Here is a 72,089-nt window from a genome sequence, read left to right on the forward strand (position 1 = left end):
TGACCGGCGTATTGTCGAGTCGCTTACCTCTTAAACTCCACTCCCCCTCCCAATAATGACAGACTCAGCAAGTGGATTATATGGCCACAGCAGCCTTTTATTAATAACATAAATACAAATAAATATCATAAATACATAACTTAACCCTTGGCCTTCCCACCTGAAGGCCCCGCCCTAAAACCTTACCAAGAACCCATGAATACCAACACGGGGAGGGCCCTTGAAGCCCCATAAATGACGGATAACTGGCCTCGCCCTCAGTTAAATTACCTCTAGCCGATGAATGCCAGCTCAGAGGCAGGAACCGGTAACCAAGGGCAACCAACTTGGGCCGCTACCCGCCATATCACACCTTAAACCAGTACCTGGGGAGTCCAGAGCCTTCTTTGGCTCCCTCCCCACCACGCCAGAGCCACCATAACCACCAACTCCAAGGACCCCCCACCGCCCCAGGCCCCTATGACAAAGCTTACCCTCCAATCACTGCCGGACGATCCGTAATCCACTCGCAACCCCCCCGGCCTAACCCCAACACTAAGCGACACTCGAGGACCCCAACCTAACCCCAGGCAAATAGCAGCCAAAAATAACAACAAAAATTGGGTGGGTGGGAGGGGGCTGCTGCCACACTGCTGTCCTCACAAAATGGCCCCTTTTCCCGCCCCTGCTAACCCTTTTAACCCCTTAGCCACACCTCCATCCCTTACGTCACTATACTTCCTCCTTAACCCTTTGTAACCCTGAATCCTCTCCCTCCAAGCCCCAGTCATGCCAGGCGTCCATCCAGCCTTGCAGCCCTGATTCCGGCCTGCACTAGAGTACTCCTGCAAGAGTCACTGAAAAAACTTGCCACATAGAATTAAGCAGCAGCTGCAATAGCCATAGCAGAGTACCTAGAAGCCATGGAGTACCCTGGGTCAGTACTTGGGCCAGACCTAGATCAACAAGATCCAGCACAGCGCGTCTCAGAATATGTCCATCAGCATACCAAGACAGATGACAACTGTTATCCAGTATATCAGATAGCTTATACAGAGTGCCAAAGATCCTACTTTGAACCTCAGTACCTCAAGCAGAACAGTATGTGACAACACAATGTTGACCAGAACTACCGCCCTACAGAACGAAAGCTACAACCTTCGCTTTGACTTAAATGGGACACCCTTTGCGTCAGAACTGTATAATACAGACGGCCCTAAGCCAGAAACTCCTAAAAGTTATGGTGATACACCACACATGCAACATAACACACCAGGTAGTATTGGTGCTAACCAGGCCGCCATGGACTTCGCTAAGTTCTTTGCCAAACGAGAGCTGGTTACCAAAGGACTTATAAAGTTCATTGTTCGCCCTGAGAACTACAGGGCATGGTGAGCCTCCTTTCAAAATGCCATAGACTTAAATCTTTCCTATAGTGAGGAGTTCTGCTGAATCTGCGAATCTGCTGAACATGCCAAAAGAATCTGAGACATTAACATAAACTATCCTGGCAAAGGCCTAAAGATAACGTAGGAAATATTTGATGAGTGTCATGGGTCAATAGACGCTATAGAAAATGCTTTATTTAAGAGAATTGATAATTTTCCCAGAATAGTGAATAGGGGTCACTAGAAGCTCAGGGAACTCAGTGACTTGTTAATAGAGGTACAGGATACTCAGGCAGAAGGAGATATGCCAGGTCTAGAATTCCTGGACACCTCCAGAGGTGTCAACCCGATTGTCCATTAACTCCCTTATAACCTACAGGAGAAGTGGATCGCACATGGTTTTCATTATAAATAGGTTCATAATGTACCATTTCCCCCCTTTGTGGTGTTTGTAGACTTTGTTACTCAACACGCAAGAATCAAAAATGATCCCAGTTTTGATTTTACATTTTCATGCTCCACTACCCATGGTGTCAAACTTCATAAAACACCAGCGGCAGTCCACAAAACTAACATTGCCTGCACAGATTCTTCTTACAGGTTTAAAGGGAACCTGTCATGTGGATATTTGATTATAATCTAACTAATTATATACAATCATTAACTACTAAAAAGTACCTTAGATGTATTCACTTACTGGTGTGACAGATGGTTAGCTCATAATATACACACAAAGATGCGGCATGCCGCATGCTAATGAGCAGATTGGAGTCCAGCGTGATGTCATTGAGTCCAGCGTATATTTAATTCAGAGCTATAGCCACTCCCCTGCCTAGCTGCGGCTGGTTCATATGGAAACAAATTGTCATTCAGCAGCAGGTGGGTGGGGAGAGTCAGGAGCTCATGAATATTCATGACTCATCCTTATCAGCTGGAGCTTTTCAATACAAGATGTTGGCAGATTGACTGGGTCAATTAAAGAAAGTGACCCCGTATTTTGCTAAGCGAACCAGTCACTTATTTAATGTTGCCCTTAGTTAGGACACCATAAAATCCTGGTGACAGGATTCCTTTAAGTCTTTTCAAGAAGAGAACAAACTTAAAGATCTTATCAAAGAATGCCCCCTGCACAAGAAACCACATCCTCTAGTAAAATGCAGAGCCTTCAGGGAGAAGTCTTTAGAAGTCCGCAAAGATTTCCTGAAAGAAAACAACATCTGCTTCAGGTGCTGCACTACAACATCGCACTTCGCCAGGAGCTGTAAGATCAGTGTGGCATGCACAGAATGCGGTAGCACAAAACACAACATGGCTTTACACCCTGGACCACACTCTCAGGTATCACCCAAAGCAGAGGAGCATGACGGGAAGCAGATAGACACTGACAGAGACACCACTGCAGTCACTTCTCACTGTACTGAGATCTGTAAAGGACTCCCGGGAGGGAAATCCTGCTAAAAAATTTGCCTTGTCAGAGTTTACCCAGCCAGTCACTGGGGTAAGGCGATCAAGGTATATGCAGTCTTGAATGATTAAAGCAATCGGTCTTTAGCTAAATCCACCTTCTTCGACAAATCCACCTTCTTCGACACCTTCAACATCATAGGGCCCGGTTCTCCCTTCTCCTTAAGGACATGTGCAGGTACCGTAGAGATGGTGGGGAGGAAAGCAACTGGTTACAAGGTGGAGTCTATAGATGGTCAGACCTGCTTGTCACTGCCAACCATATTGGAGTGCAATCACATTCCTGACAACCATTTGAGATACCTACATCAGAGGTAGCAGCATACCACCTCCATCTGAAGCGTACAGCTCACCTGATACCAGAACTGCACCCAGAGGCCCTGATAGTCTTACTCCTTGGAAGAGACATACTACCAGTTCATAAGGCTAGAGAACATATTTATGGTCCCCAGAACGCTCCATACGCCCAGAGACTTGACCTAGGATGGGTCATCATAGGAGAAGTCTGTCTAGGAGGAGCACACAAGCCGACCTCAGTCAACAGTATGCTCACCAACACATTTGAAAATAGATGTCCTTCCCTATTCCAGCCATGTCAGAGCAGTTTCTTAAAAGAATTGCCACTCAGAGCTCCTGTGCCTTGTCTTTTCACAAATACCTCGTGTGGAGACCACGCCTGTGATGGTGATCAAGATCACTTAAGGTGCACAGTTTTACACAGGACAAGAGAAGACAACAAGGTTGCAATGTCCATAGAAGACAGGCTGCTCTTGGATATCAAGGATCACAGAATAGTAAAAGACCAGTAAAAAAACTGGGTCACACCTTTACCGTTTAAACCCCGGAGACAACGCTTACCTAAAAACAGAGAACTTGTCTGCAGTCAATTTATCTCCCTCAAACAAACTTCCGAGGACACCAGAGATGAGGGAACATTTCTTTATTTTCATGTGAAGAATATTCCAGAATAACCATACAGAAATGGCACCTGTACTCCAAGACTCCGAGGAGTGTTGGCACTTACCCATATTTGGTGTGTATCATCCTAAAAAGCCAGGGCAGATAAGAGTAGTATTCAACTCGAGTGCCAGGTGCAAAGGCATCTCACTAAATTATGTCTGTCTGGTGCAGACCTCAAAAACAGACTTCTAGAGGTATTTCTACGCTTATGCCGAGATTCCGTAGCATTTATGGCCGACATACAACAGATGTTCCACTGTTTCCTCGTCAAGGAAGAACACAGAAACTACTTTAGGTTCTTCTGGTACCGCAACAACGACCCCAATCAAGACATTGTAGAGTACCGAATGAGAGTGCACATCTTTGGAAACAGTCCTTCCCCTGCAGTCAGTATCTACGGTCTCAGACATTCAGCCCCAGAAGGTGAAGCAAAGTATGGGTCAGATGTCAGATCCTTTGTGGAAAAAGATTTCTACATGGACGACACCCACGAACGAGACTGCAAACAGTCTCCTGAAAAGGACTCAAGAATGCTTGCGCTATCTAATTTGAGGTTGCACAAAATCGCCTCCAACAGCCGTGAGTTAATGGAATGAGTTAATGGAAGCCTTCTGCAAAAAAAAAAGTGTTTTTTGGGTGAATCTACAACATCTGGATTAGTCAGTGTGCAATTTAAGCTAGAAATACACCCATCATTTTCTGGCCTTTTAAAAACACACTGTTTTGCCCCAAAAATGCATTTTCCTGACCTGCAAGTGTTAAAATCAGGTTTCATTTATACAGCTTTCATATTCTGTTGCCAAAAAAAAAAAAACTTTTTTGTCAATCTACAACATCTGGATTTGTCAAAAACTAAGATTTAGTCTTTTTTTTTTCATTTTCAAAGAGCTTTATTGCAAATAATTGTCAATTACAGAGTATTTATGAAAGGGAGGTGCGAGCTCCCGTTATGCATAAATTGTCTTACACAAATTGATTAGTGGTCATTAATGAACAACAATCAACACAACAACTAGAAAAAGGATGTATGTAAGCAGAGCAATATCATTTGTAGTACATATCCGCAGGTTAAGGGAGGGTCATAATTTAAGAGCTTGCTGTAAAGCTGGGTGTGGGGGAGGATTTATCTTTGGAAAAACTCTATAGGATCTCCAATTTTTCCATAGAGTTGTAAATTTATGATGTGACCTATTCTCCCAAGCTGCTATTTCCTCGAATCTATATAAGGATTCAACCTTGTTGAGCCAGTGGTCCAAAGATGGGACATTTGAAGATAACCAATGTGTAGGGATTAGGAGTCGAGCGGCTATAATCAATATCTTGAACAGGGGGGGGGGGGGGATGATTGTCTTGTGGTTGCGACGCAATCCTAGTAGAGCTAAGACCGGTGACGGGTTAACATTAGTTTTGCAAATTTCTTGCATTTTTTAAAAATTATATTCCACCAATCAAAGATCAGGGGACAGGTCCACCAAATATGAAGCATTGTTCCTCGCTCTTCTCCACACCTCCAACATGCGTCAGAACCACTACTGCTAAAATGGTGAGTGACATCAGGTGTTTTGTACCATCTAGTCAGTACCTTAAAACCATTTTCTTGGATCCTGGTACATCTAGAGGACGAGTGTGGTATTCTAAACATAAGGTGTTGCTCCTCATCCGTGAAATGGGTGTTTAGATCTCTTTCCCATAGGGTTATAAAGCTAGGTTTGGGTGGCATGATCGCTGTATTTAGATATCTATAGAGTAGGGATATAACTTTCCTCGGAGGAGAAGGGCTGTGTATGAGACTCTCAAACCACGTGAGGGGTCTAATCAGGGAGCTCAATGGGATGTGTCTAATAATGTACGTCACCAGGAACTGTAGCATATGTGGATGGGATTCAATCTCGGGTAGGGAAGAGATCAGGGTTGCTCGGTTCATTGGTCCCTCCTCATTCCTCAACAGAATACTGATTATAGGTAGGTCAGAGGATCGCAGTTTCTTGGGGACACTTTGTCTAAGCTCTAAAGGAGCTAAGCCCATCACATCTCTGATTTGAACCGGGGGGATGGCGATGGGAACCCCCATTTCGAGTCTTGGAGTCATTTCCACGCCTCAAGAGTAGATACAACCAGTAGGTTGTATTTAGTTGTTGGTGACAAATTATGGTGAGGGTCTACCAGCAGGGACCTTAGTGACGGTAGGTAAGCAGGGGTTTCCATACCAACCTAGGACTTCTGCTCAGGGTTCCTAAACCAATCTAGGGCCCTAGAGAGGAGTATACTTTGTTGTATAGTTGAGGATTGGGAAGACCTATGCCTCCTTGATCTCTGGATCTCTGGAGGGTGTTAACATTGATCCTAGCTTTTTTACCGTTCCATATGAAGCGTATTGATTGTCCCAGGGATTGAAAGAAGGAGTTAGGGATAGGTATGGGAAGAGCTTGGAGGAGGTATGTTAATCTGGTAGTACGAGGGACATGACCATATTTTTGCGTCCAAACCAAGAAAGTAGAGGAGAGTTCAAAGCTTCTAATTGACATTTAATAGAGTTCAGCAGGGGGATATAATTTAGTTTATGTAAGTAAGTAATATTAGGGTGTATCTTGACTCCTAGATATGTTATGAAGGGCGAGTCCCAATTAAAAGGGGAGGAGAAAGCTAATTCAGTTTTGATTTTCTGGCTGAGCCCTATACTCAAAATGTGGGATTTTTTCATATTTATTTTGAAGTTGGAGAGGTAGCTAAATTTATCCAAAGTGGCGTATATACTATGCAAGGATTTGTCAGGGTTGGATGACATTATCAGGAGGTCATCGGCGAAGGCCGCAATTTTATGTTCTTGATCTCCCAATCTTGGGCCTCTTATAGTTTCATCACTACGTATGAGAGTAAGAAGGGGTTCTAAAATTAGAACAAAAATCAAGGGGGACAGGGGGCACCCCTGCCTAGTACCATTTTTTATGGGAAAGGGATGGGATATAGTATTGTTGATCAGCACAGACGCCGAGGCATTAGTATACATGGCCTGAACAGAGTTTATAAAGGCATTAGGATTTCCGAAATGTTCCATGGTGCGGTACATATAATTCCAGTGTACTCGGTCAAATGCTTTTTCGGCATCTGTGCTGACCAACACAAGTGGATGGTGAAATTTTGAGGCATGAAGTAATACGTTTAAGACTCTGGCTGTATTGTCTTTTCCCTCTCTACCCTTGATAAAGCCTGTTTGGTCTCTATGTACCAGTTGAGGGAGGATGGGGGCAAGGCGATTAGCTAGCAGTTTAGCCAACAGTTTTAAGTCCAAATTCAACAAGGAGATAGGGCGATAATTGCCACAGTCTGTGGGGTCTTTCCCCTCTTTAGGAATAATGGCGTTATTGGCTTTCGTCATTTCGTGGGAGCGAGGGTCACCCTGTAGGGTTCGGTTGCATACATTAAGTAAGTGTGATGACAAGACGGATTTAAAAGAGCGGTAGTATATAGCCGGGAACCCGTCAGGGCCAGGGGCCTTACCTTTTGGCAGTTGATTTAAAGCCAACTGGAGTTCCTCATTAGTAAATGGGGAATTTAAGATATTGATATGGGCGTCGTTCACTCGGGGCGTGACTATAGAACGGAGTAAGAGATTAATTGAGTCCTGATGTGTGGTTTTGGCAATAGAATCATCCTGGATCGGAAGGTTATAAAGGGATCGGTAGAACTCAGAGATCCTACTGGCTATGGCCTCAGTATTGGCGAGTACATCTCCTTCCTTATTGCGAATTTTGCAAATGAAATTTTGGGCCTTTCTTTTCTTAATTCTGGACATCATGAATTGTATTGTGCATGGAGGAAAAATTTGGCCGATTGGGCGTTAAGGAGGTTTTTTTAGTTCGGTCCTGAGGAGCGCAAGTTCTGCCATTTGGGAGTCTAATAGGGACCTTTTGTGGATGATCTCAATATCTCTGATGCTCTTTAGCAGAGAGTCAGTTTTAGTTTTTTAGTAAATGAGCCTAGACTTATAAGTTGACCTCGCATATAAGCCTTATGGGAGTCCCACAGGGTATAGGGGTGAATACCGGGGGTATCGTTAGTTGAGAAGAAGTCTCTCAGCCAATTAAGGACTTTTTCTTTATTTTCTGGGGATTGGATCAACATCTCATTGAGTCTCCACCTGTAAGAGATGATGGGCCTGTCAGGTGTGAGGATATTAATCCATATAGGGGCATGGTCGGAAATACTAATAGAACCAATCTGGGCCTTGGGACACAGTTGGATATGTTCCGCTGATACCATAAGGTAGTCTAGACGTTGATACGAACTGTGTGGGTTTGAGTAAAATGTGAAGTCCCTAGTTGTGGGATTTAGGGTTCTCCAAACGTCAACCAGGCAACGTTCATGGAGAGCATTCCTCAGTTTGCTTAAGGCTTTGTTTGAAAGAGCAGATTTTTTTGAAGATGAGTCTTCTGAGGGAATCAGAGTGAGATTGAGGTCACCTCCCAAAATGGTCACACCTTCTCTGAAATGATCAATTGCTTGGAGAATATTTTGTATCCATGTTACCTGGTTGACATTTGGCGCGTACACATTAGTAAATGTGTATGTCTGATTGGCTATACGACCTTATATACAAAGATAAATCTACCCTCAGGGTCTAATATTTGATCCAAATAGGTGAATGGGATATTTCTACTAAAGCCTACGCTAACACCTCTGGAGGCAGACGAGTTCGTGCCACAATGGTACCAAGTGGGGAAGCAAGAATGAGACAGATTCGGAAAGTGGTTTACCCTGAAGTGCGTCTCCTGGAGGAGGACCACGGAGCAGCCCATTTTCCTTAATTCTGAGAGAATTTGGCAGCGCTTGGAAGGAGCGTTAAAGCCTTTAACATTGTAAGAGGTAATTTGTATGTCTGCCATATTACCTTATAATCCAAATAAGACCGCTCCGTCGTCTCCCACCACAAGAGGCTCCAAACCTGGGCCTGCAAGAAGTTGCGGACAAATACATAGCATTATACTTTTCTGCGGAATATTCAAAGGGACGCAGGTCATTATACATCCTGGAACAAGAGGGTCAACAACATAACAATAAGGTATTATACCTAGTGAAAACAATAAAGTGTCAGGCATGGTAAAGCCTAAGAAGCAATAGGGGGGGAGAACCAAGAAAACATGTTCAAAATCACCATTTTGTTAAAGATCTGGCTGATCCGATCGGACTTAAGCGGATATGTTCAATTGTCCATAGGAAGTCTTCTGGACGAGGATCTTCTCGGGTTCTTGGGGCTTCTGTGGCGCTTTGGGGTACGTTGGCGCTCCCAGATGCCTGGCTGTGGGATGTCAGGGAGGTTGGAAAAGTCCTGGATGGGGTCCCAGTTTTCTATCTCCAGAGGCTCAATCTGTAGGTGATTAAAAATCGCGTCCAGATCTGTGTGGTTGGAGACAGAGTCTGCGGCCTTCATAAGCAAATGTAAGGCCGAAAGGAAATGTCCATCTGCATGGAATCTTACGATCTCTCAACCATCTTGTCAGAGGGCCCAGAGCCCTTCTTTTATCCAGGGTTGATTGGGCCAGGTCCTGGAAAATTTGCAATTCGTGGCCGTCCCAGATCACTTTACCAGATTGGTGGGCTTTAATAATGACTGCCTCTTTGACTGGGAAACTAAGGAATTTACATATGATGTCTCTCGGTGGGGCCGTGGCAGGGGGTTTAGGCCTTAGAGCACGGTGGGCCCTCTCAAGGATAACTTCATGGGCTGTATCTGGTCCAGGAAGTGACATGCAGATTTGCACCACAGTATTCGGCACGTCTCCTGCTTCCACCGTTTCAGGGACCCCTACCTCTATTCCGCCTACCTCTATTTTCCTGGTCTTCCAGGGAGCTGCAGAGGTTATTCATCTTTTGCTGGATACACAGGAACCGCAGCGATACTTCGGTCTGATGCCTGATGATGGCCTCTTGTGTGCTTTCTAGCGATTCCACACGGCCGCCCACCTGTGTTATTTCCTGTTTGATGGCCGCAAGATCGGAGCTCAGAGGTTCCAAGGCTGACGCCAAGGAGGAGGACAGGAGCTCCTTTAATCTAGCAAGTCGGATTGTTTAAAGCTCGGGGCGCGGGTAGGAGTCGGCGCCATCTAGGGCTCTTTAGACACATGCAGCGTCGCTGCCTTTTTTATAAATTTGTCCATCTCCCCGGAGGTAGGATTTCTCCTGTCTGATGCGGCTTGTTCTCCGGTCCTTGGGCCTCCGATTTTCACCATGATCGGTGCGCCAGCTTATGAAAAAAGAGCTTCTTTGGTGATCTCTGTAACGGAGCTGCAGCCTCAGGCGTCCATACTGTTTCGGTGCTAGCTCCGCCCCCCAAGATTTAGTCTTACCAGTAAATGGTTTTCCAGGAGTCCAGCATGACAGCACCCACTGGAAGATGTCCTATTGGATCTCTGTAGGGACAGGAAGCGAGAGAGGTTAAAAGGCCCCTCCCCACCCATCCTACCAGTGTTTTTACAAATTACTACACCAGATTGGATCCAAACTGTTTATTTGAACTTCCATGTTATCTTCACATTGGAATATATATATATATATATATATATATATATTCATATATATATATATATATATATATATATATATGTATATATATATATATACACACACACATACATATATGGATCCAAGAAATAATAGCAAGAAGGGGGGGGTATTAACAGGTGCTGTCATGTCGGACTCCTGGAAAACCATTTACCGGTAAGACTAAATCTTATTTTCCCGGACTTCCCTCCATGACAGCACCCACTGGAGAACTACCAGCTTATTACTTAGGGGGGGACCACTGCCTGAAGGACCTTACGGCCAAACCCTAGGTCCTGGTTGGCAAGAGAATCCAGTCTATAGTGTCTGACAATGGTAGTGAAACTAGACCAAGTAGCGGCCCTGCAGATCTGTTCAATCGAAGCTTCTGTTTTTTCTGCCCAAGAAGTCGCCACGGCTCTGGTGGAATGGGCTTTTATGGATAACGGGCATGGTAGTCCTTTCAGCACGCAAGACTGTCGAACCGTGTCTCTAATCCAACGAGCTAAGGTCTGTTTTGAGGCTTTATTGCCTCTGTTCTTTCCTCCGAACAAGATGAATAGGTTTGATATGTCCTCCACAAAGCTGTTCTTTGTAGGTAGGCTAAAACGGATCTCCTTACATCCAGACAATGAATTTTTTCTTCCTGCACATTTTTGGGAGAGGTACAAAAGGAAGGAAAAATTATTTCTTGATTTCTATGGAATGAAGAGACAACTTTTGGTAGAAAGGATGGATCTAACTTTAGAATAACCCAATCGTCCAAAATTTTTAGATATGGTTCCCTGATAGAAAGGGCCTGAATTTCTCCTATTCTGCGTGCTGTGGTAATCTCTAGAAGAAAAATGGTTTTAAGAGAAAGCAATTTGTCAGATAACTGCTCAATTGGTTCAAACGGGGGATTACATAGACCTTCTAAGATTATATTTAGGTCCCATGGTTGTACTGTCTGTCTAATGGTAGGTCTCATTCTGGAAATAGATTTAATAAATCTTTTAATCCATCTGTGATCTGCTAGGGAGGTGTCCAGAAAACAACTCAAGGCTGAAATCTGGACCTTAAGGGTACTTGGTTTTAGGCACAAATCAAACCCCATCTGCAAGAAATCTAGAATGCAGCCTATAGATGGGTCAGAGACCCCTGGATGTGCTTGTGACAGCCATGAAGTAAATTATTTCCATATTTTTTAATATATAGCCGAGATTATGGGCTTGCGGCTTTGCTGTAGGGTAGATAATACCTTATCTGACAGACCACTTTTCTTTAGGATCTGCCTTTCAGGATCCAAGCTGTTAACCGCAATCTGTCGAGGTTCGGATGTTCCAGGGGTCCTTGTACGAGAAGGTCCTTCCTTCTCGGAAGGGTTAACAGATCTCCTATCACCATCTCCTTCAGCAAAGGAAACCAGGCCCTCTTCGGCCAGGCAGGAGCTATGAGAATGAGGGTCATCGAGCACGTTCTCAGCTTCTTTAGGACCGCTGGAATCAGGGGAAAAGGAGGAAAAGCGTACCCCAGCTCTATGTCCCAATCCTGGGACAAGGTGTACTAGAGGGTTGTGTCTTGGATTCAAAGAGAAAAAACTGTTCAACTTGGTGTTCTCTCTTGCCGCGAAAAGGTCTACTTGTGGGAACCCCCATTGATGGCAGATCTGTAGAAACACTTCCTTGTTTAAAGACCATTCGCCCGGGTTGAGCCTGTGTCTGCTTAGGAAGTCGGCGGTGGAGTTTTATACTCCTCTTAGGTGGACTGCTGAAATTGAGAACACCTTTTTCTCCGCCCAACAAAATATTTGGTCTGATAATCCTTGAAGATGAGGGTTCCTGGTTCCCCCTTGACGTTTCAGGTAGCATACCGTCGTCATGTTGTCCGATAGGATTTTGATGTGGTGGTTGGAGAGAATCTGTTCTGCCCTCTTCAGGGTCTCCCATAAAGCCTTCAGCTCTCTGAAGTTTGAGGATCTGCGACTGTTGAGACTGGACCATCTCCCCTGAAAGAACTTTTAGATGGGCTCCCCAACCCCACTGGCTTGTGTCTGTAGTAATTACTATGGACAGAGAAAGATTCCAGGCGACCCCCTTCCTTAGGTTTTTTGGGTTGGTCCACCAGGATAGAGAATCTAGACTTTGTCTTGATAGAATTATTTTTGAGTTCAAGGATTGATGATTTTTGTCCCATGAGCTCAGAATTGAGTTCTGTAGGATTCTGGAATGGTACTGAGCCCACGGTATGACTGAGATACAGGATGTCATTAACCCCAGAACCTGCATAGATTCTCTTAGAGTATGGTCCCTTCTCTTCTGAAAGGTTTTTATCTTCTCCCTTATCTTTTCCCGTTTTAATAGTGGAAGAAAGGAATGCTGTTTCTCCGAGTCTAAGATGACTCCCAAGAACAGTTTCCTGGTACTCGGAACTAGGTCCGACTTGGCATAATTTATTATCCATCCCAAATCCTTGAAAAGGGCAAGGGTCTGTTGGACACTGCTCTGTAGACTCAGTCTTGTCTCTGCAATCAGAAGGAAATCGTCTAGGTATGGGATGATCTTTATCTGTTGCTGTCTTAAGTATGCCACTACTTCTGTAATTACTTTCGTGAAAATGCGAGGTGCCGAGGATATTCTAAAGGGTAGGCACTGCAACTGGTAATGGAGAACTGTACCCTCCTGGTTGATCGCAAACCTGAGATACTGCTGGTAGAGTGGATGTATTGGGATGTGATAGTAGGCATCCTTTAAGTCCATGTTACATAAGAGATCCCCTACCAATATTAGTGGGATTGATGTCTTTATAGATTCCATCTTAAATCTGTGGTATACTAATGACCTGTTCAGGGACTTCAGGTTGATAATCGTCCTGAAGGTCCGGTCTTGTTTTTTTATCTGGAAAAGTCTTGAATAATGGCCCAAGCCTTTCTGTTCCTCTGGTACCTGTATTATAGCATTTAGTTCTAACAGCTTCCTTAAGTCGAGACATAGTTGATTTTTTTGCTCTGCCGATTGAAATTCTGTTATCAGGAATCTCTGCGGGGGTGGACCGCGAAACTCTATTTTCACTCCATCTCGGATTGTACTGAGAATCCACTGATTCTGAGTGAACTGCGTCCAGGACTCCCAGAAAAAAACCGAGTCTGCCCCCGACCGGCCTGATGTCATTGCTTGTCTGTGCTGGTATTGGGGTTGAATAGGAAACCCCTTCCTCTACCTCCTTTGGGGTAGCTCCATCTCCCCGTCTTACCTTTTCCCCTCTGAGAGATTGGAAACTGTTTAGCGGGTTTGCGAAAGGCCTGGGGCTTTTTTACTTTTTCCTCTGGGAAGCCTTTCTTTTTGTCAGCCTTCACTTTCTAGGATGGAGTCCAGGACCTGACCAAAAAGATAAGCCCCAGTAAAGGGGATTGCACAAAGCTTATTTTTTGAAGCTATGTCCCCTGTCCAAGATTTGAGCCAGAGGGCTCGTCTTGCCGTGTTTGTGAGTGCATCATTTCTTGCCGCAAATCTAATCGATTCTGCAGAGGCATCTGCCATAAATGAAGCCGCCATCTTCAACAACGGTAAGATGATTTTCTAGCTGATCCAGCCATAAACCCATGGCCCGGGACACAGAGGTCGCAGCAATATTTATAGAGGCCGCTGATGATTCCCATGCTTTCTTTAAAAGCCCATCCATCTTGCGATCCATAGGATCCTTTAAATGTGAGGAATCCTCAAAAGGTATGCAAGTTTCGGTATTTGGTCCCAAAGTTTTGTTTCCTCTGGGTTAAAGATCAGCCTGTTCTTAAATTTTAAATTCCTGAGGCACATAATGCTTCTTGTCACCCTCTTCCTATTCATCTTTAATTAGATAGCTCAGGATCCAGATCCTCTGCCGAAAACCGGAATCTCCTAGGCTCCTCCGCTAAGGAGGGGGTATGATCTTCCTCCAACTCGTCCGTATAATACGCTAGTTCCTCCTCTGAGTCAGAGTCCAACTGTACTCTTGGACGTTTAGTCGGTGGGGAAGAGGGGACCGGAAGGGAAGGGGGCTGACTCGCTCCTGCCGCCTGTACTTCTTCCCTCACTATGGCTCCTAATTCTGCCAGAAAGGATGGTTGTTCTTCCTTTAATATTTTTGCCAGACAATCTGTGCACAGGGCCTTTTTGTATGACTGCCAGCTTCTTGGTGCAGGTCCCACATTTTTTTTCTCTTTTCTTGGAGTCACCATGAGGTTTGTGACCAGCCTCCCTTTCCACCTTAAAACACAAGGGGGAGAGAAAGATATAGAAACAGGGCCTGCCAGAGTAACCCTAAATATGTAGGACCTCACTTACATTTCCCTTGACGAGGGGGTCTGCAGTAGCGTCTTGCTTCACAGATACCTGGGCCTCCATGATGTGTGCTGCATGCAGTTTACACCACTATTTTTAAAAAGACTTACCATCCTGGCCCTGCCCTCAGAAACCCGAGGCCTCCAGCATGGATGTGAGCCGCCATTAGCTTCCGGTCTTCTCCGCATCACTTCCGGTCACATGGGACGTGGCGCGATTGCGTCATCAGAGGAGCGCCCCGCAGCTGACGCTGCGCCCAGAGCTCCCACAGGAGAAGCAGCTACAGCGTCCCAATACCGCGGCTCTCCAGAAACAGGTACCGGGAAATGCTAGGGGACCCCTTCCCAGAGAGGTGCTAGCTTTAGACCCCGTATAAGGCTGAAGAGGAGAGGCATAAGCCCCCCGACCAGCCTCTGCCCATATTACTCCCCACTATCAAAGCAGGGATACTCCTCTCTGCTCCTATCTCTGTAGGGACAGGAAGAACACTGGTGGGAGGGGTGGGGAGGGGCCTTTTAACCTCTCTCGCTTCCTGTCCCTACAGAGATCCAATAGGACATCCTCCAGTAGGTGCTGTCATGGATGGACGTCCTGGAAAACTGTATTTTCCTGACCTGCAAGTGTTAAAATCAAGTTTAATATATACAACTTTCATATTCTGTTACCAAAAAAAAAAAACTTTTTGGGCAATCTACAACATCTGGATTAATGAGTGTGCAATTTAAGCTAGAAATACACCCATCATTTTCTGGCCTTTTAAAAACACACTGTTTTGCCAAAAAAACTGTAATTTCCTGATCTGCAAGTGTTACATTTAAGTTTCAAATATACAGCTTTCATATTCTGTTGCCAAGAAACACTTTTCTGTCAATCTACAACATCCGGATCAGTCAGTGTGCAATTTAAGCTAGAAATACACCCATCATTTAGTGGGGTTTGAAAAACATTTCCCTGATCTGCAAGTGCTAAATTCAAGTTTAATATATACAGCTTTCATATTCTGCTACCAAACCCCCCCCCCCCCCACTTTTTTTGTCAATTTACAACATCTGGATTAGTGAGTGTGCAATTTAAGCTAGGAATACACCCATCATTTTCTGGTGTTTGAAAAACACACCTTGTCAAAAAACTGTATTTTCCTGATCTGCAAGTTTTAAATTTAAGTTTCATATGTACAGCTTTCATATTCTGTTGCCAAAAAAAGACTTTTGGCACTCTACAACATCTGGATTAGTGAGTGTGCAATTTAAGCTAGTAATACACCCATCATTTTCTGGGCTTTTAAAAACACACTTTCTGCCAAAAACTTTAATTTTTCCTGATCTGCAAGTTTTAAATTCAAGTTCAATATATACAGCTTTCATATTCTGTTACAACAAAATAAAAGTTTTTGGGCAATCTACAACATCTGGATAAGGCCTCTTTCACACAACCGTTTTTTTTTTCCGTCTTGCGGGCAGTTTTTTGCATTCCGTATACGGAACCATTCATTTCAATGGTTCCACAAAAAAAACGTAATGTACTCCGTATGCATTCCGTTTCCGTTAAAAGATAGAACATGTCCTATTATTGCCCGCAAATCACGTTCCGTGGCTCCATTCAAGTCAATGGGTCCGCAAAAAAAACTGAACACATACGGAAATGCATCCGTATGTCTTCCGTATCGGTTCCATTTTTCTATTGAAAATGTTATGCCCAGCCCAATTTTTTCTATGAAATTACTGTATACTGTATATGCCATACGGAAAAACGGAACGGAAACACAACGGAAACAAAAAACGGAACAACGGATCCATTTTAAACGGACCGCAAACGGGCAAAAAAAACTCTATTTTCAGGCCTTGCAGCATTAGCACATGTTAAATTACAGGCTTATATGCTGCTGTTAAATTCAGGTGTTAAACAAACACTCGTTTGGGCCCCAAAAAATTAGTTGGCAGCCTTTGATACAGATGTCATTGTGAGATACACCATTAATTAATTTGGGTTAGATTCAGAGATTTGAAATACTGCCATTTGGTGCATCAATATTGAATTCAGGCCTACACTGGTTCAGGCCATGTGAGATACACCCTCTACATACAGGGGTTTGATTCAAGCATTTGAAATACAGCCAATTTGTGCAAATAAATATTTAATTCAGGCCTACACTGGTTTAGGCCGTGTGAGATACACCCTCTACATAGAGGAGTTTGATTCAGGCATTTGAAATAGTCATTTGAAATACAGCCTTGTTGTGCAAATAAATATTTCATTCAGGCCTACACTGGTTCAAACCGTGTGAGATACACCCACTACATACAGGGGTTTGATTTAGGAATTTGAAATACAGCCTTGTTGGGCAAAAAAATATTTAATTTAGGCCTACACTGGTTCAGGCCGTGTGAGATACACCCTCTACATACAGGGGTGTGATTCAGGTATTTGAAATGCAGCCATTTGGTGCACCAATATTGAATTTAGGCCTACACTGGTTCAGGTTGTGTGAGATACACCCTCTACATACAGGGGTTTGATTCAGACATTTGAAAAACACCCATTAGAAATACAGCCATTATGGGGAAATAAATAATTAATTCAGGCCTACACTGGTTCAGACCATGTGAGATATACCTTCTACATACAGGGGTTTGATTCAGGCATTTGAAATACAGCCATTTCAAATACAGCCATTTTGGGAAAATAAATATTTAATTTAGGCCTACACTGGTTCAGACCGTGTGGGATACACCCTCTACATACAGGGGTTTGATTCAGGCATTTGAAATACAGCCATTTTGGGCAAAGACATATTAAATTCAGGCCTACACTGATTCAGGACGTGTGATACACCCTCTACATACAGGGGTGTGATTCAGGTATTTGAAATACAGCCATTTGGTGCACCAATATTGAATTCAAGTCTACACTGGTTCAGGTTGTGTGAGATACACCCTCTACATACAGGGGTTTGATTCAGACATTTGAAAAACACCCATTAGAAATACAGCCATTATGGGGAAATAAATAATTAATTCAGGCCTACACTGGTTCAGACCATGTGAGATATACCTTCTACATACAGGGGTTTGATTCAGGCATTTGAAATACAGCCATTTCAAATACAGCCATTTTGGGAAAATAAATATTTAATTTAGGCCTACACTGGTTCAGACCGTGTGGGATACACCCTCTACATACAGGGGTTTGATTCAGGCATTTGAAATACAGCCATTTTGGGCAAAGACATATTAAATTCAGGCCTACACTGATTCAGGACGTGTGATACACCCTCTACATACAGGGGTGTGATTCAGGTATTTGAAATACAGCCATTTGGTGCACCAATATTGAATTCAAGTCTACACTGGTTCAGGCCCTGTGAGATACACCCTCTACATACAGGGGTTTGAATCAGGCATTTGAAATATAGCCATTTGGTGCACCAATATTGAATTTAGGCCTACACTGGTTCAGGTTGTGTGAGATACACCCTCTACATTCAGGGGTTTAATTCAGGCATTTGAAATACAGCCTTGTTGTGCAAATAAATATTTCATTCAGGCTTGCACTGGTTCAGAACGTGTGAGATACACCCTCTACATACAGGGGTTTGATTCAGGCATTTGAAATAGTAATTTCAAATACAGCCATTTTGGGCAAAGAAATATTTCATTAAAGCCTACACTGGTTTAGACAGTGTGAGATACACCCTCTACATACAGGGGGTTTGATTCGGGTATTTGAAATACAGCCATTTGGTGCACCAATATTGAATTCAATTTATACTATTGTTACACAGGCGCGCTTACACTTTTTTAAGAATACTAACGCTGCGGTACTGCAGCGGTATCGCCGCCGCTTCTGTTTCACAAGTGACCAGTATATTTTTTATTTCAGTACTGCGGGATAACCTCCTATTTCCTTCTTGATTAGCAGGTACCAGCAGAAGACAACAAAGTACAATTTGGCCAAATTGTACTTTGTTGTCTTCTGCTGGTACCTGCTTCTCAGGAAGGAAATAGGAGGTTATCGCGCAGTACTGAAATATAAAAAAATATTGAATTCAATCCTACACTGGTTCAGGTTGTGTGAGATACACCCTATACATACAGGGGTTTGATTCAGGCATTTGAAATACAGCCTTTTCATACTGTTATGACATACTGACATAATTCTATTCTACTATTAATTAACCGCCTCCGGACCGCCTAACGCAGGATCGCGGTCCGGAGGCGGCTGTGTCAAGCAGAGTCACGCATCTATGCGTCATCTCGTGAGACGCGAGATTACCCTCACAGCCGGCCCGCGCATGCTCATCACGGGCCGGCAAAAGTTAGGAGTATTTTGTCATCAGCCTGCCAGCCAATGATCGTCGCTGGCAGGCTGATGATTTTCAAAAAAAAAGAATCAGAAGCCAGTTCACACTTTATATTTATAAATATAAGGTGTTAAATGGCTGCTGTGCTTCTCTGCTGGTCCTTTTCGTCAGTTGGTTCCAGCAGAGGAGCACAGATCACAGCGAGTACACACCAAACACCGCAGATAGCCCCAGATCACCCCCCATCACCCCAATTAACCCATTGATTGCCCCTGTCAATCAACTAGTGAAAGGGGAAAAAGTGATCAGTGTAAACTGTCACTTTTTTTCCCCACTAGTATTGACTTAGGTTTTAGGACAGTTTAGGCCCCTTGGTTAGGTAATTAGCGATCGTTTAGCGCCCAGCCCTCCGCACTGCAGTCACTGATTCGCTGATTAGCGTATCGCTAATCAGCATTTGTACTTTTATAGTATCTTTAAGTGATCAAAACTGATCACAGTCAGATCTATAATAGTATTAGTGTCACCTTAGTTCGCCCTCCACACAAAACGCAGTGTTTGCCCGATCAGGTCTGATTGGTCACCCACTGCACAATCACTTCACAAGCGCTGCGGCGATAAAAAAATTTGTTTTGATATTTTTTATCAATCGCAGCGGCTTCCGGTACTTCACTAGCCTCCCATTTGTAAGACAGGCTTGCTTTTTTTCTTGGGTAGCCTCAGGGAATACCCCCTAAATTTAGTTGACCAAATGGCAAACAAGGGGTATTCTTCTGAAGAGGCCTACAGGCTTCTGACCCAGTCGGATGAGGAATGGGAACCCTCATCTGACAAATCCAACGGGTCAGAATATAAACCTGTAGAAAGCAGTGGCAGTCTGACCCAAAGTTTGGATGACCCGGCCCCGTGTTGCTACACCACAGGTTGTGCAGGATCCGCTTCAAGGGCAGCAGAGTGGGGCTGGCGCTGCCGGATTACGTGGTGAGGCATACACCAGCAGCGCAGCCCACCCTGGACCTAGTACCAGAACTGCCATACAACATGGTGAAGTGGCGAGTACCAGAAGAGCAGTTGAAGCTGGTACGGTGGCACGTGCAGTAGTTCCCCCGTCGCAGCCACCGCACAAACAGGCCCGTAGAGCCCCTAGAGTCCCTGAGGTGCTGGCAAACCCCGATTGGCAGCCCCCAACTTCAACTACACCAGTAGTTCCCCCTTTCACCGCCCACTCTGGAGTTCAGATTGAGACAGCTCAGATCGGTTCGGCACTGGGATTTTTTGAGCTGTTCTTGACTGCGGAGCTCTTGAACTTAGTCGGTATGCCACTCAATTTATAGCCGCCAACCCGAGAAGCTATTATGCCCAGCCTTTCCGGTGGAAACCCGTCCAAGTTTCCGAATTAAAAAAATTTCTGGGCCTTCTTCTCAACATGGGTCTAACCAAAAAGCATGAATTGCAGTCATATTGGTCCACGAACACAATTCATCACATGCCAATGTTCTCTGCTGCCATGTCCAGGGCACGATTTGAGGCCATCCTGCGTTTCCTGCAGTTTAGCGACAACAGCACCTCTCGTCCCAGAGGCCATCCAGCTTTTGACCGGCTCCACAAAATTCGGCCCCTCTTAGACCACTTGGTTTCAAACAATACATCCCAAGCAAGCGCGCCTGGTATGGGGTCAAATTGTATAAGCTCTGTGAAAGAGCCACAGGCTATACCCACAAATTTCGGATCTATGAGGGTAAAGATTAGACCCTGGAGCCGGTCGGTTGCCCTGACTACCTGGGGAGAAGTGGGAAGACAGTCTGGGACTTGGTGTCATCCTTATTTGGCAAGGGGTACCATCTTTATGTGGACAATTTCTACACACGTGTGCCCCACTTCAGGCATTTGTTCCTAGAACAAATTGGCTGCTGTGGCATCGTGCGACCTAGTCGCCGGGGCTTCCCCCAACGGCTCGTTACCACCCATCTTGCAAGGGGGGAGAGGGCTGCCTTGTGTAACAAAGAACTGCTCGCGGTGAAATGGAGAGACAAGCATGACGTTTACATGCTCTCCTCCATTCACACAGACAAGACAATAGAAATAGAACGAGCAACCAGTGTCATTGAAAAGCCCCTCTCGGTCCACGACTATAATTCGCTCATGGGAGGGGTGGACTTCAATGACCAGATGTTGGCTCCTTCTTTAGTTTCCTGACGCACCAGACGCTGGTATAAGAAGGTTTCTGTATATTTGATTCAATTGGCTGTATATAATAGTTTTGTTCTCTACAGTAAGGCTGGGAGAACAGGATCCTTCCTCAAATTTCAGAAAGATCATCAAGAACCTCCTGCATCCAGGGAGTTCCATGGCCCCAACTACCAGTGTAGTGAGCCGTCCACACGAGCGACATTTCCCTAATGTTGTTGCTGGTATTCAACCCAACCGTCACCCCGAAAAAGATGTTGTGTCTGTAGCAGGAGTGGAATAAGGCTTGACACCCGCTATTTCTGTCCTGACTGCCCTGACCACCCTGCCCTATGCTTTGGGGAGTGTTTCCGGAAGTACCACACACAGGTACACATAGCATAGGGATTGCATTACACAGGACAGGCACACAGGGCTATTAGGGCCCTTTCACTCACAGATGCTACAAACCTCTCCTTTCACCTGGGACAAAGTGCATAATGTACTTCGCCACATCTTTGGGCGATTTGCGCTTTGCACATTGTCCCATGGGGAAGGAGAGGTTTGTCCTATAAAAGTTTGAAAAAAAAAAAAGAAAAAAAAAAAATCACCGGTAAGCAAAAAAGTTAACGTTCTGTTCAAAAAGTTAAATAAAGTATATATGTTCCGTTCAAATATTATTATAAAATTAATAAATTTATTGCGTTGCAGCCTGTTTTTTTTTTTTTTTTTTTTTTTTTTTACCTTCCAGGTGGACCAACCGATCGACTAGCTGCAGCACTGATGTGCATTCCGACAGAAGCATTGCGCTGCTGTCAGATTACACAAAAGTCGGTGTATGCGGCGCTGCAAGACGAGATTTCTCCTCTGAAGTAAAAGATACGTTTGCTTTGGCAAACACTTTGCATATAAAAAATAAAAATACTGGCAATGATTTATTTATCCACATCGATTGATGTGAATGGAGAAATCGGGTTTGCCAGGGCATACGAGCTAAGTGGGTTTGGATGTCGGGCGAAGCTCCTATGTCCTGGCAGACGCCTTTCCCCTCTTTTTTTTTGGCAGAGATTTTTTCATCCACATTGATCAATGCGAATTAAGAAATCTGTGCCGTTCATTTTTTCTTTCAGCCTAGGCTGAACGGAAAAAAAAAAAAATCTCATTACCCGTATGCTCAATATAAGGAGAATAGCAGAAACTCCTAATGCTGGCCATACATGTAATAATTGCGGAGACCCTCAAATGCCAGGGCAGTACAAACACCCCACAAATGACCCCATTTTGGAAAGAAAACACCCTAAGGTATTCGCTGAGGGGTATTGAGTCTATGAAAGATTACATTATTTGTCCCAAATGCGGAAAGGGAGACTTTGTGAGAAAAAAAAAAATATAAATTTCCGCTAAATTGTGCCAAAAAATAAATAAATAATTCTATGAACTCGCCATGCCCCTCATTGAATACCTTGGGGTGTCTTCTTTCCAAAATGGTCACATGTGGGGTATTTATGCTGTCCTGGCATTTTAGGGGCCCTAAAGCGTGAGAAGAAATCTGGGAGCCAAATGTCTAAAAATGCCCTCCCAAAAGGAATTTGGGCCCCTTTGCGCATCTAGGCTGCAAAAAAGTGTCATACATGTGGTATTGCCATACTCAAGAGAAGTTGGGCAATGTGTTTTGGGGTGTCATTTTACATATACCTATGCTGGGTGAGATAAATATCTTGGTCAAATGCCAACTTTGTATAAAAAAAATGGGAAAAGTTGTATTTTGCCGAAATATTTCTCTCACCCAGCATGGGTATATGTAAAAAGAAACCCCAAAACACATTGCCCAACTTCTCCTGAATACGGCAATACCACATGTGTGACACTTTTTTGCAGCCTAGATGGGCAAAGGGGCCCACATTCCAAAGAGCACCTTTAGGATTTCACAGGGCATTTTTTTTTTTTACACATTTTGATTTCAAACTACTTCTCACACATTAGGGCCCCTAAAATGCCAGGGCAGTAAAACTAACCCACAAGTGACCCCATTTTGGAAAGAAGACACCCCAATGTATTTAGTGATGGGCATAGTGAGTACATGGAAGTTTTTATTTTTTGTCACAAGTTAGTGGAATATTTTTAAGAAAAAAAGATCATCATCGTCATCATTTTCCGCTAACTTGTGACAAAAAATAAAAAGTTCTATGAACTCACTATGCCCATCAGCGAATACCTTATGGCAGGCATGTCCCCAAATGACCCCATTTCGGAAAGTAGACACCCTAAGGCAGGCATGTCCAAACTTGGCCCTCCAGCTGTTGCAAAACTACAACTCCCAGCATGCCTGGATAGCTTACAGCTATTAGGGCATGCTGGGAGTTGTAGTTTTGCAACAGCTGGAGGGCCGCAGTTTGGACATGCCTGCCTTAGGGTGTCTACTTTCCGAAATGGGGTCATTTGTGGGGGTTTTCTACTGTCTGGGCATCGAAGAACCTCAGGAAACATGACAGGTGCTCAGAAAGTCAGAGCTGCTTCAAAAAGCGGAAATTCACATTTTTGTACCATAGTTTGTAAACGGGTAATAACTTTTACCCAAACCATTTTTTTACCCCAATTTTTTTTTCTAACAAAGACATGTAGAACAATAAGTTTATAGAAATATTTTTATATATAAAATTTATTTTTTATTTTTTATTTTACAACTGAAAGTGAAAAATGAAATTTTTTGCACAAATTTTGGTAAATTTTGATTAATAACAAAAAAATAAAAATGTCAGCAGCAATGAAATACCACCAAATAAAAGCTCTATTAGTGAGAAGAAAAGGAGGTAAAATTCATTTGGGTGGTAAGTTGCATGACCGAGCAATAAACGGTGAAAGTAGTGTAGTGCAGAATTGTAAAAAGTGGTCTGGTCATTAAGGGTGTTTAAGCTAGGGGAGCTGAGGTGGTTAAACACCAATTTAGGGCAAGATCCTAAATTTCAGAAATATGAGGAGAGCGTCAAATAAGGGACGTGGCCCAGGTCATTGTGCTGCTGGTGGAGTTCCTGTTGCAGAGAGAGGACGTGGTCGATCTGTGCCAGCTACACGCACAAGTGAAACCCCTTCCTCAGGTGCGAGTTGGCGACAAAACCTGCAGCGGTATTTGGTTGGGCCTAATGCTGCTCTACGTATGGTGAAGCCTGATCAAGTACAGGCGATAGTACAGGGTGGGCCATTTATATGGATACACCTTAATAAAATGGGAATGGTTGGTGATATTAACCTCCTGTTTGTGGCACATTAGTATATGTGAGGGGGGAAACTTTTCAAGATGGGTGGTGACCATGGAAACCATTTTGAAGTCGGATATTTTGAATCCAACTTTTGTTTTGTCAATAGGAAGAGGGTAATGTGACACATCAAACTTATTGGCAATTTCACAAGAAAAACAATGCTGTGCTTGGTTGTAACGTAACTTTATTCTTTCATGAGTTATTTACAGGTTTCTCTTTGTTTACAGCCAGTGACATGTCGCCGAGGTTAACACGTGCAGAGCGGATAGAAATTGCGTTGATGTCTGGTGAACGCAGTAACCGGGTCTTTGCAGCAGATTTCAATGCAAGACAGCCTACGAGACCACCCATCTCCCATGCTACAGTTAGCAAACTGCTTGCTAAGTTTTGTGAAACTGGTTCAGTGTTTGATTTGCCAAAATGTGGACGCATGAAATCTGTCACTAATGAAGAAACATCAGTGGCTGTCCTAGCTTCAGCAAGAGCCCACAACGTAGCACTCGCCGCATGTCACTGGAGAGTGGCGTTAGTCGAACATTCCTTCGGCGGATATTAGCTACTGACAAATGGCACCCTTACAAACTCCAGCTACTGCAGCATCCCAACGAGGATGACCCAGATCGGCGCACTGAACTTGCAGAATGGGCAAAACAAAGATTGGAACAGGACCCTCAATTTACGCAGAAGATTTTGTTCAGTAATGTGCAAATTTTTATGGTGAAGTTAACAAACAAAACCACCGCTATTGGTCTGACACTAACCCACATACATTGGATAGATCCCTCCAAGACTGTTGGAACCAAAAAATTGATGGTATGGTGTGGTATATAGGGTACAAAGATAGTGGGGCCATTCGTCATCAATGGAAACCTCAAGGCCACTGGATATGCGAAATTGCTACATGATGATGTGTTTCCCTCTTTATGCACTAAAGCTGGCACGTTCCCTGAGTTTTTACAGCAAGATGGTGCACCACCACATTATGGGTGTCAGGTCTGAGCATTCCTAGATGAACAGTTTCCTGGAAAGTGGATTGGTCGTCGTGGGCCAGTTGAATGGCCCCCAAGGTCTCCCGATCTGACACCCTTAGACTTTTATCTTTGGGGTCATCTGAAGGAAATTTTGAAGATACGAGATGTGCAGCACCTGAAACTACAGATACTGGAAGCCTGAGCTAGCATTTTTCCTGCAGTGTTGCTATCAGTGTGTGAAGAGTGGGAGAAGAGGGTTGCATTGACAATCCACCACAATGGGCAGCACATTGAACACATTTTATAAATGGTCAGAAACATGTAAATAACTCATGAAAGAATAAAGTTATGTTAAAACCAAGCACACCATTGTTTTTCTTGTGAAATTCCCAATAAGTTTGATGTGTCACATTACCCTCTTCCTATTGAAAAAACAAAAGTTGGATTCAAAATTGCCGACTTCAAAATGGTTTCCATGGTCACCACCCATCTTGAAAAGTCCCCCCCCCCCTCACATATATTATTGTGCCACAAACAGGAAGTTAATATCACCAACCATTCCCATTTTATTAAGGTGTATCCATATATATGGCCCACCCTGTAGATTGGTTGCTGACAGTGGATCCAGTTCCTTTACATTGTCTCCCACCCAGTCCCCTGCTGAAAGACCACAGTTGGCACCTGCAGCCGATGTCCATCAGTCTTTCACCTCACCCCGTTGCAAATCAGCCAAGCAGTCTGAGCCCCAAGTCATGCAGCAGTCTCTTCTGCTTTTTAATGACTCTGCAGGGTTTCCCAGGGCCATCCACCTAGCCCTGTCCCAGAGGTTTAAGAGATTGAGTGCACCGATGCGCAACCACTTATCTTTTAAGATGAGTACACGGGAGGACCATTGCAGCACGTCTCGGATGATGACGAAACACAGGTGCCAACTGCTAGGGCTTTCGAAAGTGTGCAGACCAACAAGGAAGGCAGGGGTGAAGACTTGGTGGAAGATGATGTGAAGGACGATGATGTACTCGACCGCACATGGAATCAAGGTCATGCGAGTGACCTATGTAGTTCGAAGTAAGAGGCGGTGGTTGCACAGAGCCACCAGCACAGCAGAAGAAGGAGCAGGGTGCAAAAGCTGAGCGGCCGTCCTTTAGACAGTACGCTTCCTACTGCCCACCGCAGTAAGGGACAGAGCACACCAAAGCCAGCTCCAAGGAGTTCCCTGGCATGGCAGTTCTCCAGACAAAGTTCTGACGACAAGACACGAGTGGTTTGCACGCTGTGCAATCAAAGCCTGAAGCGAGGCATAAACGTTCTCAACCTGAGCACAACCTGCATGACCAGGCATTTAAGTGCAAAGCACGAGCTGCAGTGGAGTAGACACCTCAAAAAACAAGAAAGGTCTCTGGCTCCTCCTGCTTCCTCTTCTGCTGCAGTCTTGGACTCTTCATCCACCTCTGAAATGACAGTGCCACCTGCCACCCCACAAACAGAGGATCTGCCAGCAACACCAACACCTGGGTCACCAAGCATCTCCACAATGTCCCAAGGAAGCGTTCTGCTCTCTATCTCCCAAACGCTGGAGAGGAAGAGGAAGTACGCCCCTACCCACCCGCGATCCCTAGCCCTGAATGCCAGCATTTCTAAATTACTGGCGTTTGAAATGCTGTCATTCTGTCTGGTGGAGACAGATAGTTTTAAATGCCTTATGGCAGTGGCTGTACCACAGTACGTCGTGCCCAGCCGCCACTACTTTTCAAGGTGAGCCATCCCTTCCCTGCACAACCAAGTAGGGGACAAAATCATGTGTGCACTGAGCAAAGCCATCTGTGGCAAGGTTCACCTGACTACGGATACGTGGACCAGTAAGCACAGTCAGGGACGTTATATCTCCATAACAGCACACTGGGTAAATGCAGTGGCGGCTGGGCCTCAGGCGGATAGCAGTTTGGCGCATGTCCTTCCACCACCGAGGATTGCAGGGCGCTTCAGTTTGCCTCCTGTTGCTTCCTCCTCGTACTCTGCTTTCTCATCTAGTCAGCGAAAAACACTTTCACCACCAACTTCAGCACAGCCAGGGGTAAACAACAGCAGGCAGTTTTAACACTTAGCTGTTTGGGGGACAAACCCCACACCGCGCAGGAGCTGTGGACGGGCCTTGAACAACAGATCGATGAGTGGTTTGTGCCAGTCAGTCTCAAGCCCGTCCTGGTGGTGTGCGATAATGGGCAAAAGCTCGTAGCAGCTCTGGGACTAGCTGGTTTGACTCGCATCCCTTGCTTGGCGCATGTGCTAAATTTCGTGGTGGAGAGATTCCTTAAAAATTACCCTGATATGTCAGAGCTGCTGCATAAAGTGCGGGCCGTCTGTGCGCGCTTTTGGCATTCTCAACCTGCTGCTGCTCACCTGTCAGAGCTGCAGCATAACTTCGGCCTTCCCACTCACTGACTCATATGCAAAGTGCCCACAAGGTTGAACTCCACCTTGCACATGCTGGCCAGACAGTGCGAGCAGCAGCAGGCAATAGTGGAGTTTCAGCTCCAGCACGCACCGGTGAGTCGCTCGGCAGAACAGCACCACTTCACCCCCAATGACTGGGCCTCCATGCGAGACCTGTGTTCCTTGTTGCACTGTTTCGAGTACTCCACCAACATGGCCAGTGGCGATAACGCAGTTTACAGCGTTAATATCCCACTTCTATGCCTCCTTTAAAAACGCTCCTGGCGATGATAGAAGAGGATGTGACATGGGAGGAGGAGGAGGAAGAGGGATCATTTTGTAGGGTTTCCGGTCGGTCATTTCCAAGTGGCTCCGAGGGTGGGTTCCTGCACCCACAAATTCAAGGTACACAATTGTCGAGCCAGGGTACAGTTCTGGAGGATGACGTGGTGGAGGATGAGGAGGAGGAGATGGAGGAGGAACCATGTTCACAGCAGGGTGGCACCCAGACCAGCTCATGGCCATCACTCGTGCGTGGATGGGGGTATACAGAGGACACAGACGATACACCTCCCACACACGAAAGCTTTTCGTTGCCTCTGGGCAGCCTGGCACACATGAGCGATTACATACTGCAGTGTCTCCGCAACGATCGCTGAGTTGCCCACATTATAACTTGTGCCGATTACTGGGTGGCCACTCTGCTGGATCTCTGTTAAAAGGACAACGTACCGTCCTTAATTCCGTCACTGAAGCGTGATTGTAAGATGCGCGAGTACAAGCGCACGCTGGTAGACGTGCTGCTGGTGGCATTCCCACCTGACAGCGGGGGCACAGTGGAAGCAAAAGGTGAAGACAAAGGAGGAGAAAGAGCTGTGGAAAAGCTTTGTCAGCACGCTACAACAACCAGCACCACCAGCTGATATGGAACGTCTTAGCAGGAGGCAGCATTTCAGCAACATGGTAGAGCAATATGTGTGCACACGCCTACACGTAATGAATGACGGGTCTGCCCCCTTCAACTTCTGGGTCTCCAAATTGGGCACATGGCCTGAGCTTGCCCTTTGCGCCTTGGAGGTGCTGGCCTGCCCTGCAGCCAGTGTATTATGTGAACGTGTGTTTAGCACGGCAGGGGGCATCATCACAGACAAGCGCAGCCACCTGTCCACAGTCAATGTGGACAAGCTCATGTTCATTAAAATGAACCAGACATGGATCCCTCAGGACTTGTCTATTCTGCACAAGGTACGGACATGTATACCGGCACTAAGCAGCCATTGTTATACTGCAGCGCAATTGCTCATGTTTGTAATTTAGATATTTCAAACTCTTTTGGAGTGTACCTTAATTTATAAAAATGAAAACCAAAAACCTCTGTTGGATATCTCGTCCTCCTCCACCGCTGCTTCAACCTACTCTGCTACGTCCACCGCCTCCTCAAACTCCTACTCCATATGGAACTCCACCTTATAAATTAAATTAGTTTTTTTTGTACGTGTCTTATTTTATATCATTTCACTACTTTGTAATTTACATTTTCGGGTGAAAATTGGCCAATTTTGGGGTGTATAATACCACTGCTATACCTAGTAGGACGGTTAATAAAAAATAATAATTGTCATTAACATTTTCTGGTGAAATTCAGCAATTTTTTGGTATGAAGTACCACTGCTATACCTAGTAGACCGGTAAAAAAAAACATTTGTAAGTTACATTTGTCAGTTACCATAGTTGACAGCTTAATAAATTTAAATAATTTTTATTTTACATTTTCGGGTGACAAACAATTGTTTTCTGTCATAGACCCCTGCTCTATCAAGTAGACAGGTTAATTAATTTCTGTAATTTTACATTCTTGGGTTGACATTATACAATTTTAGACGTGAATAAACCCCTGCCCTGCATAGGTGACTAGGAATAACATTTCTGAAATGCTTCTTTAATTGATGCTCGCCACCTCTTTTGATTCAATGCTTAAACTTAAACAAGTTCTACCACATTTAAGCTTCAATACTTTGTCCCACATTTCCGCTATACTCTTTTGGCCAACATTTGCGCCTCAAAAGCTTTTCCCACAATTCCTCTTGACTCTTTTGGCCCACATTTGGACTTCTGTAATTTGTCCCACATTTGCTCCTCAATAGCTTTTCCCACGTTTCTTCTTAATCCCAAATTTTTTAAAATTAATTTATCTCCCTTAAACATCGCGAGGAAGTGCGACATGGTGGGGCAGTAAGTATGCACACGCCTACAAATCCGGATCTATCAATTAGGCAAGAGACTTGGAGGGCGGACAAAGGCAGAGGCTGGGGAAGAGTAAAGTGAAAAGAAGGCAGAGCAGCCTGGGCACTTACACACTGAACGCCGCCCCTAGGCACTTACGAGTGCTCAATTGCATATGAATTAAGCTTTGTTTTTCCTGCCTGTGCAAGTCTAAAGAAAAGAACAAAGGTAAAATCCTGTATAGGTGTGCTACAGAGCCATGTAAGCACTGTATATGGCCATATGGAGGTGACAGACTCCCTTTAAGGACTATAGTTGTATCTGGCAGCAATATATATTTTTAAGGCTAATTGCGCTAAATAGCTTGCAATTGTTTGCGCCACATCTACTGTCTAACATGTGCACAGCCTAAAAATATCTGTGACATCCAGTGTACTTTTTCTGTAGACGGTGTCCGCTGTGGACAGTTAAATTACCTGCGCTACATCTCCTTTATAACGTTTGTCCAACCTAAATATCAGTGAAATCCATTCAGTGTAATTTTTTATTAGCCGCTGGTGACAGCGACATTACTTGCTCTGCAAGCCCCCCTTCTCTTCCTCCACCTCCTCCTTCACTTCCACCTCTGAATTATCATCTTGCAACACCAGTCAGACATCAGTCAGTAGCTGGAAGCAGTGTAGTATAGCAGTGGGGAAGCGGCAACAAGCCGTGCTTAAAGGGAACCTGTCCCCTCCAAAACACATTTTAAACCGACATAATTACCTTACAGTAGACCCCAGTGTGTTTCTATTCATGTTTTTCATTCCTTCACTGGTTGTTGTATATTTATAACAGCAATGTTTTAATCTGTGTTTTCGCTATCCTCAGAGTCAGCTTGAAGTCCATGGGGCAGCGGCTTGCTTGCTTCAAGTCAAGCTAAGCCCACCCCTTACCAGTCCTCTCTTCACTGTGATTGACATCCTGCTGTGATGCTGGGATCGTGCAAGTCTCACGCATGCGCGGTGAGCTACTTGTCACTGCGCAATCCTGTCTCCGGCTCCCTCACTCACCCGGCAGCTTTCCTCTCTGTGCGCATGCGTCTGCTTTTTTAACGTGTGCACTGCGATTCTGCTCCTCAACATCAGCGTGATCACTGACTTCTGGCACAGGAGAACGCAAGCCAGTGGTCACGCTTCGCCACTGACCCCACCAACATCAGGTATTATATTTCACAGTATCCTGGGACCAACATATTATATTAGCCTAAAAGGCGGCCGGGTGAGTGCGGGAGCCGGAGATGGGATTGCACAGTGACAAGGAGCCTCACAGCAGGATGTCAATCACAGTAAAGGGAGGATGGGTAAGGGGCGGGCTTAGCTTGACTTGAAGGAAGGAGGCCGCTGCGCCCTTGACTTCAAGCTGACTCTGAGGATAGCGAAAACACAGATTAAAACAGTGATTTTATAAAGTATACAACAACCAGTGGAGGAATGAAAAACATAATTAGGAACACACTGGGGGCTACTGTAAGGTAATGATGTTGGTTTAAAATGTGTTTTGGAGGCGACAGGTTCCCTTTAAACTGATCTTCTTAGGTGACAAGTAACACACCGCCGCAGAGCTGTGGCAAGGGATAAGGGACCAGACTGAGCTTTCGCCACTCAACCTACAACCAGTCATAGTTGTGTCTGATAATGGCTGTAACTTGGTGGCGGCTTTGGAGCTCGGCAAGCTCACACACATACCATGCCTAGCCCATGTTTTCAACCTAGTGGTTCAGCGGTTTCGAAAAACCTACCCCAATTTGCCTCAGCTACTGGTGAAGGTGCCCCGCGTGTGTGCTTATTTCCACAATTCATCGACAGCTTCCCCCGGTCTGGCAATGCTGCAGCAGTACTTGCAATTGCCAACTCAACGACTGTTGTGCGACGTGAGTACGCACTGGAACTCCACGTTCCACTTGTTGGCCAGGCTTTGCGAGCAGCACAGGGCAGTAGTGGAATACCAGCTGCAACATTGTAGTTGCTTTTCCAGTCAGCTTCCGCTCTTCACAAGCGACAAGTGAGCATTGATGTCAGACCTCTGCGAGGTTTTACGCAACTTTGAGGAATTAAGGGCTCTTTCACACCTGCGTTCTTGTCTTCCGGCATAGAGTTCCGTCGTCGGGGCTCTATGCCAGAAGAATCCTGATCAGTTTTATCCTAATGCATTCTGAATGGAGTGAAATCCGTTCAGGATGCATCAGGATGTCTTCAGTTCCGGAACGGAATGTTTTTTTGGCCGGAGAAAATACCACAGCATGCTGCGCTTTTTGCTCCGGCCAAAAATCCTGAAGACTTGTCGCAAGGCCGGATCCGGAATTAATGCCCATTGAAAGGCATTGATCCGGATCCGGCCTTAAGCTAAACGTTGTTTCGGCGCATTGCCGGATCCGACGTTTAGCTTTTTTAGAGTGGTTACCATGGCTGCCGGGACACTAAAGTCCTGGCAGCCATGGTAAAGTGTAGCGGGGAGCGGGGGAGCAGCATACTTACCGTCCGTGCGGCTCCCCGGGCGCTCCAGAGTGATGTCAGGGCGCCCCAAGCGCATGGATCACGTGATCGCATGGCACGTCATCCATGCGCATGGGGCACTCTGACGTCACTCTGGAGCGCCCCGGGAGCTGCGCAGACTGTAAGTATACCGCTCCCCACTACTACTATGGCAACCAGGACTTTAATAGCGTCCTGGCTGCCATAGTAACACTGAAAGCATTTTGAAGACGGATCCGTCTTCAAATGCTTTCAGTACACTTGCGTTTTTCCGGATCCGGTGTGTAATTCCGGCAAGTGGAGTACACGCCGGATCCGGACAACGCAAGTGTGAAAGAGGCCTAACACAGATGGTGAGCGGCAATAACACTATTATCAGTGTAAGGCTACTTTCACACTAGCGCTTGATCGGATCCGTTCTGAACGGATCCGATCATATTAATGCAGACGGAGGCTCCGTTCAGTACGGATCCGTCTGCATTAATAACTTAGAAAATTTTCTAAGTGCGCAAGATGCCTGAGCGGATCCGTTCAGACTTTCAATGTAAAGTCAATGGGGGACGGATCCGCTTGAAGATTGAGCCATATGGTGACCTCTTCAAGCGGATCCGTTCCCATTGACTTACATTGTAAGTCTGGACGGATCCGCACGCCTCCGCACGGCCAGGCGGACAGCTGAACGCTGCAAGCAGCGTTCAGCTGTCCGCCTGGCCGTGCGGAGGCGAGCGGAGCGGAGGCTGAACGCCGCCAGACTGATGCAGTCTGAGCGGATCCGCTCCATTCAGACTGCATCAGGGCTGGACGGAGGCGTTCGGGTCCGCTCGTGAGCTCCTTCAAACGGAGCTCACGAGCGGACCGACGAACGCTAGTGTGAAACTAGCCTAACCATCCCACTTCTGTGTCTAGTCAAACACTCGCTGCTCACAATCAAGGTGGACGCTTTGCATGTGAAAGAGGTGAAGTGGGGGAAGACAGTACACAGGGTGATAGCCAGACCACCCTCAGTTCGTCTTGTCAGCACGAATTGGATGATGAGGTGGAGGAGGAGCAGGAGACGGTTGCCTCCTCTACAGTGGGTAGTACCCATGGAAGTTTTATTCCATCTGTTCAGCGTGGATGGGTAGAAGATGAGGAAGAGGATGAGGAGATTAAGAGTCATCCTCCTGATGAGGACAGCAAAGTCTTGCCTGTTGGGACTCTGGCACACATGGCTGACTTTATGTTAGGCTGCCTTTGCCATGACCCTCACGCTGTACGCATTTTGGCCAACACAGATTACTGGTTGCTCACCCTTCTCTATCCCCGCTACAAAGAACTTCTCATCTCTCATTCCTGTGGTGGAGAGGACGAGCAAGATGGTGCAATAGCAGAAGGTCCTTGTTGAAAAATTGCTCCAAAAATTTCAGCTGACAACGCTGGCTGCAGAGTCCGTACTTTCTTGGCCATCCGAGCATGGGAGACGACGGGAACACACAGCAGTTCCAACAGAGGCAGGGCAACACTCTTCAAGGCCTGGGACAGTTTTATGACACCCCACCAGCACCCTCAACCTGATGTGCAGCCTAGTGTCACAAGGAGGGAAAATTTTTGGAAGATGGTGAAGGAGTACGTAGCAGACCGTGTCAGCATCCTTAGTGATCCCTCTGTGCCTTACAACTATTGGGTGTCCAAGCTGGACACGTGGCACGAACTGGCGCTCTACGCCTTGGAGGTGCTGGCCTGCCCCACTGCCAGTGTTTTATCAGAGCGTGCATTTAGTGCTGCTGGGGGCATAATAACTGATAAGCGCATCCGACTGTCAACTGATAATGCTGACCGGTTAATTCTTATAAAAATGACTGTACGGTATCAGCAGAGGTAGCGGGGGCAGATAGCAAATAGTCCACACATATCGGCGGCAAAAACATGCTTCCTCAGGCCCCCACTACCTCTGCTGATACCGTGTTTGTAGCCCGTATGAAATAAAGGATCATTTTTATTGAACTGCATGGGTGAGTGCCGCCTCCTTTACCTTCTACTACAGTAGTTTTGTATTCTTTTGATTGACTTGTGCACCACCGTTGTGCAGTGAAGACTTAAAGGTGCGTTCATTTTGGTTTGAGGTTTTGTTGGCATGCTTTTTGACAGCGCTTTTAGCAGTGCCGCCTTCGCTATATCACTTTCTTTTCACCTCTTATAAAAATGAACAAGGCCTGGATTGCTCCTGACTTCTCTACTCCACCAGAGGAAAGCGGTGGAACATAAAGGCACTCTAAATGTGGCTTTTATGGTGTACTGAATACACTGCATTCCCATGCACCCCTTTCACCACTAAAAAGAGTATATGGTTCAGTCTCCCTTTTCTCCTCTTCCTGCTCCTCCATCATATCAGCATGCTTATTAGGCTGCTCTCACTCCTAATGTTTTAGTGGGTCAGCTCAGCAGCAGGCTCTCATCCATAATGTCTTTGAGGGTCACCAGCAGGCCCTCGCCCCTAATGTTTTTGAGGGTCACCAGCAGGCCCTTGCTCCTAATTTTGTTGATGGTCACCAGCAGGCCATCGCCAATAATGTTTTAGAGGGTCACCAGCAGGCCCTCGCCCCTAATGTTTTTGAGGGTCACCAGCAGGCCCTTGCTCCTAATTTTGTTGATGGTCACCAGCAGGCCATCGCCAATAATGTTTTAGAGGGTCACCAGCAGGCTCTTGCTCCTAATGTTTTAGAGGGTTAGATCAGTAGCAGGCACTCACTCCTAATGTTTTAGATGGTTACATCAGCAGCAGGCGCTCGCCCCTAATGTTTTAGAAGGTCATATCAGCAGCAGGCCCTCACCCCTAATGATTTAGATGGTCAGATCAGCAGCAGGCACTCACCCCTAATGTTTTAGAGGGTCAGATCAGCAACAGGCCCTCTCCCCTAATGTTTTAGAAGGTCAGATCAGCAGCAGGCCCTCACCCCTAATGTTTTAGATGGTTACATGAGCAGCAGGCACTCGCCCCTAATGTTTTAGAAGGTCAGCTCAGCAGCAGGCCGTCGCCACTAATGTTTTAGATGGTCAGATCAGCAGGCCCTTGCTCCAATAGTTTAAGGATCACCAGCAGGTCATCAATCATATTTTTTTAAGGGTGTGTATGATGTGCTCTTTTGTGTGCAATAAAGGGTGCATTGGAGTGCCGATTCCTTGTAATTTTTGGCAGCCCTTTCACTTAGTGCATAGGCTTTATGAGTGTAGGAGTCCCACTACCTGAACAATTGTACCACAATGTTAATAAGGCCCTCCTTTATGCGATATACAGATTGTATCAGAGTGCCTCTTCCTTGTCATTTTTGGCAGCACTTGCACTTTATATACAAGTAAATATACAGGAAATAATGTTTCCTAACAATTTTTCCTCTAAAATCGACTTTATCTTCGGTTTGGTGCGTATTATTGTCAGTCTGTAAAAGTGGCGTACTACCCAGACAACATCGTTCCCAGCAGCAACCTGGGAGTCAAAGATGCATTTAGACACCCTCCCCATGCTGTTCCCGAACCATTTTATTGGTGTTTACATCAATTTCTGACCTTTTCCTGTGAACCAGACACCCTTCCCTCTTCAGAGCAGAGGGTGCCTGGTTGTAATGACCGGCGTCAGGCACAGGGAGGGAAAAGGGAAAGCCCTGCCCAAGGGAGAGGGAAAGGTGGTGACCCCTGACTCACCTTGCGGCTGGCACCTGACTGCCCCGACGTCCCTAGACGGGTTCCTCACCCATGCGGCGATCACGTGCCTAAACCCTGGCTTTCCCTAAAATGAGCCCTAGATAGTAAACGGGCCGGTGGGATCGCTAGTCCGCACCACTGACACTAAGAGGGAAACACCAGAAGAGGACAGACAATACAGACAAATACATAAACCCAGGTGGGCGACCACAGCAGACCCCAAAGGTCCAACAGGGATCCGGAGGGAAACGTTCTGGACCAACAACCAGAGAACGCAGCAACACAGCTCCAGTGGGTCAGTATAGATGTCCAGGCAGGAAGCTATATATCTGGCAACCAGAGAAGTGTGAGAGGGGAATATAAGGAGGTTGGGAGTGCTGGACAAGGAACAGCTGAGGAGAAGGAGCTACGGATCCCTGAGTGAGCCAAAAAGGGTTGCAAAGCAAACCCAGAAAGCTACCATAAGGAAACAGCCCTATCTTACATAGAGCGCGCAGCCAACCTCTGTGACTTCCTGACCCCGGGTATAACGGAGTCAGGCGTGGGTCTTGACACCCTCGTGACACTGGTTTAATGCTTGAGTTCTCCTATTGACTTCCATTGTGTTCAGGTGCTCGGTAGAGCACCCTAGCATCCCAAGGTGTTCTACTGAAGCACCAGAGCACTTTGGTGCTCGACCAACACTAGACTACACCACAGAGACATTTGATTGGGATGATCCACTTCCCACAGAGAAAAAAAAGGACCTGTGGACGGGTTGGAAGAGTTTTTTTTAAAGCTTTGACCAGCTTTCATGTGGCACGACCATATGCTTCCATGCCATCTACTGAAGTCAAGATGCAAAGACTATATATCTTCTATGATGCTTCAGTCAAGGTAATTGCTGTCATAGCATACCTAATGACTATTGATGTCAAAGAACAATTCCATATAGGATTTGTCATGAGCCGGACCAAACTGGCGCCACTCCGCGAACATGTGATACCCAGACTGGAACTCCGCACTGCTGTGCTTGCAGTGGAGTTGGCTGAACTTTTAACTTTTGGAATGAAACTAGAAATCAAAGAATGAGTTTTATACGGACAGCAAGGTAGTCCTAGGGTATATCTGCAACGAAACCAGGCATTTTTACATCTATGTCTGCAATTGGGTGCTAAGGATCAGGAGATCCACTTGTCCTAAACAGTGGCACTACTGCCCACACAGCATAATCCTGTGGACCACACGACTAGATCCATCTCACCAAGCCACCTTCTTAAGGACACAACAGGGTTTACGGGTCCTGCATTCCTGTACCGTTCAACAACTTGCAACATCGGATCCGACATATTTGAATTGGTAGATCCAGATACAGATGAAGAAATCCGACCCGAAGTATCTACTCTACGTACAGTGACTACAGACCACCAACTCAAATCCCATCGCTTCGGTAGTTTCTCCACGTGGATGTCGCTTGTTCATGCTATAGCCTGTCTAGTTCATATAGCTCAGTCTTACAAATATACAATAATTACCTTATAACCAAAATAATAATCAAAGATGAGAGGCTATGTGTGAGCATAAACTCAATATACCTGATAGACAAGAACACACATACATGAATAACAATATATTTTTTATTAAATAGTCACATAAAGGACAACCAGATAGACAATAATAAATATAATTAGTACATAGCAGTAATGCAGTAGCGTTGCGAATCAGCGCCACACCAAGGTTACACCGGATCACTGTACCCCCTTAATGCACTCCTCCTAATGGCCTGGCAATGCTGTGCAGAGATAAAATATCTCACCCACAGGACAAAGGAAAACATGCATTGGAATATGCATTACCTGTGAGCCAGAAGCCCTGCAAAGGTTGGCATCACTGGTAGCACGCCTTTACTACTGCTAATCTGGAAAAGTCCAAAAACAATAATTTGCACTATAGAACGTGAATGTTATGCTAAAGACATAGACTACCTCAGCAGAGGCCAAACAGCACTTTGAAGAAGCTTGATCCCATCATTGATCAAAATGGGTCGATAAGAATAAAAGGCCGTCTTCAAGTAGCCAAAGTGGAATTAGTGGAAAAACATCCTGTAATAATTCCTGTACAGCAACAAGTCATGACCCTGCTTGTGCAACATCATCACGTTCAAGTGAAACACCAGGGCCAATGTTTACTGGAGGGAATCTATGAGCTGCCAGACTATGGATTGTTGGAGCAAAGAGGTGTGTGAGCAAGCTCATCTTCATCTTCATGCCGGAAGAATCCTGATCAGTATTATCCTAATGCATTCTGAATGGAGAGAAATCCGTTCAGGATGCATCAGGATGTCTTCAGTTCCGGAATGGAACGTTTTTTGGCCGGAGAAAATACCACAGCATGCTGCGCTTTTTGCTCCGGCCAAAAATCCTGAAGACTTGCCGCAAGGCCGGATCCGGAATTAATTCACATTGAAAGGCATTGATCCGGATCCGGCCTTAAGCTAAACGTCGTTTCGGCGCATTGCCGGATCCGACGTTTAGCTTTTTTAGAGTGGTTACCATGGCTGCTGGGACGCTAAAGTCCTGGCAGCCATGGTAAAGTGTAGTGGGGAGCGGGGGAGCAGCATACTTACCGTCCGTGCGGCTCCCCGGGCGCTCCAGAGTGACGTCAGGGCGCCCCAAGCGCATGGATCACGTGATCACATCGGGCACTCTGACGTCATTATGGAGCGCCCCGGGAGCCACACAGACTTTAAGTATACCGCTCCCCCGCTCCTACTATGGCAACCAGGACATTAATAGCATCCTGGGTGCCATAGTAACACTGAACGCATTTTGAAGACGGCTCCGTCTTCAAATGCTTTCAGTACACTTGCGTTTTTCCGGATCCGGCGTGTAATTCCGGTAAGTGGAGTACACGCCGGATCCGGACAACACAAGTGTGAAAGGGCCCTTACCTGTCACAAACTTCATAGCATGTCCCGAGAGATTCAGTACAGATCCTCCTTCAACAATGTTGGTCTAGATGTATTCGGTCCTTGGTCAGTGGCTACACGGCACACTAAAGGTATTCACGCTAGTGCAAAACGCTGGGCAGTCATGTTTACTTGTATGTCCAGCAGAGCTGTCCATATAGAAGTGATCGAATCCATGGTCACTTCAAGTTTCAAAAAAGCACTTTGACGGTTTATTGCCATTACAGGGCCCTTGAAGCATATTCTTTTGGACAGAGGCACAAATTTTGTTGGAGCAGTTAAAGAACTTTAAATTCCTTCCAACTTGGAGACTACCAATATGGGAAGATCCTTGAGCGAGCAAGCATGCACCTGGACTTTTAATCCACCTCATTCTTCTCACATGGGTGGCATCTTGGAAAGGATAATAGGGATAGCAAAGAAAATCTTGGATTCCATCTTCTTACAAGTAGGAAGCATGAGACTCACACGAAAGTTTGACCACATTCTTGGCGGAAGTCTCAGCCATCATGAACGCAAGACCGTTAACTGCTCTTTCCAGTGACCCTGAATATTTGACTATCCTCACTACTTCCATGTTACTCACACAGAAGACCAGCACCCCGAATGCTCCTCTCTGAGAATTTAATGACAAAGACCTCAATAGACGGCAATGGAGGAAGGTGTAAAGTCTTTCTAATGCCTTCTGGGACAGGTGGAGGAAGCAGTATATCTTTACCTTGCAGTATAGAAAGAACTGGCAAACTAACAAACCAAACATCAGACCTGGGGATGTTCTGCTCATGAAAGACAGCCAATTGAACCTGAATGAGTGGCCACTGGGCCTCATAACTAACACATTTCCAAGCAAGGATAGGAACGTGCACAAAGCCGAGGTCAAAATCTGGAAGCTTGGCGAGTGCAAACTATTCCTCAGACCAGCAGAGCTTGTTTTGTTGTTTTCACCCAAGACACCTAGTAGTGGCGTCCGTTGACACCAGACGGGGAGTGTTCTGCCTCCAGAAGAGAGAGATTCATTTCAGTTCACGTCTATTTAATTTCTAATTCATTCTGCTACAACTTCTGTATTCCTGCAGTTATTAGTTAGATAACAGCACCATTAGAGATGAGCAAATTTCTCAAAAATTTGAGTCAACCGTTTTTATGCAAAAAAAAAATTCCGGAAAAATTTGCTTTGATCCGAATTAATTTGCGACAAATTGCATTAAACACGTCTATTTCTGGGTTGCATAGAACCTTAATATGGGTGTAGAAAACTGTGCCTTTCAGTAACATGGGAGTGTGCTGGGGTAGTGAAATAATAGTGTCAGTCAGTATGTCATGCAGATGACAGGAATCGCTATTAGAATCACACTGCACACATCAATTATTTGGGCAGTAACGGGGCGAAAACCGACCAAATAACTTAAGTATTAACTCAGTCTTACATGTCGATGTTATTGTAAAAATAGAATCACACTCCTTTTACACTCTTGTCAGCTGATTCCACATAGATGTCTACAGAACCTGTTCTATTAAACGCTTATACAAGAGCCCCCAGACAGAGTGGAGAGGGTGTCAGCAGTAAGTTTGCATTGACGTCACTGATTAATTTGCCCTTCCTCTGATCCATCAGAACAATAACCTACAGAAAACAGATCCTGTCTCGGGAGCATATGCCTTCACTCGGTCAGCATTTGCTCAGTAATTCATGAGTATTGGTAATGCCAAAAAAAAAAACTGGAGTGGATCTAAAACAGAGATGACACATGAAGGCAATATTTGCATGTCTTCTGTCCTTTGTATCCACTCCTGCTTTCATAAGCCAATTCTGATGGGACCACACAGTCAGGGCTACACAGACAGGATCCGTTGTGGGTCTCATTTTTCCTTCCTTCTGACAGATCAGAAGAAAGGTCAAATAAATAATGATGTTAGCCAGCCCGAAAGCCAAAATAGTGGACCAGTCATGAAGTGGGGAGAGTGGTAACTAGAGATGTCCCGAACTATTGGTGTAACTATGGCCCCCGCCGCACTAAACACCCGCTCTGATGCCACACTTCTGGCAGGGCAGGACAGCTTTTCCAGGGCAAACTCTGCTAGTTGAGGCCACAAATCCAGTTTGGCTACCCAGTAGTCCAGCGGATCTTCAATGTGGAGTGACAGGGTGCTGTCCAAGTATGCCGCCACCTGCTGGTTCAGGTCCTGCTTCAGGTCTAGCTGCTGCTGGTGAGTAGTTTCTTCACTATGAAATGCCCTTCAATCCTCGGTGGTGAAAGGAAAGTGCTATCCACCTCAGGCCCAGCCGCCACTGCATTTACCCAGTGAGCTGTTAGGGAGATATAACGTCCCTGATCATGCTTACTGATTTTGTCCCCCACTTGGTTGTGCAAGGAAGGGATGGCTCGCCTGGAAAAGTAGTAGCAGCTTGGCACAACATACTGTGGGACAGCCACCTCCATCAGATTCTTAAAACTCTCCATGTTCACCAGACGGAATGACAGCATTTCAAAGGACAGGAATTTTGAAATGCTGGCATTCAGGGCCAGGGATCGCGGGTGGGTACTTCTTTCGCTCAAGTGTTTGGGAGATAGACAGCTGAACGCTTCTATCGGACATTGTGGAGATGCTTGGTGACCGAGGTGGTGGTGCTGCTGCCACATCCTCTGTTTGCGGGGTGGCAGGTGCCATTGTCACTCCAGAGGAGGATATAGAGGCCAAGACTGCAGCAGAAGAGGAAGCTGGAGGAACCAGAGACCTTTCTTGTTTTTTGAGGTGTCTACTCCACTGCAGCTCGTGCTTTGCACTTAGATGCCTGATCATGCAGGTTGTGCTTAGGTTGAGAACGTTTTTGCCTCGCTTCAGGCTCTGATTGCACAGCGTGCAAACCACTCGTGTCTTGTCGAAAGCACATTGTCTGAAGAACTGCCATGCCAGGGAACTCCTTGGAGCTGGCTTTGGTGTGCTCGGTCCCTTGCTGCAGTGGGCAGTAGGAGGCGTACTATCTAGAGGACGGCCACTCCGTTTTTGCACCCTGCTCCCTCTTTTGCTGTGCTGGTGGCTCTGTGCGACCACCGCCTCTTACTCCGAACTGCACAGGTCACTCTCATGACCTTGATTCCATGTGGGGTCAAGGACCTCATTGTCCTCCACATCATCTTCCACCCACTCTTCACCCCTGCCCTCCTTGTTGGTCTGCACACTGCTCACCTTGAAACATAAGTGGTTGCACTCAATCTCTTAAACTTCTGGGGCAGGGCTATGTGGATGGCCCGGGTAAACCCTGCTAGCAGAGTCATCAAAAAGCAGAAGAGACTGCTGCATGACTTGGGACTCAGAGTTCTTGGCTGATTTGCAAGGGGGGTGAGGTGAAATACTGATGGCCATGGGCTGCAGGTGCCAACTCTGATCTTTCAGCAGGGGACTGGGTGGGAGACAATGTGGAGGATCTGGAGGCACTGTCAGCCACACAATCTACTATCACCTATACTTGTTCTGGCCTCACCATTCATTGAGCGGCATTCAGGCCTACCAAATAGCGCTGAAGGTTCTGTCTCCTACTAGCACCTGAGGAAGGTGTTTCACTTGTGCGTGTAGCTGGCACAAATCGACCACGTCCTCTCCACCAAACACCAGCAGCACCACGACCAGAGCCACGTCCCTTATTTGACGCTCTCCTCATTCTTTGCATTCACCCACCAAACTAACAGATGGTTTATGTCAGGCGATAATGTAACCGCCAATAGTCAACAATTAAGTTAACTGACAGTCAGGCTGTGCCGGTGTCATAAAGAGAAAAAAATTATTGAGGTCACACAACAGTGTGACAAGCAAATTTAAAACAATTACTTCACAGTCACAAAAAAAAAAAAAAAAAAGAATCAACCAACAATGTCATTTTGAGATTGTTTTCTCGTCACATATTGTACATCATGACAGTGGTAAAAATTAGTAAGAAATAATCATTTTTATTTATAAAAAAATTCCAAATTTACCAAAAATGTTGAAAAATTAGCAAATTTCCAAATTTATATTTCTCTACTTTTATAATAGATAGTAAAACCTCCAAAATAGTTATTACGTTACATTCTCCATATGTCTACTTCATGCTTGGATCATTTTGTGAATGGCATTTTAGATTTTGGGGACGTTTAGAAGCAAAACCCACTTTAAAAAAAAAAAAAAAAAAAGAATCAACCAACAATGTCACAGCAGTATTGACTGGTTTTATTGGACTGTCAGAAATTCAGAGCAGACAGCAAATGTACTATCTAGCACAAAAAGTAAGTTTTTTTTAAACAGACAATGTAACAGCAAAATTTAATGGTTTAGTGGACTGTCAGAAATGCAGCACAGGCTGCAAATGTACAATCTAGCACCAAAAAATTTGTCTTTTTTCAACCAACAATGTAACAGCATTATTTAACGGTTTTAGTGGACTGTCAGAAATGCAGCTCAGGCTGCAAATGTATTATCTAGCACAAAAAGTGTGTGTTTTTTTTTTCAACCAACAATGTAACAGCAGTATTTAACGGTTTTAGTGGACTGTCAGATATGCAGTGCCGGTGTCAAAGTCAGAAAGAGAAAAATAAATCGCTTTAGGTCACACAAATATGTGACAGACTAATGTAATTGAATTATTTTCACTGGCAGGTATGCACTGCAGGCCACAGGGGTACTTGCCCGCAATAAAAAAGGGAATTTGTCCCCCTGGAATCTAACAGATGGATTTAATGAATAGATTTTCACTGTCAGATATTCAGCACAGGGGTACTTCATAGAAAAACATTTGAGTATGTCCACCGGGGCCCTGAAGTCACAGACAGATTACCTATATTATTTTCCCTTCCCCTGGCATATATGCAGTGCAGGTGTCCTTAAAAAAATCCTAGATGTCGCCCACTGAGCTACTAAAACAGGATTAAAATAATGTTTGTGGCACACACGCAGTTGGGCCTGAACCTGAAAACCTGCGGTATCTCCTTGATGAGAGACCGCAAAATGTAGACTGGCTGCTGAAACATTTCTTTCTCTGGTATGTGGGATGTCTGAAAGGTGTTTACAAATTCTGACTTTTAAACTATTGGTTGTACATCCAATATATTGCAGACTACATATAGAGCAGGCAATGCAATACGCCACATAGTTTGTGTTGCAATTTACATATTGTTTGTTATTAAAAGAATTGTGAGTTGCTGTTGAAACAACTGCTGAACCTGTTTTAATGTAATTAAACATTAGTAAGGATGGCTGGGATGGCTTCTAAGGGCACACTAGTTAAACGCTTCTTGATTGGCTGCCCTGCAGCCTTTCAAAAAGTGTCATTAAATCGCCGAACACCGAACTCGAACTTTACAGTTCGGGTTCGCTCAACCCTAATTGTGAGCCCCATTGGGGACAGTTGGATGAAAATGTCTGTAAAGCGCTGCAGAATATAGTAGTGCTATAAAAGTGCAAAAAATAAATAATACATGATGATGAAGCCCCTTCTGCACCAGGTTCCCAAGTGCTATCGGCTTCATCATCATCAATTAGTGTCTGCATATCACTTACAGTGGATATAAAAAGTCTACACACCTCTGTTAAAATGTCAGGTTTCTGTGATGTAAAAAAATGAGACAAAGATAAATCATTTCAGAATTTTTTCCCCCTTAAACCCTTAAGGACCCTGCCATATTTCTCCTTAAGGAGCTGAACAATTTTTGAAAATGTGTCACTTTATGTGCTGATAACTTTAAAACGCTTTTACTTATCCAGGCCATTTTGAGATTGTTTTCTCGTCACATATTGTACATCATGACAGTGGTAAAAATTAGTAAGAAATAATCATTTTTATTTATAAAAAAATTCCAAATTTACCAAAAACTTTGAAAAATTTGCAAATTTCCAAATTTATATTTCTCTACTTTTATAATAGATAGTAAAACCTCCAAAATAGTTATTACGTTACATTCTCCATATGTCTACTTCATGCTTGGATCATTTTGTGAATGGCATTTTAGATTTTGGGGACGTTTAGAAGCAAAACCCACTTTTTCAGGACCAGTTCATGTCTGAAGTCCCTTTGTGAGGCTTACATAATAAAAACCACTCAAAAATGATCCCATTTTACAAACTACACCCCTCAAGGTATTCAAAACTGATTTTACAAACTTTGTTAACCCTTTAGGTGTTCCACAAGAATTAATGGAATATAGAGATAACATTTCAAAATTTCACTTTTTTGGCAGATTTTCCATTTGAATCAATTTTTTCCAGTTACAAAGCAAGGGTTAAGAGCCAAACAAAACTCAATATTTATGACCCTGATTCTGTAGTTTACAGAAACACCCCATATGTGGTTGTAAACTGCTGTACATGGCACATGGCAGGGCGCAGAAGGAAAGGAATGTCATATGGTTTTTAGAAGGCAGATTTTGCTGTAATGTTTTTTTGACACCATGTCCCATTTGAAGCCCCCCTGATGCACCCCTAAAGTATAAACGCCAAAAAAGTTACCCCATTTTGGCAACTATGGGATAAGGTGGCAGTTTTGTTGTTACTATTTTAGGGTACATATGATTTTTGGTTACTCTATATTACACTTTTTGTGAGGCAAGGTAACAAGAAATAGCTGTTTGGCACCGTTTTTATTTTTTGTTATTTACAACATTCATCTGACAGGTTAGATCATGTGGTGTTTTTATAGAGCAGGTTGTCACGGACGTGACAATACCAAACTTTTTTTGGTTGTTTGTTTCAGTTTTACATAACAAAGCATTTTTAAAAAAAAAAATAGATTTTTTAGAGTCTCCACATTCTGAAAGCCGTAGTCTTATTTATTTTTGGGGTGACTGTCTTATGTAGGGGCTCATTTTTTTCGGGATGAGATGACAGTTTGATTGGTACTATAATATGGTGCATATTACTTTTTGATCGCTTGCTATTACACTTTTTGTGATGTAAAGTGACAAAAATGGCTTTTTTTTACATTTTAATTTGTTTTTTTACGGTATTAACCTGAAAAGGTTAGGTCATGTGATATTTTTATAGAGCAGGTTATTACAGATGCGGCAATACCTAATATGTCTATTTTTATTTATTTATGTAAGTTTTACACAATGACATCATGTTTTAGTGTCTCCATAGTCTGAGAGCCATAGTTTTTTCCATTTTTTGGGCGATTATCTTAGGTAGGGTACCATTTTTGCAAGATGAGGTGATGGTTAGATTGGCACTATTTTTGGGGTGTGTATGACTTTTTAATCGCTTGCTATTATACTTTTTGTTATTTAAGGTGACAAAAAATTGCTTTTTTTACACTGTTTTTATTTTAAAAAATTACGGTGTTAACCTGAGGGGTTAGGTCATGTGATACTTTTATAGAGCAGGTTCATACGGACGTTGCAATACCTAATATGTATACTTTTTTTTTATTTACTTAAGTTTTACACAATACCAGCATTTTTAAAACAAAAAAAATGATATTTTAGTGTCTCCATATTCTAAGGCATAGTTTTTTTTATTTTTGGGGCTATTGTCTTAGATAGGGGCTAATTTTTTTGCGGGATGAGGTGACGGATAGATTGGTACTATTTTGTTGTTTTGTTTTGATATTTTTATAGAGCTGGTCGATATGGACACGGCGATACCTATTATAACAACTATTTTTTTCCCTATTTTTTACAATATTTTTAAACTTTATTTTAGGAAAAGGACACTTTTTATTTTTACTTGAAACTTTTTTTTTGTAAAACTTTAATTTTATTAACCTTTTTTTCACTTTATTATTTGTCCCACTCTGGGACTTCAACATTACAGGGTCTGATCCCTGTTTCAATGCAGCACAATACATCTGTATTGTGCTGTATTGAACTGTTAGTGTCTTTTGTGATCTATACCAGTGCATCACTGCACTGCTGCGGCAGCAGGAAGCGCACGGCGTCATAGCAACCAATGACTCCATGCACTCCTGCACTCAGAACAAATCCAGGCCGGTATCACACGATCTGTGTTTCATGGACGTGTGCATGAGGCTTTACACTGTAAGACGCTAACAGTTGCCTAGGAAACCCATCCTCGGGGCTGTGCCTCTTAGGCCTCTGTACATGCCGGACCCCAAGCCTTGGAATGGCTTGGGGCTGCCATGGCAACCATTGAGTCCCAGCCACAGCAGCGAGTGGACCCGATGGATGAAGTGAGGGAGCGCTGATCGCGGCACCTCAAGCGGGTGGGAGAGGAAGGACCGCAGGATGAGAATGCTCATCCTGGGGCACTAAGTACCGGCCCTTTAGGACGAGCATTCTAGTCCTGGGTCCTTAACGTGTTAATGTGACCTATAAACGGTACAACTCAATTGAAAACCAAACTGAAATGTTTTAGGTAGAGGGAAGAAAAAATATAAAAATAAAATAATATGGTTGCATAAGTGTGCACAACCTTAACCTAATACTTTGTTGAAGCACCTTTTGATTTTATTACAGCACTCAGTCTTTTTGGATATGAGTCTATCAGCATGGCACATTTTGACTTGGCAAGATTTGCCCACTCTTCTTTGCAAAACCACTCCAAATCTGTCAGATTGCAAGGGCATCTCCTATGCACAGCCCTCTTCAGATCACCCCACAGATTTTCAATCGGATTCAGGTCTGGGCTCTGGCTGGGCCATTCTAAAACTTTAATCATCTTCTCATGAAGCCATTCCTTTGTTGATTTGGGTGTATGCTTTGGGTCGTTGTCATGCTGAAAGATGAAGTTCCTCTTCATGTTCAGCTTTCTAGCAGAAGCCTGAAGGTTTTGTGCCAATATTGACTGCTATTTGGAACTGTTCATAATTCCCTCTAGCTTAACTAAGGCTCTGGTACCAGCTGAAGAAAAACAGCCCCAAATAATGATGCTGCCACCACCATGCTTCACTGTGGGTATGATGTTTTTTTGCTGATATGCAGTGTTGTTTTGTGTGCCAAACATATCTTTTGGAATTTTGGCAAAAAAGTTGAACCTTGGTTTCATTAGACCATAACACCTTTTCCCACGTGCTTTTGGGAGACTTCAGATGTGTATTTGCAAAATGTAGCCTAGCTTCGATGTTTTTCTTTGTAAGAAAGGGCTTTCGTCTTGCCACTTTACACCATAGCCCAGACATATGAAGAATGTGGCTGTAGGCCTCTTGGTAGCCTCCCAGACCGGTTTTATTCTCGTCTTTTCATCAATTTTGGAGGGACGTCCAGTTCTTGGTAATGTCACTGTTGTGCCGTATTTTCTCCACTTTACTGTGTTCCATGGTATATCTAAAGCCCTGGAAATTATTTTGTACCCTTCTCCTGACTGATGCCTTTTAACATTGAGATCCCTCTGATGCTTTGGAAGCTCTCTGTGGACCATGGCTTTTGATGTGGGATGCGACTAAGAAAATTTCAGGAAAGACCAACTAGAGCTGCTGAACTTTATTTGGGGTTAATCAGAGGCACTTTAAATGATGGCAGGTGTATGCTGACTCCTATTTGACATGATTTTGCATGTGATTGCTTAATTCTGAACACAGCTACATCCCCAGTTATAAGAGGGTGTGCACACTTATTCAAACACATTATTTTAGGTTTTTTTTTGTTTTCTTCCCTCCACCTAAAATATTTCAGTTTGTTTTTCAATTGAGTGGTACCATTTATAGGTCACATTAAAGGTGGAAAAAGTTCTAAAATGTTTCATCTTTGTCTCATTTTTTTTACAACACAGAAACCTGACATTTTAACAGGGGTGTGTAGACTTTTTATATCCACTGTATGTCCTCCTCAACGGCGTCTGACCATTCACAGCACAAGCTCTCGTGCCACTCTCCTCATCACTACTTGCCCGACTAGCGGAGGAAGCGGATGATGTCTCCTCCACATCTTGGCTGGCCAGTAGCTGCTGACTGTCCTCTAGTAGCTGTTCCTTGCTGAAAAGTGGAGCAGAGCCTACAGCATATACTACTTCTAGCGGTGAGGGAACAGAAAAGGACAGAGGCAGGTTGAGGAGAGTTGACGGCAGAGGACCTACTCCTGGCTATGGCAACTGTAACGGACCGTTTCAGCAGACAAGGGGTTAAAATCCGTTTAGGCGATATGCCCCTTTCTGAAAGACAGGCACAGCTACTGCAGAACACCAAACCCCCGAACTGGATACAAAACAGCACTCCAAACTGGAACCTTGCGAATAGCTGCCGGCAGACGAACAGGAAAAGCATTCAGTCAGCTTACACTCCTGGCAATCAGTCTCCAACAGCATACAGGGAATCCCCCCAATAACGAGACAAGGCTCCGTCTTGAGGGTCAGCAGTGGTCTGATATGCTGGCACACCTAGCCTGGTTTTTATTACAGTTTTGCAAATACAGAACAGATACAACACATCCCCACAATGCATCATGGTTTCCTCCTCTCTGCCTGGGAGACAACCGAGGGCAATCCAATTATCTCTCAGGACAAAGGGGAGATCGCCAATACACATGTGGAGACAACAGGACAGACATCACCATTTAAACACACAATGGGACAATGGGACAATAGAAACACACCCACACAAAATCCTCCCCTCTGCCGATGATGATTATTGAACACAAGGGCGAATATAATTATCAAAGGCAGAGAAATACAGTTTTATAAAACATATCACAGGAACCCCAAAACATGCAATAACCCCGTAACCAATATATCCTCGGAACCGGGGGATCTGGGTGAACCACATGTCCAAAATTCACCCACATCCATTCAGTAGTTTGGAAGATACAGTTACACTGAAAATATACAAGTTATACCGAAAATAGTCACTAATAAATGTGTCCCCTGTTTGGTAGTTTCAAACTACTGAATGATGTCTCTGTGCACCAAATACAGGCAAGATAGCACCGTGTTGAAAAGTCAGAACAGTGTCTGTGAGCTAAAATGGCCGCTATCTATTGTTCTCACCATGTGCTTCATCCAAGCAAGTAAGGCAAAGGATGCAATCCAGGGACAGAGGGCTCCGTCCCAAGTGCCTTAAGACCCAATAACTTAAGGGACCATAATCCCAGGGCAGGAGGCTGGTAAACAGCCCCCTCCAAAACACTGTGGCGAGGTTGGTTTCGCCACAGCAACTAAGGATTGTGTCTGGGGTGTCTGATGTCACTTGGGATGACGTGGATGACCGAGTTAACCAATCCAGAACCGTTGTGTTGTTGGTCAAGATACGACCTGTAGATGACACCAGGAGCTCAGGCCTCTCGCTGTGACTACTGCTGCCACGACCCCTTACTCTGCTGCGACCTCTGCTTGCGCCAGAAACATTCATGCCTCTGCCACTCCTCTGTGCATGGCCTAGGACTTCTCTGCTTGACATACCTGTAGCTGAACTAAACAAATGAAACGGAAATGAAAACACCCCTAAAAGCAACAAATATATAATTTCTTTTTGTACTGAAATAGGCCACTAAATTATTTCTGCACAAATACAAGCAAACGTGACCTGCGTATATATTTCTCGTATTGGACTAAAATTGGCCAGAGTAAATAACAGAAAAAGTGAACTGCATATATTTTTCTCTTTTTCAACTGAAATATGTCAAAAAACGCTTTTAGCACAAATAACACAAATGTGAACTGTGTCTAATTTTCTTGTATTGTAGTGAAATATGAGAAGAAACGCTTTTAGCTCAAATAACACCAAATGTGAACTGCATCTATTGTTCTCGTATTGGAGTGAAATATGACAAGAAACACTTTTAGCGCAAATAGCATCAAAAATGAATTTAGTCTATTTTTCTCTTTTTCTCTAGAAATATGGCAATAAACACTTTTAGCGGAAATAACAAAAGTGACCTGCGTATATATTTCTTGTATTGTATTAAAATAGGCCACTTAATGATATCACTGCGTATATATTTATCTTTTTCCACAGATAAAAGCCACTAAAGGCTTTTCAACATAGCACTAGCAATAACTAATTGCTGGAAAGACAGAGCTGTATTATGACTATCTGGATCCCCAAGTAATGTTTCCCTGCACTTGTAAATCACTTTTTTTCACAATTAGGTTTTTCCTACTACTCTTCCTAGCATCTGCACACATCTCTTCCTGCCAAAGTATGATAGTGAATGGTAGACTCTAAGATGGCCACCGTATTTATAGGGCTGTGACATCACCGACTGGCTGGCTGCATGCATGGCATTATGGGTCATACCGCCTTCCCAGAGTTCCTTGCCCCATGTCCTCACACGTGTAACCACGATTTTATCCGCCATTATAATCGCCATGTTAGGAAAAATTGTGATTCGTTACCACGAAGCACAAGGAAATTCGCATTAGTTCAGAATCAAATTTTTCCTGAAATTCGGAGCGAATTCAACTTTGTCAGCTTTGATTTTCTCATCTATAAGCATCATCTATTGGTAAAAATGTGTTGCACCTTCTTTTCTTATTAATAAAGATTATTGCTTTGTGGGAGGTGCTAAGCATTGTGGGTAATGCAAGGCATTCTGGGAAGGAGAAGCCCAGTCTTGAGTCTACATACAGACTACAGGACATCAGCAAAGCTGTCTCCTGCATATCTTCTTCTTAAACTCCACCATCCCTTTGCAAGTATATCTGGTGAGTGAGATCTACCTTGTTTCAGGGACATTATGTTAAGCAGAGCTGTTTAGCTAGGTATAAGTGTCACTCATGGAGTTATTTCTGTTAGCTAACCATGCAATCTATATATAGGCAGCCATTTTGAACATATGCCCCGTTTTAATGTAATGTTATATTACATGCTGTTCTATGCTTCTGCTGATTCATGTTATGCCTTATACTTATACAAGCAATTTGTATTATTGTAGTTTTACCAATTCACAATCCTGTTGACCAATAAACAAGTTAGACTACAGAAAACAGTCTTATTTGGAAGACAGGAATGGTTTATACTGAATGTCAGACACTGTGTGAACGTGTATGAAGACAGAGCACACTGTACTTGCCATTGTCACAGGAATATACAGGTATAATAGTTAATCACCAGGTTAATTGGGCGGTGAGACCTACCTATTTTTATTTTTTTTTGTGTAAAAAAGCACTGTACTTTCCACCATCACAGGGATATGTAATTGCTAATCAGCTAGTTAATTGGTTTGGTGAGACCTACCGATTATTTTTGGTGTATAAACACTGTACTTGCCACAGTCACAGTGATATATAATAATTAATCAGCCAGTTAATTAGATTGTTGAGACCTACCTATTTTTGGGGGGAGAAAAAGCACTGTACTTTCAACCAACACAGGGATATATAATAGTTAATCAGCCGGTTAATTAGGGCGGTGAGACCTACCTATCTTCTTGGTGAATACACAGTGTACTCGCCACCGTCACAGGGATATATAATAGTTAATGAGCTGGTTAATTTGGTCGGTGAGACCTAAATATTTTTTTATGTAAAAAAAAAATGTACTTGTCACCATCACAGGGAAATATAATAGTTAATCAGATGGTTAACTAGATCGGTGAGTCATACCTATATTTTGGGTTGAAAAAACACCATACTTGCCAGCGTCACAGGGAAATATAATAGTTAATCAGCTGGGTAATTGGGTTAATGAGACCTTACTATTTTTGTTTTTGAATAAACACTGTACTTGCCACTGTCACAGAGATATATAATTGCTAATCAGCCAGTTAATTGGGTCGGTGAGACCTACCTATATTTTTTGGGTGAAAAAACACTGTACTCGCCACTGTACTGCCTGTTTGGCTGATATTAGGGATGAAAGCCCAGGGCCAGTAACACTGCAGCAGGGCGTTTCTCCTAGCACACAGGATGATGCAGGGAGGATGGGAAATGGAGTGCAGCAAAGGTCAGACAGATGCTGGTGGTAGGGGACTCTATTATTAGGAGGACAGACATTGTCATCTGTCGCCGAGACTGTGAATTCCGAACAGTGTGTTGTCTTCTGTGTGCTCGGGTTCGGCATTTTGCAGATCAGATTGACAGATTGCTGGGTGGGGCTGGGGAAGACCCGGCGGTCATGGTACACTTTGGCACCAATAACAAAGTCAGTGGGAGATGGAAGGTCCTTAAAAATGATTTTGGGGAATTAGGAGAAAAGCTCAAGTCCAGGACCTCCAACATAGTGTTTTCAGGAGTACTACCAGTGTCACGAGCATCACCAGAGAGACAACATGAGCTTAGGGAGTTAAATTAGTGGCTCAGAAGCTGGTGCAGGAAGGAAGGGTTTGGGTTCATGGAGAACTGGTCTGACTTCTCTGTCGGTTACAGGGTCTACAGTAGGGATCAGCTGCACCTTAATGGGGAGGGTGCAACTGCCCTGGGGGAAAAAAATGGTTAGATGGCTGGAGGAGCTTTCAAACTAGGATCTGGGGGGAAGGTGGGGGGCTCATACTAAAAAGTGGGTAGATAGCGTAGATAGAGAGTGGGATATAGAAGGGGACAGTGGGGATTTAGTGGGGGATGGGGTTAGTGAGGAAAGTAGGGAGAACACTGGGCAGAATTATACACCAAAGAAACATAGAACTGCTGGTAATAAGAGCCTGTTACATAAAAACATCAACCAAGGTACCCAAAAATCCCAGATATTCACTTTACAGGTAATAGTAATTTAAAATGTATTTTCACTAGGGATGAGCGAACCCGAACTGTATAGTTCGGGTTCGTACCGAATTTTGGGGTGTCCATGACACGGACCCGAACCCGGACATTTTCGTAAAAGTCCGGGTTCGGTGTTCGTCGCTTTCTTGGCGCTTTTTGAAAGGCTGCAAAGCAGCCAATCAACATGCGTCATACTACTTGCCCCAAGAGGCCGTCATAGCCATGCCTACTATTGGTGATTGGCCAGAGCACCATGTGACCCAGCCTCTATTTAAGCTGGAGTCACATAGAGCCGCCCGTCACTCTGCTCTGATTAGCGTAGGGAGAGGTTGCAGCTGCGACAGTAGGGCGAGATTAGGCTGATTAACTCCTCCAAAAGACTCCATGCATTGATCGATCTGCAGCTGTGGATGATTGAACTGCTGCTATTGAATTGCTCACTGTTTTTAGGCTGCCCAGAGCGTTTTTCAGGTGATCGGCGGCCATTTTGTGTCTTGTGTTGCGCCAGCACAAGCTGCCACCAAGTGCATTTAACCCTCAATGGTGTGGTTGTTTTTTGGCTAAAGCCTACATCAGGGTCAAGCTGTCACACCAAGTGCATTTAACCAGCAATGGTCTGTTTATTTTTTGGCCATATACTACATCAGGGGCAAGCTGCGCCTGTCACCAAGTGCATTTAACCCTCAATGGTGTGGTTGTTTTTTGGCTAAAGCCTACATCAGGGTCAAGCTGTCACACCAAGTGTATTTAACCAGCAATAGTCTGTTTATTTTTTGGCCATATACTACATCAGGGGCAAGCTGTCACCAAGTGCATTTAACCCTCAATGGTGTAATTGTTTTTTGGCTAAATCCTACATCAGGGTGAAGCTGTCACACCAAGTGCATTTAACCAGCAATAGTCTGTTTATTTTTTGGCCATATACTACATCAGGGGCAAGTTGCGCCTGTCACCAAGTGCATTTAACCCTCAGTAGTGTGGTTGGTCAAGCTGTCACACCAAGTGCATTTAACCAGCAATAGTCTGTTTATTTTTTTGGCCATATACTACATCAGGGGCAAGCTGCGCCTGTCACCAAGTGCATTTAACCCTCAGTAGTGTGTTTGGTCAAGCTGTCACACCAAGTGCATTTAACCAGCAATAGTCTGTTTATTTTTTGGCCATATACTACATCAGGGGCAAGCTGTCACCAAGTGCATTTAACCCTCAATGGTGTAATTGTTTTTTGGCTAAATCCTACATCAGGGTGAAGCTGTCACACCAAGTGCATTTAACCAGCAATAGTCTGTTTATTTTTTGGCCATATACTACATCAGGGGCAAGTTGCGCCTGTCACCAAGTGCATTTAACCCTCAGTAGTGTGGTTGGTCAAGCTGTCACACCAAGTGCATTTAACCAGCAATAGTCTGTTTATTTTTTTGGCCATATACTACATCAGGGGCAAGCTGCGCCTGTCACCAAGTGCATTTAACCCTCAGTAGTGTGTTTGGTCAAGCTGTCACACCAAGTGCATTTAACCAGCAATAGTCTGTTTATTTTTTGGCCATATACTACATCAGGGGCAAGCTGCGCCTGTCACCAAGTGCATTTAACCCTCAGTAGTGTGGTTGGTCAAGCTGTCACACCAAGTGCATTTAACCATCAATAGTGTGGTTATTTTTTGGCCATATCCCAGTCTAACTCTGTCAGTAAACGTATACCTGTCACCAAGTGCCTAAATACTAGGCCTCAAGTTTATATCCAGCTAAATCTGTCGTTACTGGTGTGGCTGGTCAAGTTATTTAGTGTCCGTCAAAGCACAGTTTTTGTTTTGGGTTGAAATACAATTCCCAATTTAGCAATTTCCTAATTTACTGGTTTCTGCTGTATCAGAGCTATTTTAAATCTATCCCTAAAAGGGTATATAATATTCAAGGTGCACATAGGGTCATTCTGAATAACTTCACACACACGTGTCGGGCATATTCATATCTGCACATTAAGGTCTGACAATATTAGAACCAAAATGGAGATTCACATTACCTTTAAGAGGCCAAAAACTCTGCTGGAATAAGCCAGAGAAGGAATGGTCACTGGCATACAATGTATATTGTTTTAAAAGTTATTGCCAACAGATGTGGTATCTTAGAGATTGTAATGGGTCTCACATGAACTGTCTTAACTACCGGGGTCAAGAGAGGTTATTGCTTAAAAACACTGGTTTCTCTAAACATATCAGTCTGAGGAACAATGGGTGTTATATAGCTAAGCCATGATCTAACAAGAGACATCCATAAAACACATCTGGTGTGGAATGGGTATCTTTTCGTATATATATATATATATATTCCTGTGTGCATTTATTTAGCGTTTGAACTTGTTAATGATTCATATATATAATAAGCAATATTAATGTATTATAACCGATTAATAATGTATCTTTTTGTATTGTATCTCACTGAGAGAATATAGAGAGCTAAGTTGTATGTTCTTAAAAGAAGGATCTATTCAGAGGAACTGATGGTATTTCAAACATCATTACTCGAATAGCTGTGACAATTAGGTGTATACAAACCAGGGCAAAAGCTAGAAGTTTATGGTTCTCTTATCTGACCATAAATAAGGTGGTCTGTTAACTGTCAAAATGGATCCATGGTGTCTGGGAAAGTGATCCTAAAGTGTCAGAAAGAGTACCTCCTAATTGATTTAAGTGGGGAGAGACCAAAGGTTAAGAGGTGTAATAAGGCCGGATATATATGTTAATTCTAAAAATTACTATATGATACAACAGTGCCATCAAGTGGTAGATGGGCAGAAAGAATGTCAATTAAATGACATCATCCCCATGATTACCATACGTAACACCCACCTTATCTAATTGGAAATCCCTAATCCAAGAGGGGATGGGCATAGATAAGGATGAGGATATCTAAACCAGTTTTTTGGGGAGAAAAAAAAAAAAAAACTAAGATCACTTGAAAAATCACTTGAGACAAAGAGGACTTGAGCCAAACATCACTTGGAACTTCTTCAGGGAGAACACTTGGGAATTCATTCATCAGCATCACTTCACACGTCAGGAACGTACCTCAGGACGGGATAGATCTGAATCTTGGAAAGCTGGGTCCCTTCTAAAAGCTCTTTATCCCAAAGCAAGGGGTAATGTATAATCCATTTTATTTGCAGTAATTATAAATCGCTCCAATTGGCATATAGTTGAGACCCCATTATTAGTGGGTCAATAGTGTTAACATTAATTTTACGGGAAATTTTAATGAACGTGCACATCATTAGAATTCCTGTAATATTGCTATCAGAGTGGAATCTCTGATCGGATTTTATTATCCGTAGTTAGGTCAACGGGCGTATTTATAAGGTGTCTCTTACTGCCATATTCTCTGATTGAGCATAAGGGATTTTCCACAGATTCATTTCTATTGTTTTTTTTGTTGTTGTTGTTGTTGTATTATAATATTTTGATTACCAGTATATTAATCGGTAATAATTTGATAAAAGGAAGTAGTATTATATTGTATTTAAGTCAGCCTGTAAACGGTGGAGCACCATCTTATGGTCAATTTTGATATTATCTTTGTATTCATTTGTATGCCATGTTTTCTGCTTGTATTTATAATAAATTATATTTTGTATAATTAATTGCACCCTGTTTCATTAGCTGCACAAATTAACTTTAGATCTCATCAATAAAAGAACTGGCGTTTATATGTCCGCCAATTAAATTTTTCATTTTTCATTTTCCATATTTCATAAAAATATTAAATCATAATTTTTTTATGATTTCATATCTTAGATGAAATTAATACCCAACATATCTGGAGGTCCCACCGAGATTGATTGAGATATTTCTATAACCAATTTGTGCAATTAGTGAAAATATTATTTAATCCTTATTGGCAAGTCAAATTGTTGTTGTTATTGATTATTGATCATAATCATGAGTGTAACAAACAGCGACCCAGGTAATGGCCAGGTTTTAGCAGATAGTCCCTCTGACCCAGACAAGATAATCTCTAAGGTTATCAATTATGTTTATTCCCGTTTGAAGATTGATAAAAATATAGATGAATGGACTAATGAGCTGCAAATGAGAGCCTTTGAAGAACGTTGTGATGTATGGAAGTTAGGTGGCATGGTTGATAGATACCTGACCTATATGGATTTGGCAAATGATAATACCAAGAGGGACCAACACCTCTTATGTGCATTGCCACCTGTTTTGTATGCATTGTTGGCAGTCAGTACTCTTTCTAAAATTAGGTATGAGTCTATAATGGGTACAAAAATATATGTATCCAAAATGGAATCAGAACTAAAATCCGCAGAAGCGAAGGTCAAAGACTTAGAGTACAACCTTAGTCTCAGCCTTGACGCATACCAAAAGGCAAAAAGTGATTTAGAGGATTTATATCTCCAATATTCCAAAATTAAACAGACAGATGAATCAGCCCGTAATATAGTCAATGCTGAAAGGGATCCATCTAACACTGTAAGATCTCCTGACCCTCCATTTCTTACTCCCCAATATCCAGACATGCCATCACATGCTTTTACAGCAGACCCCATTCAAAACACTCAGCAACCTGAAAGTGTTAGCATGATTAAACAGGAGGCATTAACCCAATTAGGTCGCGCATTCCAAACTGTAACCACCTTACTAGGTGTTGATATTATGGAAGCCCCTAGAAGTGTCTCTCCTCATACTCCCCTGGATAGACATGTTAGGGTTAGGGTTAAATCACCTGTGCGATATAAGTCTCATGAAAGTTGTGAAAGTGCATGTGAGTCTGACGGTGATGTGGGGAAGCGTGTGACTTATTCCTTGCCACAAAATCACAGGCGACCAACATATGCTGAGGTGGTTTCTAGGAAGAAAAATTCCCAATATTCAGAAAAGGATCAGAGCTCCTCCAGCATAATTAAGTTTTTAAATAGTACAGTATCCAAATTTTCCAAGAAAGGTTCTTCTCAGATAGCCAATCACTTAGAACTGTATGAATCCACTATGGATTCTTTAAAGTTATATTCTGATGCTGACCGGATTAGGTTCCTTCCATGGGTATTTGATGATAGATATCGTCATTATTTTACATCCTTTAAGGGGAGAGGAGTACTAGATTGGCCAAGTGTTTTGCATGAGGTTAAATTGGAATTCGGTCCATACCGAACCACTACTGCTGCAAAACGGGACATATATAGCCTTACGTGTAGACCCAATCAGAGTCCCCGTGAATTCCTCTCTGTCCTCAAAAATGCCTATGGGTTGGCATATAGATCCCCAAATTGGGAATCTGAAGAATTCAAGCAGTTATTCTATGATGCTATGCCAACCCAGATCAAACTTAACTTAGCCAGAGATCTGGATATTGATGCTCCCTTGGATAGGTTGGTGACGGCTGCCACCATGCTGTATAATATCAGTGAGTGCCATGCAACAGGTGAGAAAAGGTTTAAAAATTCCCCAGAGAAAAAGGTAGCTGAAGCTAAGGTAAACCCTAACTTGGGATTTGAAAGCCAGCCACGAAGATTCCCTCAATCTACAGGACCTTCTCAACAAGCCCAGCAACAACAGGTAGGACCGCCCAAACAGACCAAACCCCTAAATAATAATGGATTAGAGGGGAATAATTCAGGTAATGGGAAGTCTAACTACCGTCCCTATTACAATTACGGTCCCCAGGGATATAGGCCCTATAACAATCGAGTTTATCAGGGTTATAGACGTTGGGATAATAGGCCCAGACAACAGAGGGAAGATAGGCAGGAATCCTTGAATTCACCCAGGAGTAGGTCACCTACCAATAACCAGGGTGCCCAACAAAGCCAAAATATGCCCAAACCAAACAGGTTTGATCAGCTGGTAGAGCAAGTGGCCCAGCTGAGCAATATGGTAAATAAGTTGTCCCAGTTATCCCCAGAAAAACAGCCTAATCCTTTTTTAGGGGCAACTGCCGGTCCCAGCAATGTAACAGCATAAAGCAGATTGGGCCGGGTCAAAACCCAGGCCACTGTAAGGATATTAAATTGATTGTGGTAGAATCTGATGTGATTCCTAATTCTTTATTTCCTTGCAGTACCCCTGACCCTGAAATTAGGGCCAGGGGGGAAATGTCTAATATGTCATTTGTCTTGCAGTCTAATGATGTCAATTCAGTTGACCAGATGTCTATTCCAGTGTGTAATCCCATCGTCCCAGCATCTAGCCATGAGCCAGCTGTGATTTGTGATGTCACACAGCTTGTCCCAAAGGGGGGGGCTAACGCTGCTCCTCCAGCTTGTCCTGGGAGACTCAGGAATGCAGAGGTCACGGAGCTGCAGAGAGGTCAACCTCTCAGACAGCAGATGGGTAAACATCCTAACTTTCTCTGTGATTTGTTGCAGGTGGATGGCCGATACTTTGTGGACATATATCTACAAAATGAACTTATCGGACCAATCAAAGGATTAATAGATACTGGATCACAAGCCACCATTTTATCTTACACCTATTTCAAACAAGTTTCCGATTTAACATCAAAGAAGCCACGATTAAGGTCATTTGATGGCTCTTTGATAAGTGTAGGTGGAAATGCCTTACAGGTAAAAGGAACATCCTGGTTGACATTTAAGATTGGCAAGAAGACAATTAGACATCCCACATTGATTGTGGATCTTCCATATGATCGGATGATCATAGGAATCGATTTATTAAAAAGATTGAGTCCCATAGTTGATTTCATTAATGAAGCAGTATGGACTCAGGTGAAGGCACCCATTGCCTATGAATACTCTTGCAACACACAAGCACAACGCAGTTGTCATGTGATTGAAGAGAAACCTAACTCTATTGAAGTGCATTTCAGGAACAATCAAATACCGGAGGTCACAATCCTGAAGAATGGTAAGCCCGAGGAAGATATCAATGGTGCTGCTCACACCATTACCATCCAGAGGGACAAAATCAAAAAGGTAACTCTGGATGATGATCTATTAACCATTTCTCTTGAAAGGGGGAATCACGAAGTCGTGGACCTGACCAGGCACATTCAATCGATGGTACGGATTGAAAAGGTCAATGCCAATTTATTGATTCCTGTACAGGTAAACAATATAGCCCGGGTGAAATATGCCAAGTTGGATCTGAAATCCGAAGCGAGTTACATAAGCCTAGGACTTTTAAAACAGATCACCAACCCTAAAATGATTAAAAGTTCCTCTCCACAGGACCAATGGGTTCATGATCTGGATGGAGATTTCCAGAGTCATAATGTTGTTGCAAGATGTGTTTTATCTATCTCCATAGGAAGTAAAACTACGGAGCACGCTTTCACCGCGATAAATGAACCACGGTATCAAATGTATATAGGTAATGACCTTCTGCACCGATTTGCCATACAGATTGACATGGTAAATAACACCTTATGGTCCAGATTGCCGGGAAACCCAGAGGGGTTCCAGGATGAAGAACAAGCCTTACGATGGGGACAACAGATGCCCTATGCCGTAAGTATCATGGTTGCTGAGAAAGTTGAAATTCCTGAAGGATGCAAACCATTTCTTCTCCCCATTAAAGTAAAGAAGGGACAGAAGCTGAAGAACGCAGACGCGTTGATCTGTTTATCCAACAGAATGCAGCAACTCGGCCTAAAGGTAAAACCTACTCCACTGATAAACATCCATCAGGATCAGTTACACATGGTAATTCATAACATGGTTCCCCATAGCATTTCCCTACAAAAGGACACCGTAATTGGTTTAGCTATGGATTCGGAATACTACACGTTTGGATTCCAAAATGATGTTATTGGAATAATTCCTGATGAATACCTGACAGAGGAACAAACAGTGGAACAACATTTTTCCTCAACCCCTGAGGGGTTATTTAACATACACTCTGTTTATCCTTTCAGCTCTGAAGAAGGTACATGCCACATCGAAGAGTCATCATTAGTTTTCAACCATGAGATCGATGAAAAAGAGTATGAATCATACCAGCAAGGAAAGGATAAGGTACGCTACACCCAGAATGATTTAACTAGTGAGCTTGAAGAAGCTTACGAGTTAAGTCACCCTGAGATTTTCCCAGAATTTCAGGAGCGGGTGGAAGAACAAATCTCCATGGCTGACGCATGCTCCGACGAGTCGAAGCGTCAACGGCTAAAGGAGCTCTTCGCAGAGTTCCAGGAGATGTTTGCCAAGGATTCTTATGACTGTGGGGAAACAAACCTACACGTTACAAGAATCCAAACAGATCCCGATGCACCCCCTGTTTTTGTCAAACAATACCGACTTCCGCTGGCGGCTTACGAGTCACTATCGGAAATCGTCAAGAACTTGGAGGAAAGGGGTATCATCCGTCCAGTACACAGTTCATTCAATCATCCGATACTTGGAGTCCTCAAACCTAATGGTCAATTTCGTCTCTGCTCGGACCTAAGACAGTTGAACAAACGTGTTTATATGTCCGGATGGCCCGTGCCATATATTGACCAAAGTTTGGCACAAATACAAGGATCCAAAATCTTCACTGCCCTTGACTGTGCACAAGGATATTGGACGATTAAGATAGATGAAAGGGATCAGTACAAACTGGCCTTTACATTTGGCAAACGACAGTATGCGTGGACCCGATTGCCCTTCGGGTACATAAATGCGGGCCATGAGTTTGCAGTGTTCATGCATAAGGCAATGCCTGATGCCGCTGAACGAGGTACCTTATCCTATGTGGATGACATCCTGATCAAAAGTACAACTTTTGAAGAACATATTCAGGAGTTGAGGCATGTACTAACCCAGCTGAGGAAAGCAGGTGTAAAACTTTCTTTGCAGAAGGCTCAATGGTGTCGGACCAAGGTTAATTTCCTAGGTCATGAAGTCACTGCGGATGGAATTAACCCACAGAAAAAGAAGGTGGAAGCAGTGACCAAGACCAAATCTCCTACAAATCTCAAGGAGTTGAGATCATTCCTGGGTATGATGAACTACTCACGTAAGTTCATAGATAATTATGCCGAAATTACAAAACCTCTTTTGCAGTTGCTAAAGAAAGGAGTAAAATGGGAATGGAGCGAGCGTCATGAGCAAGCTGTAACTGAGCTCAAGGCCAAACTTATCCAGGCTCCATGCCTTGCTTATCCAGAAGGGGGAAAACCTTTCTTTGTGGAAACAGGTTTCACTGATAAAAGCATAAGTGCAGTTCTTTTCCAAAAACAGGAAAACCGAAACAAGATCATCGCCTATGCCAGCAAGTCCTTGTCACCAGTAGAGGTAAAGTTCAATAGCTGTGAAAAAGCATTATTGTCAACTGTATGGGCTTTGCAATATTTTAGGAGTTTTATCCAAGGCGAAAGGATCATTGTGGAGACCGCACACCAGCCGCTGCAATACTTGCAGAGTGATCGTATAAGAGATGGAAACTTGTCAAACAGCAGGATAACCGCCTGGACAATGTCCTTAATGGGATGGCCATTGGAGATCAGGTACAAACAAAATAATAAGAACCCAGTTGCTCAGGGATTAGCAGAACTCCATGACTGTACCAATACGGAACGTAAAGGTGAGACAACGGAAAATGATTTCCTGGAGGAACAATCATCATCACCATATAAATCTTATGAAGAGGAGTACTGCAAATCGTTACCATGTGTGTATGTAGACGGCTGTTCCTTCCATGCCGATGAAGGATCTGAACGTACATTGGTTGCAGGTATTGGAGTCGTATGGAATAATACATTCCTAGATGTATCTGTTGGATACAAAATTGGTTCTAAAAGCAGCCAGGTTGCAGAACTTACTGCTGTGTACAAAGCCGTACAAATGGCTATCGAATATGATATTAAGGAGTTTGTAATCATCACAGATTCTGATTATGTTCGTAACAGCTTTGTGGAGTACTTTCCCGGATGGAAAAGATCCGACATGATGAGAAGCAATAACAAGCCAGTAAAGCATGGTAAGATGTTTTGTAAAATTGATGAGATGGTTACCGTCCACAGTCTTATCGTTTATTGGAAAAAGGTAAGAGGTCATTCAAAGTATCCAGGCATGGATAAAGAGGGGAATGACCTAGCAGATTCCCTTGCCAAGCAGGCAGCCATTGACGGAGAAGTCTTTGATGTTGACGACCTCATGGGAACTGTCCAAGTGGATGCTATGACAAGGAGTCAGGCCCAAAAGGGAGCTGAAGCCAATGTGGCACAGTGGAGCCAAGATTCCCCTAGTGAAGATCTCATTGCGAGCCAAAAGGGGGATCCGATTATTGGTCTCTTTTATAAATACATTGAGGATCCACACAACTGTCCCATAACCACGGAAAACTGTATGGATAAGGAGGAGTTACGAATTTTGATGAAAGGTAAGTCCCAATTCTCATTACAGGATGGATTACTGATAAGGACCTCGAAGAACGGTATCACACAATGGGTAGTACCTGCAGCATACCGAGGTCTGATGTTGCAACATGCACATGATGCCCCAACCGCTGGTCATCGAGGTGAGAAAATAACGTACGAGTTACTACGGGACTACGCTTACTGGCCACATATGTTACAAGATGTGCGAACATATTGTCAGGGATGTCTAATCTGCCCTCAATTCCAGCCACAAGGACCTACTCATCGGGCACCGCTGATGAAAAGGGGGATGTCCATGCCATGGTCAGACATCCAAATTGACTTCATTGGACCAGTAACAACCTCATCAAAAGGAAACAAGTATATGTTAACCGTAACTTGTCTGTTCACCAAATGGGTGGAATGTTTGCCGAGCAAAACATGCAGTTCAAGCGTATGTGCATCTCTGCTCATTAACCACGTATTTTCTAGATTTGGTCTTCCCCAGCGCATTGAATCCGATCGTGGAAGTCACTTCACCAGTGAGGTGATGACAAAGATGTGGGAAATCCTAGGGGTAAAGAGGAAGCTCCATATAGCTTATCGACCAGCCTCTAGTGGTGGAGTAGAACGTTACAACCAGTCCATTGTAAACATCCTGAAAAAGTTTGTCAATGAATCTGGTAAGGACTGGGATGTCAAGTTGCCTTTGGTGCTTATGGCCATCAGAGCCACCCCAAGCGCAGCAACTAAGCTTTCTCCCTTCGAGATGATCACGGGAAGGAAGATGGTGTTACCCCAGCATTTACTTTACAGAAAAACGGACCATAACTTGATCAATGCTACAACATCGCATCAGTATGTGGAAAATTTACGCAAGCACCTTCAGCATGCTTTTGCATTTGCACAGAAGAATATAGAGAAAGCCGCAATGAGTGCTAAGACATACTACGATCTGAAGACTACACAGAAGGAGTATCAAATTTCCGATCGGGTATATCTCTATAACTTCGCTCGGGATCAAGTGAAGGAGAGAAAATTCCTGCCTTCCTGGAAAGGTCCCTATGTCATCACTGACAAATTATCTCCAGTGGTCTACAAGATCAAAATCCCTAAGGGGGATGAGTTTATTGAAAAATGGGTGCACATTAATCAGCTACGTGTTTGTCACCCTAGTGCGCGACTTCGAGAGATTGAAGGAGTTGGATGAAAAGAGGTGAAGAGACTTTATGGTTCCAGCTAAAGACGGAAATAAGGATTGGTATCGTATGAACTAAAAAGTGTTATCTGTTATTGTACATCTTTAACTCATACTAACCCATCCTGATGTATATTTCCTCTGTAACAAAATGTCTCCTAACTCACCTCTGAAACCAAAACTTACTCTGTCCAAGAAAATAACTTATGCCAATCGGAGGTATATGGTATTAGTAATTCTTTTCTTGCAGGATAAAGTTGAAAAGTGTATGTACTCATATATGTCATACAATATTTTATAGGCGTAAGATGTCATCAAAGATGATTGCCATTATCTACGTCGTCCTGATCTTGGGGAAGAAGTTCAACGCTGAGCCGATTGCTATGCCAAGTCCTTCATCCGGAATCATGCTACAGGACACCGCGGGGTTCATATTGACGAACAAGAGTATTCTATTCCAGAAGATCGACATCAGCCTGGATCCTCGTGTCTTCGTCGGAAAACAACTCAACGTGTCTGAGATCCTGTCGACGGAGCTCCAATCCTGGTATCAGATGCACATCGGATATTTCCAAGAACGGATTACGCAGATCCTGGAACAAGCAAGGAAGACCTTGACCAGAGAAGAGTTTTCTACAGACCAAAGCGATTCATATTTTTGCAATCGTAGCCGCCATAATTTTTGGCATAGTGGGCACTGTTATTACTACCGGTGTGACAGTTACCGATTCCATCTCTATCAAGACATTGGAACTTGAAGTTGGTTCATTGAAAAGGAACCTATTAAACATTCATGTGGAGATGGAGATCAAAACAAACCTTTATCGAACTTATATCCTGTTTTGCAGGATCTATAGGATGTTGGAATTTGTGTCCCATCCAAGTCATGCATTAGATAAGGTTCTCCAGAAGAACTTTAACCAAGCTCTGGTTGGAACACTATAAGCCAAGTCTACGCATCGAAGAAAATATATGAAGAGCCCTTTATTACATTCCAAATGCATTCACATGTTATGGAATATTTTGGAATGAAGGGGGATTTGTCGGGCATATTCATATCTGCACATTAAGGTCTGACAATATTAGAACCAAAATGGAGATTCACATTACCTTTAAGAGGCCAAAAACTCTGCTGGAATAAGCCAGAGAAGGAATGGTCACTGGCATACAATGTATATTGTTTTAAAAGTTATTGCCAACAGATGTGGTATCTTAGAGATTGTAATGGGTCTCACATGAACTGTCTTAACTACCGGGGTCAAGAGAGGTTATTGCTTAAAAACACTGGTTTCTCTAAACATATCAGTCTGAGGAACAATGGGTGTTATATAGCTAAGCCATGATCTAACAAGAGACATCCATAAAACACATCTGGTGTGGAATGGGTATCTTTTCGTATATATATATATATATATTCCTGTGTGCATTTATTTAGCGTTTGTACTTGTTAATGATTCATATATAATAAGCAATATTAATGTATTATAACTGATTAATAATGTATCTTTTTGTATTGTATCTCACTGAGAGAATATAGAGAGCTAAGTTGTATGTTCTTAAAAGAAGGATCTATTCAGAGGAACTGATGGTATTTCAAACATCATTACTCGAATAGCTGTGACAATTAGGTGTATACAAACCAGGGCAAAAGCTAGAAGTTTATGGTTCTCTTATCTGACCATAAATAAGGTGGTCTGTTAACTGTCAAAATGGATCCATGGTGTCTGGGAAAGTGATCCTAAAGTGTCAGAAAGAGTACCTCCTAATTGATTTAAGTGGGGAGAGACCAAAGGTTAAGAGGTGTAATAAGGCCGGATATATATGTTAATTCTAAAAATTACTATATGATACAACAGTGCCATCAAGTGGTAGATGGGCAGAAAGAATGTCAATTAAATGACATCATCCCCATGATTACCATACGTAACACCCACCTTATCTAATTGGAAATCCCTAATCCAAGAGGGGATGGGCATAGATAAGGATGAGGATATCTAAACCAGTTTTTTGGGGAGAAAAAAAAAAAAAACTAACTTCACTTGAAAAATCACTTGAGACAAAGAGGACTTGAGCCAAACATCACTTGGAACTTCTTCAGGGAGAACACTTGGGAATTCATTCATCAGCATCACTTCACACGTCAGGAACGTACCTCAGGACGGGATAGATCTGAATCTTGGAAAGCTGGGTCCCTTCTAAAAGCTCTTTATCCCAAAGCAAGGGGTAATGTATAATCCATTTTATTTGCAGTAATTATAAATCGCTCCAATTGGCATATAGTTGAGACCCCATTATTAGTGGGTCAATAGTGTTAACATTAATTTTACGGGAAATTTTAATGAACGTGCACATCATTAGAATTCCTGTAATATTGCTATCAGAGTGGAATCTCTGATCGGATTTTATTATCCGTAGTTAGGTCAACGGGCGTATTTATAAGGTGTCTCTTACTGCCATATTCTCTGATTGAGCATAAGGGATTTTCCACAGATTCATTTCTATTGTTTTTTTGTTGTTGTTTTTGTTGTATTATAATATTTTGATTACCAGTATATTAATCGGTAATAATTTGATAAAAGGAAGTAGTATTATATTGTATTTAAGTCAGCCTGTAAACGGTGGAGCACCATCTTATGGTCAATTTTGATATTATCTTTGTATTCATTTGTATGCCATGTTTTCTGCTTGTATTTATAATAAATTATATTTTGTATAATTAATTGCACCCTGTTTCATTAGCTGCACAAATTAACTTTAGATCTCATCAATAAAAGAACTGGCGTTTATATGTCCGCCAATTAAATTTTTCATTTTTCATTTTCCATATTTCATAAAAATATTAAATCATAATTTTTTTATGATTTCATATCTTAGATGAAATTAATACACACGCTACTGTGCATTTCCAAGTCTAATTCTGTCAGTAAATCTATACCTGTCACCCAGCGCCAAAATACTAGGCCTCAAATTTATATCCAGCTAAATCTGTCGTTACTGCTGTACTGTTGTGGCTGGGCAAGTTATTTAGTGTCCGTCAAAGCACATTTTTTGTTCTGGGTTGAAATACAATTCCCAATTTAGCAATTTCCTAATTTAGTGGTTTCTGCTGTATCAGGCCTACTTTAAATTTATCCCTAAAATGGTATATCAAATTCAAAGTGCTCATAGGGTCATTCTGAATAACTTCACACACACGCTACTGTGCATTTCCAAGTCTAATTCTGTCAGTAAATCTATACCTGTCACCCAGCGCCTAAATACTAGGCCTCAAATTTATATCCAGCTAAATCTGTTGTTACTGCTGTACTGTTGTGGCTGGTCAAGTTATTTAGTGTCCGTCAAAGCACATTTTTTGTTCTGGGTTGAAATACAATTCCCAATTTAGCAATTTCCTAATTTAGTGGTTTCTGCTGTATCAGAGCTATTTTAAATCTATCCCTAAAAGGGTATATCAGATTCAAGGTGCACATAGGGTCATTCTGAATAACTTCACACACACGCTACTGTGCATTTCCAAGTCTAATTCTGTCAGTAAACCTATACCTGTCACGCAGCGCCTAAATACTAGGCCTCAAATTTATATCCAGCTAAATCTGTCGTTACTGCTGTACTGTTGTGGCTGGGCAAGTTATTTAGTGTCCGTCAAAGCACATTTTTTGTTCTGGGTTGAAATACAATTCCCAATTTAGCAATTTCCTAATTTAGTGATTTCTGCTGTATCAGGCCTACTTTAAATTTATCCCTAAAAGGGTATATCAGATTCAAGGTGCACATAGGGTCATTCTGAATAACTTCACACACACGCTACTGTGCATTTCCAAGTCTAATTCTGTCAGTAAATCTATACCTGTCACCCAGCGCCTAAATACTAGGCCTCAAATTTATATCCAGCTAAATCTGTCGTTACTGCTGTACTGTTGTGGCTGGTCAAGTTATTTAGTGTCCGTCAAAGCACATTTTTTGTTCTGGGTTGAAATACAATTCCCAATTTAGCAATTTCCTAATTTAGTGGTTTCTGCTGTATCAGAGCTATTTTAAACCTATCCCTAAAAGGGTATATCAGATTCAAGGTGCACATAGGGTCATTCTGAATAACTTCACACACACGCTACTGTGCATTTCCAAGTCTAATTCTGTCAGTAAACCTATACCTGTCACCCAGCGCCTAAATACTAGGCCTCAAATTTATATCCAGCTAAATCTGTTGTTACTGCTGTACTGTTGTGGCTGGGCAAGTTATTTAATGTCCGTCAAAGCACAGTTTTTGTTCTGGGTTGAAATACAACTCCCAATTTAGCAATTTCCTAATTTCGTGGTTTCTGCTGTATCAGGCCTACTTTAAATACATCCCTAAAAGGGTATATCAGAATCAAGGTGCTGATAGGGTCATTACCAATAACTTCACACACACGCTACTGTGCATATCCCAGTCTAATTCTGTCCGTAAAATGTATACCTGTCACCCAGCGCCTAAATACTAGGCCTCAAATTTATATCCAGCTAAATCTGTCGTTACTCAACCTGTATTAGTGTAATACGGTACCTAAATAGATAGCCAGATAGTGTTAGGTGTCTGTAAAAAAAGGCCTGAATTTGAATTCAATACATTGGGCCAAATAATATTTTTGTTGTTGTGGTGAACGATAACAATGAGGAAAACATCTAGTAAGGGACGTGGACGTGGACATGGTCGTGGTGGTGTTAGTGGACCCTCTGGTGCTGGGAGAGGACGTGGCCGTTCTGCCACATCCACACGTCCTAGTGTACCAGCTACCTCAGGTCCCAGTAGCTGCCAGAATTTACAGCGATATATGGTGGGGCCCAATGCCGTTCTAAGGATGGTAAGGCCTGAGCAGGTACAGGCATTAGTCAATTGGGTGGCCGACAGTGGATCCAGCACGTTCACATTATCTCCCACCCAGTCTTCTGCAGAAAGTGCACAGATGGCACCTGAAAACCAACCCCATCAGTCTGTCACATCACCCCCATGCATATCAGGAAAACTGTCTGAGCCTCAAGTTATGCAGCAGTCTCTTATGCTGTTTGAAGACTCTGCTGGCAGGGTTTCCCAAGGGCATCCACCTAGCCCTTCCCCAGCGGTGGAAGACATAGAATGCACTGACGCACAACCACTTATGTTTCCTGATGATGAGGACATAGGAATACCACCTCAGCAAGTCTCTGATGACGAAACACAGGTGCCAACTGCTGCGTCTTTCTGCAGTGTGCAGACTGAACAGGAGGTCAGGGATCAAGACTGGGTGGAAGACGATGCAGGGGACGATGAGGTCCTAGACCCCACGTGGAATGAAGGTCGTGCCACTAACTTTCACAGTTCGGAGGAAGAGGCAGTGGTGAGACTGAGCCAACAGCGTAGCAAAAGAGGGAGCAGTGGGCAAAAGCAGAACACCCGACGCCAAGAGACTCCGCCTGCTACTGACCGCCGCCATCTGGGACCGAGCACCCCAAAGGCAGCTTCAAGGAGTTCCCTGGCATGGCACTTCTTCAAACAATGTGCTGACGACAAGACCCGAGTGGTTTGCACGCTGTGCCATCAGAGCCTGAAGCGAGGCATTAACGTTCTGAACCTTAGCACAACCTGCAAGACCAGGCACCTGCATGCAAAGCATGAACTGCAGTGGAGTAAACACCTTAAAAACAAGGAAGTCACTCAGGCTCCCCCTGCTACCTCTTCTGCTGCTGCGGCCTCGGCCTCTTCTGCTGCTGCGGCCTCGGCCTCTTCTGCTGCTGCCGCCTCGGCCTCTTCTGCTGCTGCCGCCTCGGCCTCTTCCTCCGCCACTGGAGGAGCGTTGGCACCTGCCGCCCAGCAAACAGGGGATGTACCACCAACACCACCACCACCTCCGCTACCAAGCATCTCAACCATGTCACACGGCAGCGTTCAGCTCTCCATCTCACAAACATTTGAGAGAAAGCGTAAATTCCCACCTAGCCACCCTCGATCCCTGGCCCTGAATGCCAGCATTTCTAAACTACTGGCCTATGAAATGCTGTCATTTAGGCTGGTGGACACAGACAGCTTCAAACAGCTCATGTCGCTTGCTGTCCCACAGTATGTTGTTCCCAGCCGCCACTACTTCTCCAAGAGAGCCGTGCCTTCCCTGCACAACCAAGTATCCGATAAAATCAAGTGTGCACTGCGCAACGCCATCTGTAGCAAGGTCCACCTAACCACAGATACGTCGACCAGTAAGCATGGCCAGGGACGCTATATCTCCCTAACTGCACACTGGGTAAATGTAGTGACAGCTGGGCCCCAGGCGGAGGGCTGTTTGGCGCACGTCCTTCCGCCGCCAAGGATCGCAGGGCAACATTCTTTGCCTCCTGTTGCCACCTCCTCCTTCTCGGCTTCCTCCTCCTCTTCTTCCACCTGCTCATCCAGTTAGCCACACACCTTCACCACCAACTTCAGCACAGCCCGGGGTAAACGTCAGCAGGCCATTCTGAAACTCATTTGTTTGGGGAACAGGCCCCACACCGCACAGGAGTTGTGGCGGGGTATAGAACAACAGACCGACGAGTGGTTGCTGCCGGTGAGCCTCAAGCCCGGCCTGGTGGTGTGCGATAATGGGCGAAATCTCGTTGCAGCTCTGGGACTAGCCGGTTTGACGCACATCCCTTGCCTGGCGGATGTGCTGAATTTGGTGGGCAGAAGTTCATTCACAACTACCCCGACATGTCAGAGCTGCTGCATAAAGTGCGGGCCGTCTGTTCGCGCTTCCGGCGTTCACATCCTGCCGCTGCTCGCCTGTCTGCGCTACAGCGTAACTTCGGCCTTCCCGCTCACCGCCTCATATGAGACGTGCCCACCAGGTGGAACTCCACCTTGCACATGCTGGACAGACTGTGCGAGCAGCAGCAGGCCATAGTGGAGTTTCAGCTGCAGCACGCACGGGTCA

Source organism: Bufo gargarizans, chromosome 5, assembly GCF_014858855.1.
Source record: "Bufo gargarizans isolate SCDJY-AF-19 chromosome 5, ASM1485885v1, whole genome shotgun sequence".
Taxonomy (NCBI): Eukaryota; Metazoa; Chordata; class Amphibia; order Anura; family Bufonidae; genus Bufo; species Bufo gargarizans.